The 72,089-nt window shown below is 36.1% G+C and overlaps 5 protein-coding genes, 1 non-coding gene and 2 pseudogenes across 7 annotated transcripts; 5 read left to right on the top strand and 3 right to left on the bottom strand.

The window, feature by feature from the left end:
* Positions 1-22,831: 22,831 nt before the first annotated feature.
* On the top strand, positions 22,832-36,009 carry LOC132253758 (DNA replication complex GINS protein SLD5-like). Of its 2 annotated transcripts, XM_059736727.1 has the most exons (7): positions 22,832-22,983; positions 23,063-23,297; positions 28,792-28,914; positions 29,420-29,499; positions 29,594-29,703; positions 35,575-35,650; positions 35,737-36,009. In XM_059736727.1, exons 2-7 carry the CDS (start codon positions 23,139-23,141, stop codon positions 35,831-35,833), a joined length of 645 nt encoding a protein of 214 aa, XP_059592710.1. In that variant the 5' UTR covers positions 22,832-22,983; positions 23,063-23,138; the 3' UTR covers positions 35,834-36,009. The 2 variants fall into 2 exon arrangements, with proteins under 2 accessions (XP_059592710.1, XP_059592709.1); XM_059736726.1 differs by having other exon boundaries at positions 22,832-23,297.
* Positions 22,880-22,994, top strand: MIR403A (microRNA MIR403a). The gene has a single exon (NR_127853.1). It is a non-coding gene; the product is annotated as a microRNA MIR403a (primary transcript).
* A 187-nt stretch (positions 36,010-36,196) lies between the features above and the next one.
* Positions 36,197-37,138, bottom strand: LOC132253729 (calcium-binding protein CP1-like; annotated as a pseudogene).
* A 1,145-nt stretch (positions 37,139-38,283) lies between these two features.
* On the bottom strand, positions 38,284-39,174 carry LOC132253759 (uncharacterized). The gene is made up of 4 exons (XM_059736728.1): positions 39,083-39,174; positions 38,770-38,829; positions 38,484-38,657; positions 38,284-38,393 (listed from the first exon to the last, which is right to left on the bottom strand). The coding sequence occupies exons 1-4, from the start codon at positions 39,110-39,112 to the stop codon at positions 38,313-38,315; spliced, it is 345 nt and encodes a 114-aa protein (XP_059592711.1). The 5' UTR covers positions 39,113-39,174; the 3' UTR covers positions 38,284-38,312.
* Positions 39,175-39,793: 619 nt separating this feature from the next.
* Positions 39,794-42,838, top strand: LOC100241949 (stress-response A/B barrel domain-containing protein HS1). The gene is made up of 2 exons (XM_002272012.5): positions 39,794-40,009; positions 42,465-42,838. Exons 1-2 carry the CDS (start codon positions 39,870-39,872, stop codon positions 42,652-42,654), a joined length of 330 nt encoding a protein of 109 aa, XP_002272048.1. The 5' UTR covers positions 39,794-39,869; the 3' UTR covers positions 42,655-42,838.
* Positions 42,839-51,459: 8,621 nt separating this feature from the next.
* LOC132253728 (uncharacterized) lies at positions 51,460-52,045 on the bottom strand. The gene is made up of 2 exons (XM_059736651.1): positions 51,904-52,045; positions 51,460-51,826 (listed from the first exon to the last, which is right to left on the bottom strand). Exons 1-2 carry the CDS (start codon positions 51,915-51,917, stop codon positions 51,460-51,462), a joined length of 381 nt encoding a protein of 126 aa, XP_059592634.1. The 5' UTR covers positions 51,918-52,045.
* A 171-nt stretch (positions 52,046-52,216) lies between these two features.
* LOC100253434 (calcium-binding protein CP1) lies at positions 52,217-52,720 on the top strand (the record flags this gene model as incomplete). The annotated part of the gene is made up of 1 exon (XM_010651288.3): positions 52,217-52,720. A coding segment is annotated over one exon (504 nt), but the record flags the coding sequence as incomplete, so codon positions are not given.
* Positions 52,721-66,841: 14,121 nt separating this feature from the next.
* Positions 66,842-72,089, top strand: part of LOC100241464 (uncharacterized) — a 10,489-nt pseudogene continuing 5,241 nt past the window's right edge.

Genomic DNA, 72,089 nt, shown 5'->3' with positions numbered 1-72,089 from the left:
GCTTTAGGCGCTGACCATTAACTTTGAATTCATTACCTGTCCTCGGATTTTGAATGGTCACGGTGCCATAAGGGAAGACTTCCTTTACCACATAAGGGCCATTCCACCTTGACCTAAGCTTTCCTGGAAAAATGTGAAGCTTGGAGTCGTACAACAACACCTTTTCACCTTGCTTGAACTCCCTTCGTAAAATAAGCTTGTCATGGTAGAATTTGTGTTTTTCCCTTGCATTATGTAGGCATTCATAGCTCTCATTTCGATATGCCTCAAGTTCATTCAAATCATATTTCCTTATAGCTCCAGCTTGATCCGAATCAAAGTTCATCTTCTTTACAGCCCAATATGCACGATGTTCGAGTTCTACAGGCAGATGACATGCTTTACCATAAACAATTCGGTACGGTGACATGCCAAGGACAGTCTTATAGGCTGTCCTATATGCCCAAAGTGCATCACTCAACTTGGTAGACCAATCTTTTCTTGTAGTATTGACTACTTTGGTGAGGATTCTCTTAATTTCCCGATTTGCTAGCTTAGCTTGCCCATTCGTTTGAGGGTGATATGGGGTGGACACTTTATGCCTCACTCCATATTTCTGCAAAAGAGTGGAAAATGACTTATTACAAAAATGTGAACCTCCATCACTAATGATTGCTCTCGGAATGCCAAACCTCGAGAAAATATTCTCCTTTAAAAATTTGAGCACCACTTTGTGATCATTGCTCTTGCATGCCACTGCTTCTACCCATTTAGAGACATAATCCACTCCCACCAAAATGTAGAGATTACCAAAAGAAGGAGGGAATGGTCCCATAAAGTCCAGGCCCCAACAATCAAAAACCTCAAAAACACAAATATGATTTTGAGGCATTTGATACCTTGTGTTGATTTTCCCCAATTGTTGACATTGTGGACAACTTTTGCAGTGAGTGTTACAATCCTTGAACATAGTTGGCCAATAGAATCCACTATGTAGAATTTTTGCTGAAGTCTTCCTTGAAGCAAAATGACCTCCACAAGCTCCTTCATGGCACATTCGCAATATGTCTTGTTGTTCATCCTTTGGAACACATCTCCGCATAATTTGATCCGGGCAAAACTTATACAAATATGGATCATCCCAAGCATAGTGTTTTGCCCGCGAAAGAAAATACTTATTTGTTTCCATGTTCCATTCTGATGGAAACTCTCCGGTTGCCAAGTAATTGACTATATTTGCGAACCAAGGCAACTTCTCCACTGCACAAAGTGCATCATCAGGAAACTCATCATTAATTTGTGCTTCCTCGAAATGTGACTCTACTTGAACTCGAGAAAGATGATCAGCAACCACATTCTCTACCCCTTGCTTATCCTTGATTTGAATGTTAAATTCTTGAAGGAGAAGGATCTATCTGATAAGTCTTGCTTTGGCATCCTTTTTGTTGAGTAGATATTTCAAGGCCGAATGATCAGTAAAAATTACTATTGAAGTTCCCAAAAGGTAGTTCCTGAATTTATCAAGTGCGAACACCACTGCAAGGAGCTCCTTTTCAGTAGTTGTGTAGTTCTTCTAAGCATCATTGAGGGTTTTACTAGCATAGTACACCACATATGGTTTTCCATCCTCCCTTTGACCTAGTACAGCTCCCACTGCATAGTCACTAGCATCGCACATCAACTCAAATGGGAGAGAACAATTTGGAGATCTCACAATTGGTGCAGTAGTGAGGAGTGACTTTAGCCTCTTGAAAGCTTCTTGGCATGCTTTAGTCCATATGAATTATGCATCCTTAAGTAGTAAAGCACAAAGAGGTTGAGCGATTTTTGAGAAGTCTTGTATGAACCTTCTATAAAAACCTGCATGTCCCAAAAATTGTCTCACCTCTTTAATAGTAGTAGGCAAAGGTAGCTTTGAGATGAACTCAATTTTTGCTGGATCTACCTGAATGCCCTCTTTAGAGATGATATGACCAAGTACTACCCCTGAGGTTGCCATGAAGTGACACTTCTCCCAATTTAGGACCAAATCCTTCTCAATGCACATTTTCAAAACTTTTTTCAAATTTAAGAGACAATCATCAAAGGTCTTCCCATAAACAGTTAGATCATCCATGAAAACTTCCATGATTCTCTCTACCATGTCACTGAAAATACTAAGCATACACCTTTGAAATGTGGTCGGTGCATTACAAAGACCAAAAGGCATGCGCCTATAAGCATAGGTGCTAAATGGGCATGTGAATGTGGTTTTCTCCTGATCCTCCAATGCAATGGCAATTTGAAAATAGCCTAAATAGCCATCCAAGAAGCAATAATAGTCATGACCAGCTACCCTCTCCAAAACCTGATCTAAGAAAGGTAATGGAAAGTGATCTTTCTTGGTGACTGCATTCAACTTCCTAAAATCAATGCATACTCGCCAACCTGTAGTCAACCTTGTAGGAATGAGCTCTCCTTCATCATTCTTCATCACAGTTATCCCGCTTTTCTTAGGTACTACTTGAGTGAGGCTCACCCAACTACTGTCAGAGATAGGATAAATAATACCTGCATCTAAAAGCTTCAATACCTCATTTCTGACTACATCTTGCATAAGGGGATTTAGCCTTCTTTGTGGCTGCCTTACTGGTTTTGCATTCTCTTCCAAATAAATATGATGCGTGCAAATCAAGGGATTTATCCCTTTCAAATCGGAAATGGACCAACCAATCGCTCTTTTATTCTTTTTAAGCACCTTCAAAAGTTTCATTTCTTGCTCTTCAGTTAATGTAGCTGAAATTACCACAGGTTTTTCTTCATTTGCCTCTAAATAAACATACTTTAAACCATGTGGTAGGGGCTTTAACTCTGGTTTGCTGATCTCAACCTCTTCCTTTTTGCTTTCTTCATCATTCTCAACACTGTTCAAAGATTGAATTGTATATTTTTCTTTCCATTCTGTAGCAACTTGAACACATTCTTCCTTAACGATTGTAGAGAAAAATTCATCTATATTTTCTTCCATTAACTTTTCTGTGTGTTCTTGCACCAAAGCCTCTATAAGGCATGCTTCCTCATTTTCCACGTCATCATGGTCCATTGGTTGCTTGCATAAATTGAAGACATTCATTTCCACTGTCATGTTCCCAAAAGATAATTGCATCAATCCATTTCGACAGTTAATGAGAGCATTGGCTGTAGCAAGGAAGGGTCTCCCAAGAATAATTGGAACAGAATTCATACCATTTTTCAATGGTTCTGTATCTAACACCACAAAGTCCACTGGGTAGTAGAACTTTTCAACTTGCACCAAAACATCTTCGACTACTCCTCTAGGTACTTTAATCGAACGATATGATAAAGAGAGTGTAATGGTAGTAGCCTTAAGCTCTCCCAATCCTAATTGCTTATAGATTGAATATGGAAGCAAATTCACACTAGCTCCCAAATCTAACAAAGCCCTTTCCACGAATGCATCTCCAATCTGGACTGAGATGGTAGGACAACTTGGATCTTTGTACTTCACCATTGCTTTATTCTCAATGATGGCACTGACTTGCTCGGTGAGGAATGCTTTCTTGCTTAATTTAATCCTTCTCTTCACAGTGCATAAATCTTTGAGGAACTTTGCATAAGCAGAAACTTGCTTGATCATATCAAGGAGTGGAATGTTGATCTTCACTTGCTTCAAAACTTCCAAAATCTCTAAAGTCTTATCCCCCACTTTGTGTCTCTGCATAGTTGAAGGGAAAGGCAAATGATTGGAAACACTCATTTTATTTTTGCTCACAATGACTTCCTCATATTTTTCAGACGCTTTCTCATTTCTAACATTTTTCTCCACAGTTGGTTCATCTCTAGCAGGAATATCTTCACTTATAGGTAACTTGGGCCCTTCGTATTCTTTCCCATTTCTGAGTGTGATAACGACATTGCAATCTTCCTTTTGCACTTCAGAAACTTCATTTACTCCTCTCGGATTTTTCTGTGGTTGAGCTGGGAATTTTTCTTTCTCTTGAGATAAACTTACAGCAAGTTGGCTCAAAGTGGTTCGAATATCTACTAGTTCTTGAGATGTTTGAGCATTTATCCTATTTTGATCTTCATTACGCTTGTCTTGCTTCTGTATAAACTCTCTCATCATGTCTTCTAGGCTTGCATTAGATGATGAGGCTTGATGTTGCTGTTGAAAATTCTGAGATGGCATACCTTGTGGTTGAAAACCTTGCTGCCCATTAGTCTGATTACCCTGAAATCGGTTTCCTTGTTGTTGAAACTGGCCATTGTTACCTCCCCTCCATGATAGATTTGGATGATTCCTCCAACCCGGATTATAAGTGTTGGAATATGGAGAATTGCTAGAATATTGCTTGTATGTCCCTAAGGCATTGGCTTGCTCCGTAAACATATCTTGCACTGCAGGTAGAGTGGGACAAGATTGCACACCATGTTCCGTAGACTTACATATCAAGCACAATTGAGTTACCCCATCATTGACTATTTGTATCTCTTGAACTCCCTTGGCTTCCAAATCATCCAACCTTCTCATAACGGTTGCTAGCTTTGCTTGGACATCTAAACCCTCTGGTAAGGTATACACTCCACTAGCTCTTGCCCTGTTCATTGCTCTATCTCTAGATGGTTCCTTGACGATTGGTTCATCCCAACTTCTAGATACCTCAGCAACATAATCAAGGAATTGAAATGCTTCATCGGGGTTTTTATTCATGAAATCTCCTCCACACATAGTCTCGAGAAGTTGTTTCATTGGTGGTGCCATGCCTTCATAGAATACGAAACTAGCATCTAGTTGTCAAATCCATGATGGGGGCAAGCTGCAACAATCTTCCTGAATCTTTCCCAACATGCAAAAAAATTCTCATCCTCCATAGCCTTGAAATTCGAGATCTCATTTTTCAATGCACTAGTTCTATGTGTTGGAAAGAATTTCTGCAAAAACACTGATTGTAGATCACCCCAATTTCTGATACTATAAGGTCTAAGACTATTTAACCAAGTCTTAGCTTTATCCTTCAATGACAAGGGGAATAGCTTCATGCGAAAGATCTCCAAAGGAGTGTTGGCTTCTCAAAAAATTGAAACGATGTCCGCAAATTCCTTGATGTGAGAGTATGAATTTTCATTTTCTGTCCCCCTAAAAATGGGTAGTTGCGACACCACTTGAGGCCGAATGGTAACATGATCATGATTTAGAGGTAGCATAAAACACGATGGTGTGCTCAACCTGGGAGGATTTAGAAGCTCTCTCATAGTTCTTTGGCCCTGCACAGGTGGTCGTGGCCTGTTGTTATTACTGTTGAATTCTTCAATGTCCTCCATATTTGGTTGAGATTCCTCAGTTGTTCTTTGAAGTCTACCGGAAAGATCTCTTTCCCAACCAAGCATAAAATAGAAGAAAAATATGTATAAAGATAAAAAAAAATAAAAGAACTAAAACAAAGCAATGCACTATATCCTAGTTATGACAATTGCCAATCCTCGGCAACGACGCCATTTTCTTGACCGAAATTTCTCTATTGTACCAAAATACTTAGCCTTTTTACGTAGTAACTCTGGTCAAGAAAAACTAGAGAAAGAGTCACTACTGCTTTTGTAGTATTCCAGGTATCGTTCTCAAGGACTGACTTATGAAAATTGTCAATACTAGAATAAATGAATTGTTTTTGTTTAAATCCTTAAGTGAAAAAACAATATGTGAATAATGTGAAACTAAGTAAAAGAAATTAAATTAATAAGAGAAAATGAATATTGATTTTAAATTCAATTGATTCAAGTTTGGGGTTTTCCACAATCCAACCTAGGGTATAGAAATTATAGAAAACAAGGGTATTTTAAGTAATATGATCTTAAGGTTTTGGGATCCTTGGCCACTCGCGATCAAGTTGAGTTCTATAACTCAAAATTGCATCTGAAACCTAATTTTTCCTTTTTAAAACAGATTCCTAAAACCATCAAATGAATGAGATTGATTATCAATTTAAGATTTGGCTTTTTAACTATTCCTACTCCTTATAGCTTTGTTTAGGGGCAAATAACGGTAGGTAAGATGAGGATAACTAATGATCAAGAATTACCAAGAATCACTAGTATCAAGTAATAACCTACCGTATCATTCCCTAAATGAACTCACAATGATAGGATAAAAAAAATTGATAAATTGTCACTCAACCAATAATTAATCTCATTGTTATAATAATTCACCCATTGTCCCTATAGGTTTCCTAGCCCTTAGGTTTTCATGCTTCAAGCCCCAAGTTGGATCTTAGCCTCTCATGGGGGTGATGTCACATTCACAATCCATAGTAGGGTAAAAATCCATAATTTGAATAAAAAGAAACTAAAAACAATATATTCAATAAAGAAGAAAAAGAAAACAAACGAAAGTTCTCGTCTTCTTCCTCCTTCAATGTCAAAAAACTCTAGAAAAAAAAAATCCAAGATTTTTAAAACCTAGAATTGAGAGAGTTTATATAATATCCTCAATTACCTAATATGTGACACACTCTCATTGGCCACTTATTACAAAAATAATTTCTTAAAAATGATTAAAAAATAATAAAATGGTGATTTCTAGTCGTGTGGGGTCCACCTAGGGTGGATGAAGTGCTTTAGATGCAATTCCTGAGATAGAGGAGGCGGAACATCAAAGTGGCAGTGGGTGAATTCGAAATTGGTGTCATTTTGAAGTGGATTTCGAATTCATAAGTTGAATAGATGCAATTTCCGGGGTAGAGGAGGCGGAACATCAAAGTGGCAGTGGGTGAATTCGAAATTGGTGTCATTTCGAAGTGGATTTCGAATTCATAAGTTGAATTTCGAAATCATTTCGAAATGACCCTCCAGCTTGGTGCAGTTGTCTTCAAATGGCCATAACTTCTTCATTTCAGCTCCGATTTGCAAACCGTTCAAAGCGTTGGACTCCTGACTTCCTGATCTTCAAAACGATATATAGTATGTATATAATGGACTCCAGAAAGTGCTCCAAATTTGTCCTCAAAGTCAGAGTATATAATGCCATCAAATTTTTGAGTTCTAAATTTCCATGCAGCTAAATCTTGCTTCATGCCTCATTTCCCATGCTTTCTTGCCTTCTTTCTTACTCCATAATGGTCATTAATCATCCTCCAACCTCATGATATCCTTGTTTTGCCTTTCCTTACGTTCAATGAGTCTTGACTCACTTATTTCCTCATTTAGCCCTTTCTTGATCTTTCAAAATCTAAAGTCATCCAATTTACACAATTTTCTTCCCTTGAACCTGAGATAAATCTCCAAAGTATAGATTAAACTCATGGCTAGGGCCTTAGCATTGATTTAGGTCAAGTTGGGTGATTTGAATGTCCTTTGGTGCACAAATCATATCGAATATGTGCCATTAGAGCACATATTTTGGCTCTAATCAAGTGTATACCTGCATTTCAAAATTTAATGAGTTTTAGAGATTTTTATTGAAGAAAATAAACATGGATCTATGTTATCATAAATGAACAAATCTAAGAATTAATTTTTTTTTCAAATAGAAACATTATTCAAAGAATAAGCATTACTATACAATACCTATGGAAAAATTCATGTAGTAGCTAAGGGACTCACCATGCATGGTGATCATGATGCATCAACATGATTCATGATTAGTTGTAGCACAAAAGTAGCCCATTTTCCTCTAATTTCATTGAATTCTACTTGAGAATATGTTTTTTTTTATTACCAAACTGAAATCAAATAAGAAAATAACATTAAAATGCATAACATTTGGAAGCCTAAAACTATGTACAATTCATTAAATAAGTAATACCTTTGAAACAATAATTGTAGGATAAAAAATTATCTCTTTAATGAATCTCATAACAAAGTAGCCACATTCGAACCCTCCTTCTTGTCTTGGACACTAATCGATCAATTATAAAATAACATTAGTACTCACATATATAAATGGTGTAAATGCATAAGCTAATGTGTAAAGAAAAATTTTTGGATGTCACCTGCACTAGTTGCTAAGATGGCTTCCTCTTAGATGTTTTCTTTGCAGATATTCGAAGAGCCCTATGTAAATAAGTTCAATGGGTACATTTTTAAAATAGGTAAATGTTATATGTTTTAATATATATAAATAATAAAAAAAATGTGTTTGAGGTGAATGTATTTTTTTTATTTAAAAATAATACTATGAAAAATAATAGGAAGAACTTACATGTTTACGATATCCTTTAAGTCCTCACATGGTTTGTGATGCATAGGGTCAAGATAGTGGACTATCATTTTCCTTGACTCAAGCACTACCTAAAGATAAACCCCTTAAGTCCTCATATCTATTTCTATTAACAAAATATAAAAACTTTCCAAAACTCAACTACTTAAACATAAAAACAAAATCAAATAAAATATCTAGCTAATTGGATTTTAGAAACTAAATAAACTATAAATAAACTAAATATAAAAACTAAATAAAATATCTATGCCCATGAATTAATTGAAGAGGATAGAAAGACACAGAGAGAACATGACTATGGTTATGATTTCCATCTTATCATTTCCTGTCAATACCACACATGCCCATTTTAAGGTTGGACACTACTTTTGTTGCTGGACTTGGAAAGGGAACTTCAAAATTGAAAACATAAATAAACGTTTATGTAAAAAAAATAACATTAAAATATAATTGAGCATTAAAATATTTACTCTCTTTCATCACTTTCATTTGAATATTAATAATCTCTTATTGAGATAGATACTTACAATTTAACAAAATAGAAATTCCTAATAATAAAAAATATAAAATTTCTATTTCTATTAACAAAATATAAAAACTTTCCAAAACTCAACTACTTAAATATAAAAATAAAATCAAATAAAATATCTAGCTAATTGGATTTTAGAAACTAAATAAACTAAATATAAAAACTAAATAAAATATCTATGCCCATGAATTAATTGAAGATGATAGAAAGACACAGAGAGAACATAGCTATGGTTATGATTTCCATCTTATCATCTCCCGTCAATACCATACATGCCCATTTTAAGGTTGGACACTACTTTTGTTGCTGGACTTGGAAAGGGAACTTTAAAATTGAAAACATAAATAAACCCCTATGTAAAAAAAAAAAAACATTAAAATATAATTGAGCATTAAAATATTTACTCTCTTTCATCACTTTCATTTGAATATTAATAATCTCTTATTGAGATAGATACTTACAATTTTAAAAAATATAAATTCCTAATAATAAAAAATATAAAAATTTCTATTTCTATTAACAAAATATAAAAACTTTTCAAAACTCAACTACTTAAATATAAAAATAAAATCAAATAAAATATCTAGCTAATTGGATTTTAGAAACTAAATAAACTATAAATAAACTAAATATAAAAACTAAATAAAATATCTATGCCCTTGAATTAATTGAAGATGATAGAAAGACATAGAGAGAACATGGCTACGGTTATGATTTCCATCTTATCATCTCCCGTCAATACCACACATGCCCATTTTAAGGTTGGACACTACTTTTGTTGCTGGACTTGGAAAGGGAACTTCAAAATTGAAAACATAAATAAACCCTTATGTAAAAAAAAAAAAACATTAAAATATAATTGAGCATTAAAATATTTACTATCTTTCATCTCTTTTATTTGAATATTAATTATCTCTTATTGAGATAGATACTTACAATTTAACAAAATATAAATTCCTAATAATAAAAAATATAAAATTTCTATTTCTATTAACAAAATATAAAAACTTTCCAAAACTCAAATACTTAAATATAAAAACAAAATCAAATAAAATATCTAACTAATTGGATTTTAGAAACTAAATAAACTATAAATAAACTAAATATAAAAACTAAATAAAATATCTATGCCCATGAATTAATTGAAGAGGATAGAAAGACACAGAGAGAACATAGCTATGGTTATGATTTCCATCTTATCATCTCCCGTCAATACCACACATGCCTTCCCGGATTGGTCCTTTTGGGGTTGGATACTCGCAACGAAATTCTATATCTCATTCCCACTTAGATACAAACAGAAAAATCATTCTTTTTTTTTTTTTTCCTCTCTCGTTTTTTAGAAAGGATGAAGATTATGTGATAGTATATCTTAAAAAAATTCTGTACCTGTCATTCTCACACAAATACATATTAAAAATCATTCATTTTTTCCTGTTTTTCACTTTTTTTTAAGGACTTGATCATGTGTTTAGTTTAGATTAAAAAAATCAATTAATCTATAGTTTTTTTCTTCCATGCTAGAAGATTAAACCTAAATTTTTCTTCCCTACAACTCAAGAAAACACAATTCACAAAAACCATAATACAAAGATGTTGAAACAATTAATATAATGACATTAATAAAAGAAAAAAATGATAGATCCAAGAGATTTTGGGTTACCTAGGAGTCCACAAAGTGAAGAATGTCGGTTTTTAGCGTGTTGACTCTGGACGGGTGAGAGAAAAGGTTGAAGAAGATCATGATTTTATATATAGGATTTATATATTGAGATTTTTTGGATTGTGGGTGAGATATGGAAACAATGGGATTTTTATATAGTATCCATCATGATTAATTCTAAAAGTGGGCTCATTAAGTTATAATACTTAAAAAAAATTATTTTATATGATGTCACTTCCCAAAAAATGACACTATAAATATAAAATTAATATTATCTAACTACCTCAATTGAAGATTTTTTATATGATGTGTCACCTTTATTAATTATAAACCCTATGGTGTCATTATTTTAAAAGTGACACCGTAAATAGTGACACCATAAACTATTTTTGTAGTAGTGACGCTGAACTGAGAAGCGATGATGGCTCTGAATACCGAAACTGAGAATGCGACTCTGAACGTCAAACTGAAAACACGATGATGGCTCTAAATGCCGAAACTGAGAATGTGACTCTGAATGTCAAACTAAGAAGTGATGATGGCTTTGAACGCCGAAACTGAGAAGTAGTGATGGCTTTGAACGCCGAAACTGAGAATGTGACTCTGAACGTCAAACTAAGAAGGGATGATGGCTCTGAACATCGAAATTGAGAAGCGATGATGATGACTTTGAACCCCGAAACTGAAAAATACGACTCTGAACATCAAACTGAAGACCGATGATGGCTCTAAATGCCGAAACTGAGACTGTGACTTTGAACGTCAAACTAAGAAGTGATGATGATGACTCTGAACGTCAAGCTGAAAACACGATGATGGCTTTGAATACCAAAACTGAAAAGTGATGGTGGCTCTGAACGCCGAAAATTGAGAATGCGACTCTGAACGTCAAACTGAGAATCGACAATGATGACTCTAAATGCTTAAACTGAGAAACGGTGATGGCTCTGAATGTTGTAACGAATATGAGAAGCGATGATGATGACTCTGAACGTCAAAATGAAAACATGATGATGGCTCTAAACGCCGAAACTAATGAGTGATGGTGGCTCTGAACGCTGAAACTAAGAAACGATGGTGGCTCTGAATGCCGAAACTAAAAAATGCAACTTTGAACGTTAAACTGAAAACATGATGATGGCTCTGAATGTCGTAAACTGTGAATGAATGGTGGCTATGAACACCAAACTGTAAGGAAATGATGAAAGGGAAATATGCCCCAGTGTAGCATGCCGCAACAACCCTCAATCCAATGTAAATGGCTGAAAGAGACTCTATGAGTCTCGAACGTTGCTCCACTAGCGAGTTGGGATAATCAAATCGACTGTGAACATAGTCTCACAACTCTCCCAACTAAATCATGAGGTCTCAATCCCAAAGTAACAATCCACTAAAGAGTCATGGCTAGTAGGGTGATCAAAACCCGAACGTCGTGCTCCACTAAAAGCTCATCTCGACGAAAATCACAGGAATAGCGATCAGTAAGGCAAATACAATCTATCTCGGCCGAGTGATGGAAATTGTAACGGATCTGTGAGAAAACGATCGTCTCCACGGCTAAAGGAGGGAAATATGCCCCAGTATGGCATCGGATGTACCCGATCTGTCCTGATAACTCGATAACAACTCCATGGGGATGCTTAAAAGATCTGATATGTACCCCACTGAAATGATGACGTGGGAATCTAGACACCTGAGATAACTCCATCCAAGAATCACAACTATATCAGAGAGTATGAATCTGGTTGAACGACTCAAGAGAGGCTTCTCAGAGTATCAGGACAAAATGAAATCAAATCATCAACTTGACGTGTATCAGTGGGAGATCTACAAATCCCGACCGAAATGGGGAATATGCCCTAGTGTGGCATAAAAAATGTGACAAGTCGGAAAATCAGATAAGCTCAAATCATCCATCATCACCTATGCAATCCTGGTCACCTGGATCCATAACTGAATCATACCCACAGATCCTAGATGTACCTCTCGGATGAAGAAGCATGATGGCATCTAAGTGTCGAAAAGTGCGAGTCTAACTGGATGGCTAGCAAGAGGCTCTACTAAGGAATCATCGTCAAGATAGCGAATAGATCATCATCTCGGCGTACGTCTCACAAATGGGGATAAGCGCGCAACTCCACCAAGATCTGTAAATCTCATCCAGAACGAAAATATACCCCAATATGGCATCAAATGTATGATAGGTCAGAAATCGAGTAACATGGAATCATCTTTCATCGAACATGTGACCTCCTTGAAAATCCGCAAATCTCATCCGAAATGGAAATATGCCTCAGTATGACATCGGATGTGCGACAAGTCAAAAGAACAGGTGACATGAAATCATCTCTCATCAAACACGTGATCCCCGTAATCCAAACATGGCTGAAACGAATTTAAACATCAGAGAGGTGTCTCCCAGAAGAAAAAACATGATAATATCTAAATGTCAACCAAATCTCAAACACTTGTCCAAATAGAAGCCGTAGAAGACGATATCTGATCCCATGGCCTCAAGGTGGTCTCAAGACACAGGACGTAACGTAGGCTAGGGTGATAGGGTGATAGAAACGAAGGAAAACTAAGCTCAAATACCCAATGATCAAAACCCATGCCCTCATGTATGAAGTGCAACAAGTATAGTAAATCCCGTGAGCCATGGACCCAAGGGTGCCTACTGTGAACATGGTAGAGGTGATGATGCAATGAAGAGAAATCAAACTAATGACGAGATGTATAATGATGATGCGAAGAAAGTATCAAACCCGAAAATAGGGTCACTGTAAGAACGGAATAAGTGGTGAACTAAAAATGATGAGTCAGAAGTGAAAACAAGGATGATGATGAAGCATAGAATATGAGAACGAGTGATGATCTGCTCAAATCAAATATGAAAGGAGGTCACGTCAATAACGAATACAATGATGGAATGGACAATGACTTAAAGCTCTTAAGAGAAGGTCACTCATCTCACTCTCAAAACATATGACAAAAATGAATACAAAGAATGAAGGGTCTCGGAAAGCTCACATACGAACTCTTGTCAACAAACATAATCAATCAAATGACCCTCGAACATCAATATACATGCTCAATGATAGAAAATAATACACATATGCGCCTATTTATTTTTCATTTTCATTTTTTTTTACATACATACAAATATACATGCTCTGAACGCAAACTAAGAAACCCCAAAGATGAGGTCAAAAATGGATAAGCATACTCTCAAATGTCAATGTAACATGAACTCTTTCTGATGATGTGATCTTCTCAAACTAAAGATCCCTGGATCAACATCTGTAGGATAGATAATGGAAATGACATGACTACCCTCCATGTAATGAACTGAGGAAGATCACCACTCGGGGTGGAAAAGGATGATACGAAACAGGCAACAAATATAATAACAAAGATGAGATGAATAACATAACCAATGAGATGAGATGAAATGCAGTGATAGGAAGAGATAATGAGAAGAATGCGCCCCTAGGTCCAAGGCTCATGAAACTCTCAAACAATGATGCATGCATACACTAAAGGGCCCCTAACCCGATGTGAAAGTGTGAGCAACGCAACAAGAAAGAAAGGTTATAATGCACGTGCGAGGCTCAATGGGCTAGCGATGGTCTATATATCAGAAAGTGAATAAGAGGATATAGCTAACTGAAATGATGGTCACCCATCCTACGACCATGGACTCAAACATAGTACCTCTTTAGCTGATCCACATTGGTCGGTTTTTGAGAACTGGTTTCGATCTAAATCCATCAACCATGCAGCGCCCTCTAGAGTCAACTCCCTGATGAAATAAGGTCTGCTCTAACTGGGCCTGAACTTTCCTCTAGGATCCCTGATCAATCCTCTGATGACTCTTAAGACTAAGTCACCTATATGTAGTAGTCTGGGCTTGACCCGCTTTTTGAAAGCGCGGGCCATCTTCCTCTGATATGCACGAACATGGTCTGTTGCTCTCAATCTTCTCTCATCTAGGAGATTGAGCTGATCAAATTGAGCCTGATCCCAATCTGCCTCGGGGATCTGCTGTTCTAGTGCTATTCTCAATGAACCCATCTCAATCTCAACGGGTAGCACTGCCTCCATGCCATATACCAATGAATAGGGTGTGACTCTTATAGAGGTGCGAAAAGAAGTCCGATATGCCCACAATGCGAATAGGAGCTTCTCTGACCAATCTTGAGAAGTCTCAACCATCCTCGCAAAATCCTCTTAATATTCTTATTCGCAACCTCTATTGCCCTATTCGTCTGTGACCTGTACGTAGACGACCTATGATGTCGGATGTCGAATGTCGTATCTCTGTACTAAGGCGTCAACCTCTACTCTGAAATGTACCCCTCTATCTGAAATCAACTCATGAGGGACTCCATAGCAACAGATAATGTGTGATCTGATGAAACTAGCAACTCCATTTGATGTCAATCTCGCATATGAGGTGGGCTCCACCCACTTGGTGAAGTAATCAATGGCGACCAGGATGAACTCATGACCACTGGAAGATTTCAGTGAAATCTTCCCGATGATGTCAATACCCCATACAGAAAATGGTCATGGTGAAGTCAGTGCATGCAACTTGGAAGGCGACACGTGAATGAGATCTCCATGTATCTAACACTCGGGACATCTCTGGACAAACTAGCAGCAATCCGTCTCCAAGATCAACCAGAAGTAGCCAGTCCCCATAATCTTACGGGCCAATATATGTCATTTCATATGTGGTCCGCAAACTCCCGCATGAACCTCTCTCATCGCTCAATCGACAGAGGTTCGGTCCAAGCACAATAATAGCATCCCGTCAGCTAATCGTCTATACAATGTCTCGTCACAAATCACAAATCGGGTGGCTAACTGTCTCAGTGCTCTCCTATCCTTGGCCATGGCAGCCTCAGGATATATGCTGAGTCTCAGAAAGTGATATATGTCATGGTACTAGGGCAGACTATCGTTTATCTCCTTATCATCAATCAGACAACAATACACAGGAGCAGATCTCGACTCGATCAACAATGGGCGAACAGTGGCATCAGTAGGTATGTCAATCATGGAAGCCAGAGTAGCTAAGGCATCAACAAACTGGTTTTGCGCTCTAGGCGGATAGGTATATCTCAAATAATCAAATCTCCCAACCAGTAGCTCCAAATAGGTGTGGTAAGGCCTAAACTTAACATCTCTAGTCTTCCACTCGCTCTGAATCTGCCTCAATACAATATTGGAGTCACCAAACACCTCCATCTGTCTAATCCCGAGCTCGAGAGCCATCTCTAATCCCAAGATACAAGCCTCATACTCAACAATGTTGTTCGTGGCCGAATGTCAATTTGAGAATGCCAAATGAACAGATCTGGGAATGTGATCACCATGAGGGGATATCAACAAGACACCTATCTCGTATCTAGAATGGTTGGTTGCACCATCAAAGTACATGCGCCAACCTGATAAACTGGTCATAGCTGCAACATCCTCGTCCAGGAAATCATCATCAATGGCTCTACCATCGGAAACTGGTAAAGAAGCTAGGTGATATGCGATAATGCTTCATCTGATGGACTTCTGAGTGACATAATGGATGTCAAACTCAGTCAGAAGTACCAACCATCTCATGAGGCGACCGACCAGGGCGGGCCTATCAAACAAATATCTCAGGGGATCTAGATGGGATATCAGATGCACTGAGTACTCGGTCATGTAATGTCTCAATCGTCGAGTGGCCCAAACCAATGCCAAACAATAGCACTCAATCATGAAATATCTTGTCTCATAGTCTAGCATCCTCTTACTCAGATAATAAATGGCTCGATCCTTGCCCGAATCATCGAGCTGAGCCAGCATGCATCCCAAAGCCACGTCTGAGACGGATAGGTATAGGAATAAATGACGGCCTGGTGCAGGAGGTGCCAAGACTGGAGATGACAACAAGTACTCTTGGATTCTCTCAAATGTGCGCTGACATTGATCATCCCAAACAGTAGGTTGACTCTTCCTCAAAAGTCGAAAAATGGGCTCACAAATGTTTGTCAATCTGGCAATGAATCTACTGATGTATTGAAGTCTACCCAAGAAGCCTCTGACCTCTCTCTCTGTCCTCGGTGCAGGCATGTCAAGGATGACTCTGATCTTATCTGGATCTACCTCTATGCCTCTCTCACTGACCATATACCCCAAGAGTTTCCCAGAAGTCACTCCGAAAGTGCACTTCTTGTGATTCAGTATCAATCTGAACTGTCTGATCCACTCAAAGAACCTCTCCAAAGCTGCTAGGTGATTTGATCTATATCGGGATTTCACTATCATGTCGTCTACATAAACCTCGACATCCCGATGCATCATGTCATGGAAGAAGGTGGTCGTTGCTCTTTGATAGGTGGCTCCTATGTTCTTTAATCCGAATGGCATGACTCTATAGCAATAAGTACCCTACTCAGTAATGAAAGACGTCTTCTCCATGTCCTCTGGAGCCATCAAGATCTTACTGTACCCGGAAAATCCGTCCATAAAGGACAACATCGAATGACCTGTCGTACTGTTAACTAGCATGTCGATGTATGGAAAAGGAAAATCATCCTTAGGACTGACCTTGTTGAGGTCTCGAAAATCAACACAGACTCTCACCTTGCCATCTTTTTTGGGAACAGGGACGACATTGGCCAGCCACTCTAGGTACTCGACCACTGACAAAAATCCTACACTAAGCTGCTTTTGGATCTCTTTTTTCACTTGCAAGCTCCAATGAGGGTGCAATCGTCTCAACTTCTACTTAATCGGTCTGACATGGGGCAGAAGTGGCAAACGATGCTAGACGATAGATGGATCAAGGCCCGGCATGTCCTCATAAGACCATGCGAAAACGTCCAAGTATGCTCTGAGCAACTGGATGAGGCTATCCCTCTCATCTACAGATAAATCTGATCCGATCCTCAACTCCCTAGGCTGATCTACTATTCCGAAATCAACAATCTTCATGTCTCCTATAGCAGGTGAAACTCTTTGATCCATGGGGTTCGAGTCATCATCTGAGTCATGCTGTGCAATCTCATCATCAATGTAAAAAATGTGTGATGTGAGTGAAGATGGTACAGATAAAACAATATCGTAAGAGACAAGCAAATACTAAAAAAATGCTCAAATCCATAGATGAAAAGTAAAAAACATAGTCATGACGGGAGATAAATCCCGATAAAACATCAAATGAAAGAGGTGAGTCCACAAAATCGAACACTCCCTCAACAAAGCCAACAGGGCCATCACTCAAATCAACAACAGCTATAGCATCCTCAGCAATCTCCGGAGCAGGGGCAGTCTGGATCTCCTCAACGATCTCAATGAAAGACACCCCGAAAAGATTGAATGGTGAAGTGAGCTCAGGCTGAACTTTCTCCTCGATTTGGCTCATGCTCATCGCAAGCATCTCATCAATATACCCGTCATGTGGCACGACTCCATCCACTATGTCATTGATCTCGGCAAATGTCTCGTGCTCGTCGATCTCATCCGAGAAGCAAAGCGTCATAAGGCTCGTGTGATCTGGAGAGGAAGGAGCGATCAACGCAGAAGTCAAAGGGTTAGGAGCTCCGTCTCTCAATCGTAATTGTTGGACGAAGCGCTGAAGCTCGACCTTTTGGGTGGTGCTGAGTCTTCCGATGATCCCATTAGATGGTGCATGTGGCTCTGACGCCCTCACAAAGTAATCTGCTAGGCTCATGGTGTATGGGCGAATAGGATAATAAAAGGGCGTATGAGTCAGTCGAGCCCTCACCCTCTCCTTGCGCAATCGCGCCATATAGAGATAATAGGCCTTAGTGGGGATGAACCCGAGTCCGAATGGTATGTCGTGATCAAGGATAACTATGAACTCACTAGGCCCGTGCTGACGACGCCCTAACCCCATACCGGGAAGATAAGACATACTCCGCATAATATCGAGCACCACCGTGTTGTTGTGCTGGTCGAAAGACATGGCTACAAAGTCTCGACAGAAATCCTCCATCTCTAGAGTCTATGATTCGTGCCCAATTGGTGTCTCAGCTGATTCGTGTCCAGCTGGTGCTCCTTGATTGAGGGATTAATCAACAAAACTTATAACCTATTACACCATATACTAGGGTAGCAAAGACAAAGCTACTATAGCATAGTGGCTCTAGGATCGTTCACTGGGATGGGTTTTCACTTCACAAATGATATTAATTCAAAGCTGAATTGGTGCCTTTTCATTTCAAGGTTAGCTTTAAAGGAAAACATAAAGATATTTGAGTGAAAAAGGTTTGGTTTTAAACTAACCACAAATAGTAACTGATTTTACTTACAAAGAAAAGTGTTTCTTGGAGTTTCAGATCACTAGGCTCAGATTCCTCATACAAAAAGGGAGTTCCGGTCACTTGTTTCTTTTCCTCGCATTAGAGAATTAACATATAGTTCATTCTCCAACCGGTGCGGTACAGATGCTTCCCATTAATGGGTTCAAACACTAAATCCCTCTCACTGATGCACCTTGCAATGGCTCATACCTCTCACCTAGCACTTGCCATTCAAGGTGATCTTTAACCTTGGATTACCCGTCAAAAGCTCGCAAGAGATAACTAATGGATGTCTCCTTGGAGTCCAAAAGCTTACCAAGTGTTGACTATTCTAGAAAATCCTACCTTCAAGTCACCTCCCAAAGGCTCGCAAGGGGTAAACTAGTGCATCTCTATGGACGGAGATCACTTGCCTTACCAAGTGTTGGCCCAGGTGATTTAAAGGCGTTTTAAGTTAACTAAAAAGATAAAAACCATTAACGGGTCACACTTTCTCTTCATTAAAAACTAAAACAACAAAACTTCCAATTTATGCATGTGGAAACTTACCCGGCTTTCCTCACTCCAAGAGACAAAGAGCCTAGCCTCTCATCCTCTGAGGAAAAATCCTCAGAGTTTGTTTGGCTAGCAAGAAAACTAATGAGAAAACAAGAATATATAAGAAAAACAGAGCAAATGCTCTGTTCGTTGATTCTATATATGATATATCTATCTATTTCTATCTCTCTATTACAGTAGATGCAAGGGAATATATATAGAGACGTTTTTCCAACCTTCCTAACTAAGAAATCTTATGGTTGGTGGATTACAAGGAGAACAATGGAAATTTATACAAAAATATCTGAAGAAAATATCTAAAAGAGTCGGTGCACAAATATCGGGAAGCATTAAGGACCATTTCGCAGGTGAAAACGAGGTCTGCGAGATTTCGCATATGCACACAAAGGGCTGCGAAATTACTTCGTAGCAAACGGCTGACTTCGCAATGCTGTGAAGTGGTCTTTCAGCTTGTGGTATTCGGCTTCCATCGTGACGGGAAACTTCAGGGGGGAATCCACAGCACTATACAAAAAGGCTGCGAAATCATCTCGCAACAAAAGGGTGATTTCGTAGCGTTGTGCAAAATTCTTCCTTCAACTTGGAGTGATCTTCTTGCAATGGCTTTAACTCCTTCGTTTCAACTCCGAATCGCGCACCGTTTGAAGCATTGGATTCTTGACTTCCTAAGCTTTGAAATGGTATATAGAATGTAGAAAATGGACTTCGGAAAGTGCTCCAAAAGTGTGAAAGAAGACTGTAGCTGCTGTCCTCTGTTTTCTTCACTCTGTTTTTCCTCTCTCCTTTGTTCTTTCCTTGCATACTTTGAACGACTTTGGCAAAGGGCTATGGAGCTCCAAAGCTTGTTCTTCATGAATTTGAGCTTTCCATTGCTTTGCCGTGGATTCCAAATAACTCTCCTCAATCTTGGATTGCTTTGGTGATCAAAAAGCTATCAAAACACCAAAACTTAACACAATTTGATTAGAATTGATTGCAAGGGTCCTTAACATGTTAATTGGGTTAAAAGGCAATAACTACTACTCAAAAGTGTTTAAAAGAGTTAATTACAAGCTATCAAATAACAATTTTTGAGTAGTAATCAGTCTACACCTCGTCAAAGGTGAATCTGGTCAGAAAAAGATTGTCATTGGTGTGACTAATCTCAAGTACAGGCTCGGCAGAAATGAACATATTCCCCATAGACTGCACCACGACGACCTGGCCATCATGAATAAACTTCACCTTCTGATGAAGGGAAGAAGAAATGGCCCTAACTCTATGGATCCATGGTCGACCCAGAAGCAGGTTAAAGGATGTAGGTATCCTCAAAACTTGAAACACGGTGACAAAAGAGGTCAGACCAATCAGTAGCTCAATCTCCAATGTGCCCATGACCTCCCTCAGAGTATTGTCATACACGCGAACGGTCTGAATGGAGGAACCGAAATTAGATGGTGCATAGCCGAGGGCAATGGCGATGGCCAGGGAACAGACGTTCAGGGTCGGGCCATTGTCCAGAATGATAGATGAGACTCAACGACCTGAACAACCAACAAATATATAGAGTGGACGCGTGTGGTCCGAGCCCTCTGGTGGCAAGTCGTCATCCGAGAATACAATGCATGTGGCTCTGCCTACTGTCATCATATGAATCAAACCCTCGGGGGTGGTGGTAGTCTCGACTCTGATCTAGCTCAGGGCTCGAATCAGAGCATCACGGTGAGTGCTCGAGGATGCCAACAAACTCCAGATGGAAATAAGAGCCTGAGTGCTCTATAGCTGCCTCAAAATCTCGTCGTCCTCTACTCTGACCTCCTCAGGAGCAGATGTACCCTCAACCGACCTAGTTGATGCGGGAAGTGGCTGTCGCAACACTCTACTTCCTCGGAGAATATACTGAACATCTAGAGTCTAAGAATCATCAACATGCGGAGCCTGAACCTCCTCAACATCTAGGATCAAGATGAATGATGTTTGGACGCTGTAATGTGGAAAAATCAAGGGCTCAATAGTGGCAGTCTGTACTGATGCCACCTCGAGAAAATAACAAATTTATTTATTTATTTCATTTTATTTTTGAAATTAAAGAAATAAAAAATAAAAAGTTATTTAACTATAAAAAATATTGATATAAGATCTGTTAAAAAAATAGAAATAACCCCAAATTTATTTACTTATTTCATTTTATTTATTTAAATTAGAGAGTAATTTATTTTAATAGATTAAAATGTGCACAATTGATTTATTACTTTGTTAATTATGGATATATTAAAATTTTCTATTAGACAAAAAAAAAATAAAAAAAATAAAATTAAAAAGAGTAATATATATATATATATATATATATAATTTAGTTATTTAATTATTTTTCATGTAAAAGATAGTCCCCTAAAAAACATATAATTGATCAATTTCTTTGTTTAATTATAAACATACTATAGTTTTATTTTATTTTATTATTAAAATAACTAATGGAAAAAAAAATGGATAATCAATGAATGGAATTTAATTCTTTTTATTATTTTCATATAAAAAATAGTACTAAACAAGGTTTTCAATTTTTATTTTTAAAAATAGTTTTTATTTTTTAATTAAATGTTTTTTCACAAATAAAACATAAAAAATATAAATCATATTACCATTTAGAAAGTATTTTTTAAAATAGTTTTTGAACATAATTTTTCTTTATTTATAATTTAAAATAGAAAATAATGTCGATTTTCAATTATTTATAAAAAAATTTAAAAACAATGAAAAATCCAAATTGTTAAAATAGAATTATCATGGCTGCATGAATAATGGTGCAATAAAGACAAAAAAAGTTTATGTGGAAGGTCATTGGATATTTTAGTCCATTACTATTTTATATCCTTAAAAGATAATATATAGAAATTTGAAAGATATATTGTTAACATCTTATATCATTTCCATCAATTATGGAAGTTATATGGACCAAATGTTAATTTTTGGGCCTAACCGGGCCCAAAACACAATTATCCCTAATATTTATATGGGATAATTGTGTTTTGGACTTAGTTGAACCAAAAATTAAGCTTTAGTACATATAAGTTCACTATTTAAGCCAAAGACATAGAGGAAGTGTGAAAATTGAGAAGATGGATATGAAGTTTTTATCTTTAAAAAAATGACCTTTAATGACTATGAAAAAAAAGAGTAGAAAAACATTAATTTAAATTTTATTCATTTTGCAAACCTCACTAAAATTTAATATAATTTAGTGATTTGGAAAAAAATACACCATTTTCCAAAAAAATTAAAAATAAATTATTATTATTTAAAAATCAGACATCTTGAAAAATATATATTTTTAAAATTGTATATATAAAAAATAATTGAAAATATGTGAATTTTTTTTTAAATGATATATTTTTATAAATAATTTTTAAAAATTAGTTTTTTAAAAATAATAAATTTTCAGAATAATTATTAAAAAAATTAAGACAAAAAAAGGTATATTGATCTTTTCATATATTATATCATTTCCATTGATTATGCAACTTTGACGAGTTTAATCTTAATTTTTGGGCCTCCAATTGTCCGTATTTATATCAGCCATCTATAAATGGAAGTCGAGTCCCAAAGTCTTAACACCCAAAACAGGCAAACCTCTTATCAAGAGATGGGCACATCTCAAGTTTGTGCGTGAATCAAACCCCATCGTAGCCGTCCATATCTTCGGGTACTAATCACGGGGCGATTCGACGGCGTTAGATTCACGCACAAACTCGTGAGTTCTGAAACATCTAATGATTTCCCCTTTGCTTATATATCGGTCGAAAGTTTTGTAATCTTGTTTTTGGCGCCAGTTTGGTGAATTCTCTGTTGGTTTCCCTCTCGATTGTTTGAGAAAAAAGACGGGAAATTTTGGGAAATTATTTTCAGATGGTTTCTGGTTCGGAGGAGGAATCAGGGTTTCCGGCCGACGATTATGAGTCGTTGATAGCGACGACCGATGTGGAGCTGTTGAAGAGGGCGTGGATGAACGAGAAGGCTGCTCCCGAGATTCTCCATTTTCAAACTAGAGAACAGATCCAGTTGATGGTATGCTTAAAACTTTAATCCTTAACCTTCTGTTTGGCTTCTGAGAAAGTAAACGGAAATGAAAAAAACAAAAATTATAAAAGAAAAATTTTGGTGAAAATTTTGAGATTCGACTTAATGAAGCGAAATTCGCTGTTTGAGTGGATTTTTCTTTTTCTTCTTTTTATTTTTTTGTTTCATACGGTCCCAAATTCCACATTATCATCGGAGACCAAACGGAACCTAGAGCAATTACTAACTAGGTTTGTTGTGAAGCTTGGCATAAGATTTTCTTCTTCTTTTTTTTTGATAGAATTTGATTTGCATGTTCTCCACGTTTGTTTGAAAGTTATTTATTTATTTTTTCATTATTTCTATTTTCCTTTGCACTCTAAAATCGTTCATGAACAGTTCAATGATCCATTTAATTGTGAAATCAATGATTTTGCACGAAATTTGTTTGAGCTTTTAAAAATTTGGAGCAATAAGGATCGCAAATTGACAGCATTAGGTACCATTTTCGGGCACCTAGTGAGGTTTTGTTCTTCAGGCATTTGATTAATGGGCATTATATATCTATTGTCCATCCAGTCTACCTACATCTAACAAAGCATTGTATTTCATTCATCAAAAAATGTCGTATTTCTAGTTTTAGGTGACTTCAACTCCCTAAAAATAGTTTTTTCAGATAATGTGGTGCCTTGAACTTGAATCAGCAGTAAAAGGCTGGAGTTTTGGATTTGAAACTCATCCCAACAAAGCCTTCTACTAACTAGTTTCTGATTTGGGACAAAAATACTGCATTGCTTCTTCTATTGAAGATTTGAATTTTGATATAAACTTCCTCCACTATAATTAGTCAGAATAGCTTCTCAAATTTCCTTCACTGTTATAGGTACTATACTCGAAATTTTCTTTCTTTCTTATGGAGGATCCTGTAATTTTGGAGTGTACTTGGCGCATGAAACTGTTTTCCATGAGGTTTTTGTGACCACATCATCTTTGTCAGACATGATTGCAGCTCAAGTTTGGTATACAGGGTGTGGGTGGTTTGACATGATCTTCTGAACTTTTCTTGTCAATTTGGAAACTCATAGGAATCCTCCTTCAAAATGATTTATAGGTGTTTCTTCAATCAGTTTCAGGATCCTTGGTTATTTAATGGCAAATTTTGCTTTCTGATAATAACTAAAAATCGAATTCTCAGTCTAGCATTATCAGATTCTGGATTGTAATCTTCATGTTTAGACAACAACTGAATATATCATGTTGAAGCAAATAAGCTAAATGAGCAGAATGTCAGTGAGCAGTGAAATACCGTCTGCATCATGGGTGTAAATGCTTTATAGGATATAATGCTTTTATGCATTCTTTGTGAAATTGCAAAGCTTGACAATGCCTTGGACCTACCCAAATTCCAAGGGAAAGAAGAAGGGGCAAGCTTTCCAATTAACATTATGTTCTTGTTAATTTGACATCAATGAGTATCTAGGAATTTCAAGATTGTTATTAAAATTCTAATATTTTTGGATCTTGAAGTGAGAATTGATATGAATTTTTTTTCTCCATGCACATGTAGAAAAACCAGTAATGTTTATTGGATTAGCGACCACATTACAAATTCTCCTTCCAATAAATTAGTTTTTGGCTAGAAGTCTTTTATTATAAATAGTGTTCGTCAATTGTTAAAAACTTACAAAACATGATATGATACAATGATATATTTTTTTATGGAAATTGAGATAAATCATACTTGTATCTTATCTTTAGTGTATGTTAAGACCAAGGAAGGCGATATTTCGGAAGCGATAAACGCTACAGTGTCTCTACAATGCGCCTCACATTTGAGGCCGAGGGGATTTGAACCCCAAATCAAAAGGTTTGGGGTTCAGCCACTTACCATCTGGGCTAACTAGCCCCTTGATATATAATGTGCAAAAAATGTATATATACTTAAACTCAGTATATAAAGAAAATATTAAAAGAATATTTTAAAAAGCAAATTAATTATAATTATTTTATAATTAAATGCAAAATCTTTTAATTAATTACCAAAAATATAAAAATTATATAATTTTCTTCATAATGTTTTTAATATCATTAATAATTAATTAAATATTAAAAAATTATATATATATCATAATTTATTTTATATTGTTTAATACAATTGAATTAAATGGATCATATTTTAATATTAATATATATATATTTTAAAATTAGACATATTATAAATTTATAATCAAATATCATAATATTAGGTGTAATTTAATAATAAATGTACACTTATAAAATTCATATTTTTATCGATGCATACAATATTATTATCAAATATGATAAATCATATTATACATATATCAAAATTTTCAATAAAATAACTTTAAAATGTTTATTATACTTCTAATTATATTATTATGAGGTTTTCCTTACATTTTTATGAGTTTTTAACAATTTTAAGCTTACTGATATTTTTTTCCAAAATATCCGCTGATATATCCGTAAAATCGAAGTACCGATATATCCGTGATTACCGATATTTTCATCCTTGGTTAAGACACACATATGATACATGATACAAAGATGCACATACCTTCAATTATTTTTCATAATTTTTAAGAAAAATCAATTTTTTTTTTTGTTTAAAAGAATCATTATATTAATTGTTTAAAATGTACATAAAGGTTGGAAATTGATCATGAAAGGAAGAAAGAGGTAAAATAATCTTATATAAAAGTTACACTTTTGTTGTCAAAGTTTAAAGCAGAAGTTACATAAATTTATTCTTATAATAAATATTGGATAATTTTCATTTGAATGGTTGGAATTTTGACATTGAAAATGATGGTGATCAATGAACAAAAACTTTTACCTTATATATTAGTTTTTTTTAAAAAAAATTATTTTTGGTTGGGAATGAATAAGCATGAAAAGTTGAAATCAAGGAGATGATAAAAGACATATATCAACAAAACATGTAAAGAAATATGTCTAGTTGGAATTTGTAATTAAAAATCAAATCTAAAAAATTTAAAAGATTTATTTTTGTGAATTTTGTGATGAACCTATACCTTAAATTGATATTTTGTTAAATTGAATATTTCAAACCCTAGTATTTGATGTGTTAATATGGTAAGATGTAGTTTAACTCTTTAAATCCTATTATCTTTTATCAAATTGGTTATATATTGTTCTATACTTCATGCTTTTAATATATATGGTCATGTGTATATATTTTTTCTATTTAATTTTCATTATATTACAATACATGATAAGTTTTACAAGCTAACAACTATGATAGTGGTAACTGATAACTCATATTGATCATTTATGGTCCTACTTACAGTTATAGTATAATTGTGATTGTGAATCTAATTAGTGAAATATGTTAGTTAGCTCCAAGTTATAGCTCTTTAGGGTGAGAGAGGTATAGAGTGGGAGTTTGGAAGGCAATTAAAAATGGTTGGGAGGATTTCAAAGCTAGAATGTGAGAGTTTGGAAGGCAATCAGAAATGGTTGGGAGGATTTCAAAGTTAGAATGTGTTTCAAGGTTGGAATGCTGTTGAGGGCGGCTTCCTAAAACCTTTTTTCTATAGCTTCCTCTAAAGATGCTTGGGTGGTTGATGTTTGGGATGGTGGTAGCTAGAATCCTAGGTTTATTAGACAGTTGAATGATTGGGAGCTGGATGAGGTATACAACTTCTTTGAGAGGTTGCATGACCATTCTCTTTCTATGGAGTCTAAGGATTCAGTGGAGTGGGTTGATATAAAGAGTGGTAATTTTTCTGTTAAGTCTTTCTACTCCTCCTTGGCTAGTAGGGAAGCGAATCCTTTCCCTCATGGTATGGTCTGGAACTCTTGGGCCTTTATTAGAGTCAGCTTCTTTGCTTGGGAGGCAACTTGGGTCAAGATTTTGACTCTGGATCAGCTCAAAATGAGGGGGCAGAAGATGCTTAATAGATACTACATGTGCAAAGAGGAAGAAGAAACGAGTGATCATATTCTTCTTCATTGCCCGAAAGCTCGTATTTTGTGGCAATTAATTTTTGCTTTATTTGGTGTACAGTGGGTAATGCACTCTTCGGTGAGAGGTTTACTCTTGAGTTGGGGAGACTTTCTTGTCGGTAGAAAAAGGAAAAAGGCTTGGAAGGTTGCTCTGTTATGCCTTTTTTGGTCCATTTGGACGGAAAGAAATAGGAGAGCCTTTGAGAATTGTGAATGTTCAAATCATTCTTTTAAAAATTATTTTTTGTATCTATTTTGGGATTGGGTAAGATTGTATATTGGGGATGACTCCTTGTTGACTCTTGATTTTGTAGATTGGTTAGGAGCTCCATAGGATGAGGTTGTTTTTTGTGTGTTCGCGCCTTTTTGTATTTGGTTTCTTGTATACATCATGTATACTTTTCTTTTTAATACAATTACTTTTACCTATCGAAAAAAAAAGTTATAGCTATTCATCCATGTCTATAAATTTTCAGAGTAATGTAGAGGTGGTGTGAAAACATCATGTGGGTTGAGGCGTTTGTTATGAACTTGGTAGCAGCACCATTGACATGGCATGGCAAGGTGATGGTATTGGTGCAGATTGAATGGTATGAATTTAGTCTTACTAATGTGGTGGTTAAGGTGATAATAGTGACAAAAGTTGTGGTATTATGGTACTGGTGGTTGCCGTGCTATTATTGGAGTTGGTGATTGGGATGTGGGAGGAGCCAATGATGAAAGTGGCTGCAGCAATGACAAGCTTGACAGCAATGGGGAGAGTTGGAGTGATGGTGGGGGAAGTGGCACTGTAAGTTTGTATAGATTGGTCAGTTAATGTGGCGGTTGTGGTGTTGCAAGAAGGTTGATATTTAATGGATTGGTTGATCAAATGAAGGACTAAATTCTAAGCAGGTTGTAGATGTTCAGGCTGTATTCTAGCTGGTGCAAATTGTAGTTTTTGGTTACACATATAGTTGAATGTCATGCATGCCCCCATGCATTTACATTACAAAGAAAAATCATATATTAATATGGTGAATCCAAACATAAAACTAACTTGGCTTGCCAAGGCTGATAGAAAAGGAGAAGAGAAGTGTGACAATGTTCTATTCTATGGATTCTGATCTTGTCAAACAATTTTCTTTGCAGCAGTGATGAAATGTAAAAGAGAGATATGGCTAGAGGCTTCCCTCTGTTTATTTAGCTGGTTGGTGTATCAGTTTGTGTGACTTTTTAACCAATCAAGTTGAATTTGAAAAGAAAATTTTCCATTTTAAGTAAAGATGGATGAACTTCAAAATTCTTTTTTCCTTTAATAATAGGTGTACAGTCATGGGTGTTGATCATGAAAACCTTGGAAACCCAAAATATTGTGTAATTATGCCAGAATTACACGTAGTCTGTATGCCAGTAAGATCCTTGTAATTATAATAGATTCTGTGTAGGTGCTACCTCACTTTAGTACTATTAGTTTTCTTGTTCTTTCACTTTTTAAATTCTATTTTTTCATGCCAATTTGATGCATATTTTTCAGGAAGAAACTGTGGAGGAATTTGGAGAAAATGGTACTGATCCACTAACTGTATCACTCTATCAGATGAACTTGGATAGGACTCAGTTTTTGTTGAGATCATATCTTCAAATTCGTCTTCAGAAGGTAACCTTGAACTCTGCGGCTTTTCTAGGGTGTGTTTGGACTTATGTAAACAAGTGTTCTATAACATTTAAGAACAAAAGATTTCCTTTCAGCATGAAATCATCAAAGAAATCAAATTCCTTCTCCACAGATTGGGCTCTCTACAAAGAAAAAGAATTTCAACTAATAGAATTTTTATTTTTTGTTTATAAATTCTAATTTCATTTTTTTCCTTTTAATTAATATTCAAAATGGAAATCGCTTTTCATTATTTTCTATTTTTATGTTGACAACTAGAATCAACAAAGAGGAGGGTTGTCTTCTTTTTGTCTTTTATTTAAGATCATGTTAAATATTCATATGTTTAAAAAAATTTGTCTCAAAAATAAAATAAAATAACAAGCACTTGTTTTAGTACTAGCAAAAACATAATGCATTCATTTCAAATATTATGCAATGAGACCTCCAAACACCTGATCAGATTAAAACATGTTCTACCGCTTCCTAAGTAACTTTCTGATTGCAGATTGAGAAATACATGTTCCACATCTTAAAAACTGATGTTTGGAGTTGGCTTTCTGAGCAAGAGCAAAAGTTTGCCAAAAGGTGAAGGCTGTGTTCATGTTTTTTTCTCATATTTTTTAGTGGAAATACATTTATGAGGTTTTTTGTCCAACAGTGTTTGAAATGAACTTTACAGGTGTACTGATGACATGGAAAGACATCTTGAACAGTCTGTTCTCTCAAGATTGCCAGATGGTTACCAGTCTATTTTAAAGCAGTCCGTAGCAAGTGAAGAGGATGACATGGGTATTCTTTTGTCCTTTCTAGTCATTGATTTCTTCTACTTTCATTCTCTGTTTGTGTACGTGGTGGATTATTTTATGGGTCAAGGTTCCAATTTTCTCCTATCTCTATTCTAGTGTTTGTTTAATTCAATTTCCGTTAGCAATCCTTGAATTTGAACTGAATTAAGGATTGATCTAAAATTTTGCAAAGCTTCTTAGACAGTAGCTATTATAGTCTGAAGTTATAGCTGTATGCTTAGAGTACAGGCTTCCAAATTTGGCACCTTGGGGATTATAATATAAGAGGCTCAAATTGTGTTGGGAATATGAAATTGTATGCTGAGAGATTTTTCCCCTCCCCTCAAGTTCAAGTATCATGTGAACATTGTTGAAGTTATGATCAAGAAGCTGTTGATAGAGTCCATTCTTCATTCTTTGGAAAGGGAATTGGCAAATTGAACACTATTATTGATATTGGTTATTTCTATCCTTCACATAGGCCACTATCAATGACCTTAGATCAGACAACTAAATGGACAGGGATGTTCAACTTCTGTATCTTCTCTCTCTGGTTCTGTTATTTTTTATTTCCATCAAGTTCATGTTACTTGTAATCCTGATGCTTGGGATTTCATTGGCCACTCTCATCCCCATCTTTTTTCCAAGCACCACGGCTGGTTTTCATTTGAACTTTTGCTTACTCAACTTTAATTCACAAGTGAAGATACTAATCTATCTGGTCCTATCTGATAAGGATATACAATTAAGTTGAGAAAGTCAAGGGAGAAAATCAAGGGATTTCCAAGTTTGAATATTTTGGAATATTTGTAGTTATACCATTTATTTGTATAGTTACTCAATTTATTTTGTTTCCTATTTCTTTGTAATCAGTTTCCTATTTTCGTGCTCATGCAATCTGTATATATACTAACCATATCAATGAGAATCACAAGCCATAATTCTTCAATTTCTCTCTTCCAAAAATCCTTTATGGTATCAGAGCAAAGGTTTGTTCTTTAATTTTTTTTTTTCCAGCCACGTTCTTTAATCTTCAGCAAACCTTTCATCCTCCTCATTCCAATGGCCACTGAGAATTCTCAAATCATCATTCCTAATGCTCAGGAACCCACAAAACCACTAACCATGATTACTATCCATAACTCCATTAAACTCACACTCACCAACTATCTTTCTTGGAAAACCCAAATGAAAGCCATTCTCATCGGCTATGATCTACAAAAATTCATTGATGGATCCCACCCTGCTCCTCCAACCACCATCACCACCAATAATGTTGTCTCTACTAACCCTGCATACCAAACATGGCTACGTCAAGACAAACTATTATTTGGAGCCCTTGTCGGCACTCTCTCATCTACTCTAGTTCCTTTCATCACCCAATCAAAAACCTCTTATGAAGCCTGGCAAATATTGGCCAACACCTATGCTCGCCCATCTCGTGGCCATATCAAGCAACTCAAAGACCATCTTAAAAACATCACCAAAGGTTCTCAGTCCATTACAGACTACATGCAGTCCATTAAAACCCGGGCCGATGAACTTGCTGCTCTTGGTAAGCCTCTTGACCAAGAAGATCTGATTGAAAAAGTACTTGAAGGCCTTGATGAAAATTATCAGTCCATCATTGATGCTGTCAACGGTCGTGATTCCACCATCTCTTTTGATGAACTCCATGAAAAACTCATCAACAAAGAATTGTCTCTCCGCAACAAGATAAGCCCCTCACCCCTACCGGCATCTGCTCATGCCACCAATGTTCGCTTCACTCCATGGTCTGTCACCAATCGCACTCCTCGGCTCCCTGGGTCCACATCCGCACCCACTCAAGGTATCATAAGAAATTCTCCCACCAACACCCGCGACAACCGTTCTCCTGCTCGTCCATTCCTTGGTCGCTGCCAATGGTACAGTACTCAAGGTCATGTAGTCTCCCGCTGTCCTCTTTTCCGACAACAGTTTCCGCAGGTGCAACCACCTTCTCGTCCCGGCAATTCATCACAATCTCGACCACCAGCTCCCTGGCAAGCTGAAGCAAATGTTACAACCACCATTCCCCCCAACACCACATGGCTACTTGATAGTGGAGCCTCACATCATGTCACCATTGACCTACACAATCTTGTTCTCCACAGTCCTTTTGATGGCACAGATGAAATTATGATCGGCGATGACTCTGGTCTCCCCATATCTCACACTGGTTCCACCTCTCTTACCACTCCCTCTCATTCCTTTACTCTATCTAATGTTTTATGTGTTCCTACCATGAAACGTAATCTTATTTCTATTTCTCAATTTTGCAAGTCTAACAATACTTCCATTGAGTTCTTACCCTCTTCTTTTCATGTGAAGGATCTGCACACGGGGGCAATCCTTTTGCAGGGTCGAACTAAGGATGGTGTGTATGAATGGCCACTCTCCATTACCCAGTCACGTCCTCTAATTGCGTTTTCTAGTGTCAAGACCACTTTGTCCGAGTGGCATCATAGGCTCGGTCATCCTTCTTTGTCAATCTTCAAAAATATCATGTCTTCATTTCATTTAGATGTCTCTCGTCCGTCTAATTTCAATTTTAATTGTAATTCGTGTCAATGCAATAAAAGTCATAAATTACCATTCTCTACTTCTACTCTCTCTACCTTTTCCCCTCTTGAAGTTATATTTACTGATATATGGACATCACCAGTCTACTCTACTGATAACTTTAAATACTATGTCATCTTTGTCGACCATTTTACAAAATATATCTGGCTTTATCCCCTCAAACGCAAATCCGATACGCATGATGTCTTTGTGCGCTTTAAGGCCCTAGTCGAAAAATTCTTTAACTGTCCAATTATAACTCTCTACTCTGACAATGGGGGGGAATATCAAGCTCTCTCCTCATTCTTAACAATCAACGGGGTCTCACACCTTACTTCTCCACCTCACACTCCTGAACACAATGGGTACTCTGAACGTCGTCATCGTCACATTTTCGAAACGGGTCTTTCTCTACTTACCCATGCATCCATGCCTCTATCATATTGGCCTTTTGCCTTTTCTACTGCCGTCTACCTCATCAATCGTCTTCCTACACCGACTCTAAACCACCTCTCACCATATTTCAAACTCTTTGGCACATTCCCTAACTACTCCAAACTTCGAAGCTTTGGATGTCTCTGCTATCCTTGGCTTCGCCCATACACATCCCACAAACTCGAGTCTCATTCCTCCCCTTGCGTCTTTGTCGGGTACTCTCCCACTCAAAGTGCCTATCTATGTCTTGACACATCCACCGCTCGTCTATACACTTCCCGTCATGTCCGCTTTGTTGAGTCAATCTTTCCCTTTGTCACTTCTCATACTTCTCTTCCTCGCGCCACTTCATCCACCATCTCTGAATGGTGCTCTATCACTTTACCAGTCGTGGCCACACCATCCGTGAATATCGGCTCTGCTCCCCCATCAAGTCTGCTCACTCCTACCGCACCAAGCCAATCCCAAGACCCAAGCCAAAATAATACCACCTGTGCCACACCTACACCAGAGCCTGATAGCCATTCCAGTGCGCCCGTACCAGAAACCAAGTGCGACTGTGCCAATAACCCACCCCTTCCGCCTACTCAAAATGACCCTAATCAACCACCCGACCTCTCACCCTCACCTCATGTCATAGTCACTCGCTCCAAACATAACATCCATAAACCAATTCAAAAGCTTAACCTCACAGCCCAACTCCAACAACCTACCCTTGAACCCACCACTGTTACCCAAGCCCTCAAGGACCCTAAGTGGCGACAAGCTATGTCTGCAGAGTTTGATGCTTTACTACGTAATGGGACATGGGACCTAGTGCCATCTCATCCCACTCAAAATTTGGTTGGTTGTAAGTGGATCTTTCGCACTAAATATTTACCTAATGGCTCCATAGACAGGTACAAAGCTCGATTGGTTGCTAAAGGCTTCCACCAACGCCCTGGCATTGACTACTCTGAAACCTTCAGTCCCATCATCAAACCTACCACTGTTCGCCTTGTTCTCAGCCTTGCAGTCAGCCAGGGTTGGTCACTAAGACAACTTGATGTCAACAATGCCTTTCTTCAGGGCACTCTCACTGAGGATGTGTTTATGTCTCAACCACCGGGCTTCATTGATCGCGATCATCCTCGTCATGTCTGCAAGCTACGCAAGGCTATCTATGGCCTCAAACAAGCCCCACGTGCCTGGTATCATGAGTTGCGCCAATTTCTTCTCCAATTTGGCTTCATCAATTCCATTGCCGATACCTCCTTGTTCATCTTCAATAACCATGGCACCATTCTTTATCTGTTAGTCTATGTCGATGATATCATTATCACTGGGAATAATGTTGAAGCAGCGCAGACTTTCATTCAACAACTTTCTCAGCGTTTTTCTCTCAAGGACCTTGGCCCCCTGACATACTTCCTTGGAGTGGAAGTTACCTCCCACACCAATGGTCTTTTCCTCAGTCAACGCAAATACATTGCCGATCTACTTAACAGAACTCACATGACTGAAGCCAAGCCTGCTCCTACACCACTAGCAACTAGTCCAATTCTCACTTTACAATCAGGAACCCCACTATCTGACCCGATCGAGTATCGAACAGTGGTTGGTAGCCTCCAGTATCTCTCCCTCACTCGGCCGGACATTGCCTATACGGTGAACAAACTCTCTCAGTTTATGCATCAACCAACAAGTGACCACTGGAATGCAGTCAAGCGTCTGCTGCGGTATCTCTGTGGCACCTTAGACCACGGCATCACACTTCGTCGGACCTCCCCACTAGCACTTCATGCCTTTTCTGACTCTGATTGGGCAGGTAACAAAGATGATTTCACCTCCACCAGTGCATACATAATCTATTTGGGTCACAACCCTATTTCTTGGAGCTCTAAGAAACAGCGAACTGTGGCTCGCTCTTCCACTGAGGCTGAATACCGATTGGTGGCCTCTACTGCTGCAAAAATTCGTTGGATTTGCTCTCTCCTCACCGAACTCGGTGTCACTCTTCCCCAATAACCAGTTATTTATTGTGATAATGTTGGTGCAACAAATCTCTGTTCCAATCCGGTCTTTCACTCGCGCATGAAACATGTTGCCCTCGACTATCACTTTATCCGAGAACAAGTTCAAAATGGTTTGCTACGAGTGTCCCACATCTCTGCCTCTGATCAACTCGCCGATGCTCTTACCAAACCTCTTGCTCGTCCTCAGTTTGACTCACTCAAGGCCAAGATTGGAATTGCTCCACGACCGTCCATCTTGCGGGGACATGATAAGGATATACAATTAAGTTGAGAAAGTCAAGGGAGAAAATCAAGGGATTTCCAAGTTTGAATATTTTGGAATATTTGTAGTTATACCATTTATTTGTATAGTTACTCAATTTATTTTGTTTCCTATTTCTTTGTAATCAGTTTCCTATTTTCGTGCTCATGCAATCTGTATATATACTAACCATATCAATGAGAATCACAAGCCATAATTCTTCAATTTCTCTCTTCCAAAAATCCTTTACTATCTGGATCTAATGTTTTAACCTAGCCAGTAATCTAGATTAGGGGGTGGGGGTTGGTTAATTGGTCTATATCATCATCTAGATAGATGTAAAAGGAGATGAATGGTTCTAAGATCATCCCTAACTGTCAATTCATAATCCAGCCTCAGGACCCTGAAAGGATTCCTTGTATTATTTCCTTTTCTTTTACCACTGGTATCCATATTTAATGTACTTAGAACCATGTTCTTGAACATCCGAGTGTCAGGCATAACATGCACATTCTGCTACTTATTAACTGTGCCAGATGATCTATCAGTGTATGAACTTTGAATATTGAAAAATTGATGTCCCATTTGTTTGGCCTTTTAGTTCCGGAGCCACGGTTGGACACCTTTGTCTTCTACAAAAGCAAAGGATCTATCGAAGCTTTCCAGCTTGATGACAGGTAAATGTTTCTTTTATCATCATATATAAGTACACTCAGTAGATGATTTCCCATTTGTGCTAACCAATTAAATTTGCCATATGCAGCAAAGAAGTGGTGGACCTGGTTGCTGATGATTTATACATTCTTCGCTACAACTCAGTAAATCCACTCATAGAAAGTGGCCAAATTGATTTGGTGTAAGCCACTAAGCGTCTTTTAGCACAAAACAGAAATTGTAGTTACAGTGTGCTATTCAAAATTCCATCATCCATGTCTTGGGTGTTTGATTAAACAACCGCAGATTGTTACCATATTGAAGAGGACTGTGTACCTTTTTTTTTTTTTTAAGAGAAAATATATATAAAATTATCTATAAACATCGTGATTCAGCTGGCTATTTTAAAATGGAAGTTCAAATAAATGCAACAGAAATTAAACCCCGAAAGTCACGTGCAACAAATATAATTTAATAACCTAAACCAATATTCTTTTGAATCACATGTTTTATTATGAGAATTTGTTCTTTTTTGCATTTTTTATTTTAAAAGAAAAAAGGAAATTGACTGAGCTCTAAAGGGGAGGCTGGCAAGAAACTTGGAAAGCAACGTTTTTTTAGTTAATGGGACAAAAAGACGAGTTCGGCAAATATGTAAAAATTTCTTCATTTTATTTTACTTTTACATGTAAAAATACGTGCAAAATTAGTTAACATAATCAACGCCCAGGATCTTGAGCAGACCATCATAGGATACACCACTATCTTCATCACCCCCCCCAATTTGATCATGGCCTTGATTTCTTCCTCAGTTGCAGAAAACCCGGCCCAATTCATATAGCTCTTCAAATCCTCGAGCCCTACTTTGCCGTCGCCGTCCCTGTCCATAACCTTACACACATCCTCCATCACCCCAGCGATGCCGTGGCCCTTGTTCCTCGGACTTCTCCGGCAGCCCAACACGTGTTCAAACTCATCGTACCCCACGAACCCATCCTTATTCGAATCCGCCACCGACATCATCGACCCGATCGCCTCCTCATCTCCGGAGACGTCGCCTGGGAATCCCGCGTAAAAGCTGCGGAGATCTTTGACACGATTTCCAGCCGGGCAGTCGTTGTGATTTTGACGAGGAAATATACAAAGAATCCAACAAGAAGAATTCCACCATAGATGAACGTTTGAGAAGACTCCACTGGTAATCTGTATTCGATGTCACAACATTTCATTTTCTCCTTCTCACTCACCAAAACATAATCTACATACCTGTTATATCATAGACAGATGATTACTACAAGGATCATAAAACCCTAATCAGAAATTTCAATTTCATAATCACCAAGAAGCTTTTTCCATGTGCAGGGCAACTTACTGTTGGGTGTAGATAGTGCTTTTCATTTTTTTTTTGTGCAGATTTCGCTTTAATCCAAAACCCCCTAAGAGGGTTTGATCAGAAAATAACATTGGCTTTAAAGATCAATAGTAACCTGAATTCCAACCCTATCAAACATGGAGCCCCAACAGTATTTATCTTAATTTCAACATTCTTTTATTTCCCTTTATAAATTAGTATAAATTAACATATTGGTTTTATTTTCAGAATTATTCAAGTAAAATCAAGAGAGGAGTTAAGAGTTGAGATCCACCTCGCCGCCCTTGATAGCGTTGTGAATCTCAACTCCTTGTGTGCTGCCTTTACATTTGTCGGACTCTCCCTCACCACTATGGAGTTGCAGAGCACTGATGGTCGTCTTGGCTGCGGTCCCAATATAAGCACGATCAGGAACTGATGTTATTTGAGGTCATTTCCTTTGCGTTTTTTCTCGCATCATCATTGGTGGCTTATGGCTTGAAGACAATGATGAGTCTCATCAATGCTGCGGAGTTAAATGAAGAGTTTAGGAACCACTTCAACAGAAAATCTATTCAGAAGGTGATGCTTTGTGCCATCTTCAGCTCGATATTGGGATGTCTTTTTTTAATTCTCTCAATAGTGTACATCCTTCAGATTAGACTAGGGGTATTGAGTTGTGAGAGTCCATCTACAGTCCAAGGAGTGGTTGCTCGTGTTATTATTGTTACTTGTGGTGTTATTTTTCATGCTGCTGTTACTATCTCAGCTTATATATATGACTTTTGGTTTATATTAGTATGTATGAAACATTATTAATGTGTTTAATTAGAACATGAGCATTGTCTTTTAATCCCTCAACTCCTTCAATCTCCTCACTTCCCGGATAGGAGAGCCAACTTTTCTCAAAGAGAAAGAACAAAATTTTTTCTCCTCAAAATTATATATTTTCTGGGGATACACATTTCTCCTCCATACTGCCAAGCGAGCTTTGAAATTTTGACACGATTTCCGGCCGGGCAGCCGTTGTGATTCTGAATTAACGCACAGGATATGAAAAGAAAATGACCAGGAAATATACAAAGAATCTAGCAAGGAGAATTCCACCATAGATGAACGTTTGAGAAGACTCCACCGGGAATCTGTATTCGATGTCACAGCATTTCATTTTCCCCTCACTCACCAAAACATAATCTACATACCTGTTATATCATAGACACATGATTATTACAAGGATCATAAAACCCTAATCAGAAATTTCAATTTCATAATCACCAAGAAGCTTTTTCCCTGTGCAGGGCAACTTGTTGGGTGTAGATAGTGCTTTGTAAAATTTATGAGCTGTTCAGGTGTGCATCTTGTAACCGATGATCGTATAACAGGTATGATAGATCTACAAGTTCTTCCTCAAGGTTCTGTTATTCAATTATGAAAAGGTCGATGTGTTAATGTCGGAAATATGTTTGTCTAGCTCAAGATGGTCATTGAGAATAAGAATAACTTACATCCAAGAATTTCTCTAGTCTTTCAACTAATTCGTGAGGTAAAGGTTCAGGCAAGTTAGTTTTCTTCTTGTAGAACTTTTCCAACCATAGCTCAGTGCTCGACTTATTTTTCTTGCCCTTGACTGGTTCACTAAGTGGGGTTTTCAGATATTCAGCAGCAAAAGTTTGTACATACTACAAAGAGAATAGAATCTTGTAAGCATATAAATAAATGATCAAATGGCCAAATTGAAGACAAACTAATTTATATTTGTGAAATAAATAAATAAATAAATAATCAAGTTACCTCTGATGTATCCCGAATTCTGTGTAGTGCAGAATCTACACGAGCGTATATCGTGTTCCTCTGCCAACAATACAAAGAATTCCTTTCAGATATTCTTCGTCAACTAGAATCAACTTATTGTAAAGCATTATCAGATGTCCAGACCAGAGAGTGAGAGACACTTAGAAAACCATATTTTTCTCAATGGCTTAATGTAAATAAATCCCTTCTTTAGCTTTTAAGTTGTGACTTTTGCTACCTTAATGAAGCTAACCTTGATTATCATTTTTAATATTTTTATGCAGAATTAAGAAAAGAACGTCATTGGAATTACCAAGGCAACATCCTGGAGCATTTGACTCATCTGGGAAGTATTGGAGAATGGTCCAAACGGATGACAACCAGCTAACCAGAGCCAATTCACGATCGGTCTTGCATGTACATGAGAAGCCTTTTCGTATGGTGCACTCAACCCACCCACGGCAGAAGCAAGACCTGCCAATATATATGGTGTTGTGCTTGTGATGGAATAGCATGCCTTCTCTCTGTTTCTGAAACATAACTGTCCAACAAATGCAAGCTATTTTAGGAGAAAAATGAGATCATGAAACCCTGGCTTTTCCAATAATTTCAATCTGACACTATCTTATAAGGCCTAAGAAACTATTAAGCCACATGCACACATTAGCATAATGAAGCTGAGACCATCGTGTGAGGCCTAATAAAATGACTGTATTGCAAGAGAAATGAAAGCTTCAGTTGCTTGTAAAACAGGGTGACTTGTCTCATTTTTTTTTATTCATAGTTTGAATTTTTCTAAAATTAAAATAAATATAAATTGAGAGTATCCTTCAAATTTGGAGTTAAAAATTCACTTTTTATATTAAACAAACATTTCCATACAAATAGATAATTTGAGGTTAAAAATTATTTGTATATTAAGAAAATCTTTTTGTATTTAAGGCAATAAAAAATGATAAATTTTTCTAAAGGATGAAAATTGGTTACCTTTTCCATCTCAATTCAATCTTGTAGTACTTTGTAGATGATTGGTTGACAGCTTTTTAGACAAACAAGCAAGGCGGCAAAGAGAAAGGGGAAGAGCCCAAAGAGAGAGTGGAATGGAAGAGGCGAAGGGGTTGGTAAAGCACGTATTGCTGGCAAAATTCAAAGATTCAACCCCACCTGACCAGATTGAAGAACTCATCAAGGGCTATGCCAACCTTGTCAATCTCGTGCCTCCCATGAAAGCCTTCCACTGGTACTTCTCTTCAATCTGAGTCAATAAATTTGCTTCATTTTTCTCTGTTTCATAGTCATTTTCTTGAGATTTCTTTGCTTTTGTGGGCTCTTCCAAATGGTTATTGTTGGGGATTCGGTTTTGAGTGAGTTGTTATTCTCTTGAATCTATATCAGTTGTTTTCTTGGGATTTCTTGGATTTTTGTGTGATCTGCCAAATGGGTATTGTTGGGGATTCGGTTTTGGGCACAACCCAGTAGTTTTAATTGGGAATTGAGTGAGTTGTGTGGCATTTTTCCACTATAAATTTCACTACCAAATGTTGGAAATCAAGCCAGCATCCTCTGTTTACTTCCCTAATTAGTGTAATGTACAACCTTTATTATAATTGATTTAGGAGTAATTCTAGCAAGGTAGTTTATTCACTTTCCATGTAAGAGTAGTTTATTCACTTTCCATGTAAGAGTAGTTTATTTACTTTCCATGTAAGAGTAGTTTATTTAATTCCCATGTAAGAGTTTATTCACTTTCCATGTAAGGGAAATTCCATTCCGGAATTGTCTCATATCCGTAGGCTATTTATTTATGCTTTCATTCATTGTAAAGGAAGGTATCACAGAATAAAAAAAAAAAAAATTCCTTCATATTTTTCTTCAAATTCTTCACCAAATGCTTTGGCAATCTTTACTTATGGTGTTATCTTCTAGAGCTGGTGATTTTACTTGTTTGAGTGTTTTCTTTTTGGGAATCAGAAGAATTTGTGGCTAGTATCTGGGGGTTATCAGCAATTTTGGTGATCGAGTTGAAAATTTACACTCTGCACATACTAATTAATGTAATCTAACCCACTTTTTGGCTTGATTCAAATCGTAAGTAGCATAAAATTATCCAAACACATTCCTGGAAAATTTCATAAATCATCAAATTATGTGGATGGGTGATTCTTGGATAGATTGGATTTACTGGAGTAAATCCATGTATCTGTTGGATTTGCTGGAGTTTTTCTTCAGATTTTGTATTGAAGACTCGGATGAAGTTGATTGACTTAGGTTGGGTTTGAGAATCCCCTTCTAAATTGTTGAACAATCTGAGTAGGGTGAATGCTTGAGGTGCCTCTCTTTGTTGTTTGTAGTGGTGTGGGCTTTCTGAAAGGAGCCTAATACAATTGTTTCCGAAGGGGTATTAGGATGAGTTGCAGCTGTTTCACAGTAGGCGTTTAGTCTTGCTTCTTGGTCTCCCATATTGGGCAACATTTGATTTATGAATAAACCTTAGAAAATGCGAAAGTTTGTTGGTGCTTCTTTGTATATATATATATTTTTAAATTTTCATAGAAGTTCAGGAACATCTGGTCCTATATTGAGAAGAAAGTTCCAAATTTTCAAATAATTATCATATCGTGTGTTGAAAAAACTTCACAGGTGAAATATCAGTTGTCTATATAAAGCTTTTTAATTGTAATTGAAGCATGCCTAAAAGGAAAATAAGTGAAGATAATTCAGTGCTTTGGCATGTAGCTAGAACCAAAATATTCCTCTTTTAGCTTGACAATATATGCTTCTTGCAGGACTTTTTTTTGAAAGTGATTTTTTTAAAGTTAGTAAGCACGTCATGAGAACTCTCATCAAGATGGTGCCAACTTTCTTAGCAATTATGTCAAGACTTTCAAAACCTCATGTAATGTTTAGATTCACAACAACTAAAACCAGGTTACCAAAACATAGTTTCGGTACTTCTAAGTTTGATGTGAAAGTTTACCTTGAAGTTTGATTAGAAGTCACTCTTTCTTTTGTGGCTTCATTTATGTGAAAAATGCCCTTGAGCACCTAGATGGAATTAGAGTCCGTGTCTAACATGATTTAGAACCTGTTTGACCATATTTTTAGAAAATACTCGGTTTAAAAAGCACTTTTGGAAAAAAATCAAGTATTTGACAAAATTTAGAAAACATTTTTACAAAATTGAAAAATCGCTTGTAGTATTTCTTGGAAAAGCACTTGATAAGTGATTCTCTCAAAAACATTTCTAAAGAAAACACTTTAATAAAAATGCTTAGAATAAAAATATTGTCAACCGCACTCTTAGTAGGTCATCTGCATAACATGCTTGGATTTTCATAGGTTTTCTTACATGAATGATGAAATTCTCTTCAGTATCTGTTTTTTGTATAAGAACTGAGACTGCTTCCATTTTCATAATGAACAAGAAGCCTTAATGATGACTCAGTGAACTTCAATATTAATTTGCCAAGCAGATGCCCTGAACTCATCTGATAATGAGGCATCAGTTGCTTAGAACAATTTCAGTTGAACCAATAGATCCCTTTCTAACATTTCTGTTTTCATATAAGTGAAGAAATTTACGATGGTTCATATTTGAGTCTGATGTCTTTGAGTTGTGCCTGGCAAAATGGTTATGCTGCATGTTACCATGCCTTAAATCTCTAAAACTTGTGACATCTTGTGTAATGTAACAGGGGCAAGGATGTGAGCATTGAGAACATGCATCAAGGTTTCACTCATGTCTTCGAGTCAACCTTCGAGAGCGTGGAAGGCATTGCAGAGTATGTATCTCATCCAGCCCATGTCGAATTCGCAAATCTGTTCCTGCCCCACCTGGAGAAAGTCATTGTTTTCGACTACAAGCCCATTACAGTCCATCTCTGAATCAAAAGGCCAATGACAATTATCAATTATCCGGCCAGTTTAATCTTGTAATAAAGTTAATGTGCCATATGTGCAAACTGGATTCAGGTTTTGTTGAACCCTTCAAATCCCAGTTTAAAAAAATGCAGACTTGGAATTGTGGATTTTGAATTTTTTTGAGCTAATTTCTTTAGTGAATGTTGAAGTTGATGGTCTTGTTTGATAATGTGAATTCGAAGTATTAATTGGAAGCTGGTTGGGTGTGAGTGGACCTTTGAGTTCCTTCCAAAGGTGGGTGTGAGTTTCTCTTGAAATTTCTTGTAAACGGAGCTTCAATTTCTCTTTAGATCACACTCTCCTCACTGTCAGTCAGGGCAACCTGTTAAAGATGAAGTGTATAGATTGTGGCAAAAGCTCTTCCAAATGCTAATCCATTAGCCAAATACACTTTGCGACTTCTACTTATGACTCATGTTTTGCTTTCTGACTAAAAAGAAGAAAAATATTATGCCAAACTGACTTTAAATTCAATACTTAGCAAAAGGGTGCCAAACTGTGCTGTATAAGGACCATAGTAGGCAAATGGTAGATTTGTTAAACAACTACTCATACATAAATAAGATGAGAAAAAAAGCTATCTACTAGGTCTCATTATTCAATCATTTATATGAACTAAAATTCTGATAAATCTTGACTCCATTTTATACCACATTTGACCCTAATAACAAAATGACACGTGTAAAGTGCATGTCATTAAATTTTTTACAAAAACTTATTAAATAGGTAAAAATGATCTATCGGTGAGAAATAATCACATACATTTCATACACATCTAAATATTACAACCTTTTTATAATTTATTGTTAAATATCAAATATAATTTGTTATTTAATGAATTACCTAACTCTATCTAAAAAAATGAAAATCCTACCAACTACCCTTGTATTCTCATTATTCATATATACAAGAAGGGATACTAATTTAATTTGAAAATTAAATAGTTTCAACTACCAAATTACAAAATATTTGTTTTAATAAATCAAATTTGAAGATCAAATTTAAAACTTTTTGAGGGAGAAATTTTAAAATTTGTATTCTATGAAGAAGATGAAGGATTTCAAGTATCAAAGGTATTATTTGATATTTTTTATTTAGAGTTTTTTTTGTATATCTTTTAACTTAAAAGAGTTTTTTTGTTCCATTTTCATTTGGATTGCTGATTGTTGGCTTTTTGGTTTATTGTTGGGGGCTCTCGGTGTCCTTGTGGGATTAAGACCCTCTTCAAATTGATAAATGATAGTTTTTTCATTGATTTCTTTCATTCGCTCATGTACAGAGTATATATAGAGGGTAATCACTATTCTAAGAATGAGAAAGAATGATACAAGGAAAGAATGATATAAGGAAATAACAACTAATATCCTAATATCTCAACTTTCCTAATATCTAAACATTCTTAATATCTCAACACTAAATGATATAAGGAAAGAATGATATAAGGAAAGCATTCCTAATATCTCAACACTCCCCCTCAAGTTGGTGCATAGATGTCACACATGCCCAACTTGTCTAAAAATTTTGAGAACACTTGACTTGAGATAGCTTTGGTGAGGATATCGGCCAATTGATTTTCTGATCGAATCTTAGGCAATTCCACAATCTTATCATCCAACTTTTCCTTAATAAAGAATCTATCCACCTCGACATGCTTTGTACGATCATGTTGTACTGGATTATGAGCAATGTCACATACGGCTTTATTGTCACAAAACAATCGGATTGGTTGCCTAGATAGGCAACCTAAATCCTGTAAGAGGAGTCTTAGCCATAATGCCTCACAAAGTCTTAGAGCCATACCTCTAAATTCCGCTTCTGCACTTGAACGGGCGACGACATTCTGCTTCTTACTTTTCCATGTCACAAGATTACCACCTACAAAGGTAAAGTAACCAGATGTAGATCGCCTATCATCCACTGCACCGGCCCAATCAGCATCAGTATATACTTCTATACTCTGATGATCAACATTTTTAGCGAACAAAATTCCTTTCCCAGGAGCATTCTTCAAATACCTCAAAATACGCATGATTGCATTCATATGTTGCTCTCCAGGATTATGCATGTATTGACTCACTACACTCAATGCATAAGCAAGATCTGGTCTTGTATGAGCTAAGTACATTAATCTCCCCACAAGTCTTTGGTATCTTCCCTTATCGGTTGATACTTGATTAGGCTCAACACACAATTTCAGACCTTCTTCTATTGGTGTATTAACAGGTTGACATCCCAACATTCCAGTCTCCTGTAAAAGGTCTAAGGCATACTTTTTTTTAGACAGAAAAATTCCTTCACTTGATCGAGAAACTTCAATCCCAATAAAGTATTTCAGAGGACCTAGATCTTTCATTTCGAATTCTCTAGATAGATAATTTTGCAGAGCTTTTCTTTCTTCAGGATCATTTCCTGTAACTACCATGTCATCCACATATACGATGAGTGTCGTAATCTTACCATGTTGCTTTTTCAGGAACAAAGTGTGATCTGAATTACTTTGACGATAGCCAAAAGCTCTCATTGACTTTGTGAACCTTCCAAACCATGTTCTCGGGGATTGCTTCAACCCATACAATGACTTTTTCAATTTGCACACCTTCTGACATTGCTTTTCTGACACCATGCATCCTGGTGGAAGATCCATGTATACTTCTTCAGATAACTCGCCATGCAGAAAGACATTTTTCACATCGAACTGTTGTAATGGCCAATCTAGGTTTGCAGCTAAAGACAGTAATACTCGAACTGTGTTGATCTTAGCTACAGGTGCAAATGTCTTTGTGTAGTCAATTCCATAAGTTTGAGTGTACCCTTTTGCTACCAGTCTTGCTTTAAATCGTTCAATACTACCATCTACCTTGTACTTCACAGTATAGATCCAACGACACCCAACTAGCTTCTTTCCTGGTGGACATTCTACGAGTTCCCATGTTTCATTATTCTGCAATGATTTCATCTCTTCATTCATGGCTGCTTTCCACTTTGGATCAGCTAAGGCTTCTTGCACACTGTTAGGAATAGCTACAGTAGATAATTGATTTACAAATGACTTGTTTGATTCAGACAAACGATGGTTAGACACATAGTTGCTCATGTGATATTTGACTTTGGTAGACAATTCAGGTTCATATGTGGGTTTAGGAATACCTCTATTATGACGGTGTGGTAACCGTTTCATGAATGATCAGGTTCCAAATTAAGAACACCCTCAATAGACGACGATTGGTTTGGTATTTCAGTGAAGACATCTTCGGACCCAAATTGTTGACCACTCATATCCAACTCACCCACTTCCTGGTTCACTAGTTCAGATTGTCCAGATTCATCTTCCTCAGATATATGATAATCATAATCGAGAGTCTGAATTTCCTTATGGTACTCCCCCTGAAGTTCAGACTCAGATGAAAAATACATCGAATCTTCATGAAACACCACATCCATTGTAATATACATTTGTCGAGTTGGAGGATGGTAACATCGATATCCCTTTTTGTGCAATGCATATCCAACAAACACACATTGTAATGCATGAGAAGTTAACTTGGTGCGTTGGTGCTTGTGTAGATGCACAAATGCCACGCAACCAAAAACATGAGGAGGTAGATTTGGGACAGTTGGGGCAACTATGACATTAGTAAGAGCTTGGAGTGGTGTTTGAAAGTTAATTGAGCTAGAATGTACCCGATTGATCAAGTATGCGGCAGATGTGATTGCTTTTCCCCAATAAGATATCGGTGTTTTTGCTGCTATCAAGGAAGCACGAACAACCTCTAACAAGTGCCGATTTTTTCGTTCAACGACTCCATTTTGCTGGGGTGTATTGGAACAAGTAGTTTGATGAATGATGCCATGTCCTCCCAAATACTTTTGAAGATCAGAACTTTGATATTCTCCACCATTATCACTACGCAGAACCCGAACCTTTGCATTGTACTGAGTTTCAATCACTTTATGAAATTTTTTAAACAACAAGTTCACTTCATCTTTGGTCTTCATCAAGCATAACCATGTCATTCTGGTACAATCATCAATAAAAGTAACAAACCAACGTGAGCCACTCAAAGTTGGGACTTTGGATGGGCCCCAAACATCAGAATGTATAACCATAAAAGGAAACGGACTTTTATTTAAAATTAACGGAAACGAAACACGATGGCTTTTAGCCAATTCACAAATATCACAACGGAAACCAGAAATATCACTCTTTGCAAACAAACTAGGAAACAATTTTTTTAAATAACCAAAGGAAGCATGTCCCAGACGTGATACCACAACCAAATTTCAGATTTTTTCTTCTCCTCCTCAGATCCATCGGCCATCAAGGCTTATTGCAACTTATTTGAATCATTTGACTGCAAGTCCAAGTAATAGAGTTTTCCTCGCTTAATACCACAACCAATCGTCTGTCTTGTTTGGATGTCCTTAATCACACAAAATTCAGGCCAAAAAATGACAATACAAGATAAGGCTGCAGTGATTTAAGAAACTGACAAAAGATTGTAATCTAGAGATGGAACAACTAAAACAGAATCCAAATTCAAAGTATCAGTAAGAGTTAAGGATCCTTCCCCAATGACTGGGGTTGTGTTACCATTGGCTGTGGAAAATTTTTTTTGTGAGGAATGTCTAAGGGGTGAAACCTGTCTGGAATCAAAAGTCATATGATCTGTAGCACCAGAATCAATTATCCATGCACTATTAATAACAGGTGTAAAAGTATTTAAAAACTTACCGCCATGATCTGTAGCGGCTACCAATGCAGAGGCTTTCTCAGCAACATTAGCCTTTGTTTTTTATTTCAGCAACAGTTGTAGTCGAGGTTTTCTTGGAATCCTTCTTCCGTTGATCACGATCATTATCATTAATAACAAAGTGGTGATAGCCTAAACATGATCTAAAGGTCCATGGTTCAAACCCTCGGTTCCTCGTTGTTTTCCTAGTCATACCAAGAGTCATTGCTTTGAAATTGTGGGATATCCAGACTGGTGGGATCAGTCTTATTGCATTGAGTGCATTTGAAGGTTGACTTATCAATATTAGGGCTTGTCTTAGGATGGTTGATCGCTGTCAGACTACCATAGCGACAAAATATCCAGGATTTCAATAACCTGGCTCTGATACCATCTTTAAATTGATAAACGATAGTTTTTTCATTGATTTCTTTCATTTGCTCATGTACAGAGTATATATAGAGGGTAATCACCATTCTAAGAATGGGAAAGAATGATACAAGGAAAGAATGATATAAGGAAATAACAACTAATATCCTAATATCTCAACTTTCCTAATATCTCAATATTCATAATATCTCAATATTCCTAATATCTCAACTTTCCTAATATCTAAACATTCCTAATATCTCAACACTAAATGATATAAAGAAAGAATGATATAAGGAAAGCATTCCTAATATCTCAACAGACCCATAGATTCTAAATTCTGGGAGTAATGTCTCAATTTTCATTTTTTCATTTTTTTTTTTGTGTACAAATTTCACTTTGGAAGCTAGCTTTACTCTTCTTTAAATCTAGGCATGTTCAAGGTAAGCTGCACACTCTCTAAGTGGAAATATTCGCATATGTTAGAAAAAATAAATAATTACTATGAAACATATTTTTTTTCCTGAAAGAATGAAATATTCCACTAAAACAATATTTGAAATTTGTAATTAATGGAAATGCACGCATAAAGCACACTCCCTAAGTGGAAATATTCACATAGGTTAGAAAAGATAAATAATTATTATAAAACATATTTTTTTCCTAAAAGAATGAAATATTTCACTAAAACAATATTTGAAATTTGTGATTCGGAAGAAGCATTTTTTTTTCCTAAAATTTGTAATTAATGGAAATGCACGCATAAAGCATACTCCATAAGTGGAAATATTCGTATAGGTTAGAAAAAATAATAAAGAATTAAAACTTTTGTGTTGCATTAGATTATTTTATTTTATTTTTGCATGGGAGTTGATCGGTTGGTAACCCACATAGCAAGTTTTTTTTTTCCTAAAAGAATGAAATATTCCACTAAAACAATATTTGAAATTTGTGATTCAGAATAAACATTTTTTTCCTTGAAATTTGTAATTAATGGAAATGCACGCATAAAACACACTCCCAAAGTGAAAATATTCACATAGGTTAGAAAAGATAAATAATTATTATAAAACACATTTTTTTTCCTAAAAGAATGAAATATTCCACTAAAAATATATTTGAAATTTGTGATTCGGAAGAAGCATTTTTTTTCCTAAAAATTTGTAATTAATGGAAATGCACGTATAAAGCATACTCCATCAGTGGAAATATTCGTATAGGTTAGAAAAAAAATAAATAATTACTATGAAACACGTTTTTTTTTCCTGAAAAAATGAAATATTCCACTAAAATAATGTTTTCTAAAATTATTCAATATTTTTCAATTTTTATAAAAGAATTCATCATATTATATAATTGGATGTTGTAAAGAATTAAAACTTTTGTTTTGCATTGGATTATATTATTTTATTTTTGTATAGGAGTTGACCAGTTGGTAACCCATATAGCAAGTTTTTTTTTTCCTAAAAGAATGAAATATTCCACTAAAACAATATTTGAAATTTGTGATTCAGAATAAACATTTTTTTCCTTGAAATTTGTAATTAATAGAAATGCACGCATAAAGCACACTCCCTAAGTGAAAATATTCACATAGGTTAGAAAAGATAAATAATTATTATAAAACACATTTTTTTCCTAAAAGAATGAAATATTTCACTAAAACAATATTTGAAATTTGTGATTTGGAAAAAACATTTTTTTTTTCCTGAAATTTGTAATTAATGGAAATGCACGCATAAAGCAAACTCCATAAGTGGAAATATACGTATATGTTAGAAAAAACAAATAATTACTATGACACACATTTCTTTTTCCTGAAAAAATGAAATATTCCACTAAAATAATATTTTCTAAAATTATTCAATATTTTTTAATTTTTATAAAAGAATTCATCATATCATATAATTGGATGTTGTAAAGAATTAAAACTTTTGTATTGCATTGGATTATTTTATTTTATTTTTGCATGGGAGTTGATAGGTTGGTAACCCACATAGCAAGTTTTTTTCCTAAAAGAATAAAATATTCCACTAACATAATATTTGAAATTTGTGATTCAGAATAAACATTTTTCTCTTGAAATTTGTAATTAATGGAAATGCACGCAGAAAACACATTTCCTAAGTGGAAATATTCACATAGGTTAGAAAAGATAAATAATTATTATAAAACATATTTTTTTTCCTAAAAGAATGAAATATTTCATTAAAACAATATTTGAAATTTGTGATTCGGAAGAATCATTTTTTTTTCCTGAAATTTGTAATTAATGGAAATGCACGCATAAAGCATACTCCATAAGTGGAAATATTCGTATAGGTTAGAAAAAATAATAAAGAATTAAAACTTTTGTGTTGCATTGAATTATTTTATTTTATTTTTGCATGGGAGTTGACCGGTTCGTAACCCACATAGCAAGTTTTTTTTTTCCTAAAAGAATGAAATATTCCACTAAAACAATATTTGAAATTTATGATTCAGAATAAATATTTTTTTTCCTTGAAATTTGTAATTAATGGAAATGCACGCATAAAGCACACCCCCTAAGTGAAAATATTCACATAGGTTAGAAAAGATAAATAATTATTATAAAACACATTTTTTTCCTAAAAGAATGAAATATTCCACTAAAAATATATTTGAAATTTGTGATTTGGAAGAAGCATTTTTTTTTTTCCTAAAAATTTGTAATTAATGGAAATGCACGTATAAAGCATACTCCATAAGTGGAAATATTCGTATAGGTTAAAAATAAATAAATAATTACTATGAAACACGTTTTTTTTCTTGAAAAAATGAAATATTCCACTAAAATAATGTTTTCTAAAATTATTCAATATTTTTCAATTTTTATAAAAGAATTCATCATATCATATAATTGGATGTTGTAAAGAATTAAAACTTTTGTGTTGCATTGGATTATTTTATTTTATTTTTGCATGGGAGTTGATCGGTTGGTAACCCACATAACAAGTTTTTTTTTTCTAAAAGAATGAAATATTCCACTAAAACAATATTTGAAATTTGTAATTCCGAATAAGCATTTTTTTCCTTGAAATTTGTAATTAATGGAAATGCACGCATAAAGCACACTCCCTAAGTGGAAATATTCACATAGGTTAGAAAAGATAAATAATTATTATAAAACACATTTTTTTCCTAATAGAATGAAATATTTCACTAAAACAATATTTGAAATTTGTGATTCGGAAAAAACATTTTTTTTTCCTGAAGTTTGTAATTAATGGAAATGCACGCATAAAGCAAACTCCATAAGTGGAAATATTCATATATGTTAGAAAAAACAAATAATTACTATGAAACACATTTCTTTTTCCTGAAAAAATGAAATATTCCTCTAAAATTATTCAATATTTTTCAATTTTTATAAAAGAATTCATCATATCATATAATTGGATATTGTAAAGAATTAAAACTTTTGTATTGCATTGGATTATTTTATTTTATTTTTGCAAGGGAGTTGATCGGTTGGTAACCCACATAGCAAGTTTTTTTTTCCTAAAAGAATAAAATATTCCACTAACACAATATTTGAAATTTGTGATTCAGAATAAGCATTTTTCTCTTGAAATTTGTAATTAATGGAAATGCACGCATAAAGCACATTCCCTAAGTGGAAATATTCACATAGGTTAGAAAAAAATAATTAGATCGAGGTGAAGATGACACAAAGCATCACCTTCCGAATAGACTTTCTGTTGAAGTGGTTTCTAAACTCTTCATTTAACTCTACAGCATTGATGAGACTAATCATTATCTTCAAGCCATAAGCCACCAACGATGATGCGAGAAAAAAAGCGAAAGAAATGACCTCAAATAACATCAAGTTTCTGATCATGCTTATATTGGGATTGCAGCCAAAACGACCATCAATGCTCTGCAACTCCATAGTGGTGAGGGAGAGTCCGATAAATGTAAAGGCAGCACACAGGGAGTTGAGATTCACAACGCTGTCGAGGGCGGCTAGGTGGATCTCATCTCTTAACTCCTCTCTTGATTTTACTTGAATAATTCTGAAAATAAAACCAATATGTTAATTTATACTAATTTATAAAGGGAAATAAAAGAATGTTGAAATTAAGATAAATACCGTTGGGGCTCCATGTTTGATAGGGTTGGAATTCAGGTTACTATTGATCTTTAAAGCCAATGTTATTTTCTGATCAAACCCTCTTAGGGGGTTTTGGATTAAAGCGAAATCTGCACAAAAAAAAATGAAAAACACTATCTACACCCAACAGTAAGTTGCCCTGCACATGGAAAAAGCTTCTTGGTGATTATGAAATTGAAATTTCTGATTAGGGTTTTATGATCCTTGTAGTAATCATCTGTCTATGATATAACAGGTATGTAGATTATGTTTTGGTGAGTGAGAAGGAGAAAATGAAATGCTGTGACATCGAATACAGATTACCAGTGGAGTCTTCTCAAACGTTCATCTATGGTGGAATTCTTCTTGCTGGATTCTTTGTATATTTCCTCGTCAGAATCACAACGGCTGCCCGGACGGAAATCGTGTCAAAGATCTCCGCAGCTTTTACGCGGGATTCCCAGGCGGCGTCTCCGGAGATGAGGAGGCGATCGGGTCAATGATGTCGGTGGCGGATTCGAATAAGGATGGGTTCGTGGGGTACGATGAGTTTGAACACGTGTTGGGCTGCCGGAGAAGTCCGAGGAACAAGGGCCACGACGTCGCTGGGGTGATGGAGGATGTGTGTAAGGTTATGGACAGGGACGACGACGGCAAAGTAGGGCTCGAGGATTTGAAGAGCTATATGAATTGGGCCGGGTTTTCTGCAACTGAGGAAGAAATCAAGGCCATGATCAAATTGGGCGGCGGTGATGAAGATAGTGGTGTATCCTATGATGGTCTGCTCAAGATCCTGGGCGTTGATTATGTTAACTAATTTTGCACATATTTTTACATGTAAAAGTAAAATAAAATGAAGAAATTTCTGCATATTTGCCGAACTCGTCTTTTTGTCCCATTAACTAAAAAAGCGTTGCTTTCCAAGTTTCTTGCCAGCCTCCCCTTTAGAGCTCAGTCAATTTCCTTTTTTCTTTTAAAATAAAAAATGCAAAAAAGAACTAATTCTCATAATAAAACATGTGATTCAAAAAGAACTAATTTATTTTCCTTTATAAATTAGTATAAATTAATATATTATTTTTATTTTCAGAATTATTCAAGTAAAATCAAGAGAGGAGTTAAGAGATGAGATCCACCTGGCCGTCCTCGACAGCGTTGTGAATCTCAACTCCCTGTGTGCTGCCTTTACATTTATCGGACTCTCCCTCACCACTATGGAGTTGCAGAGCATTGATGGTCATTTTGGCTGCAATCCCAATATAAGCACGATCAGAAACTTGATGTTATTTGAGGTCATTTCTTTCGCTTTTTTTCTCGCATCATCGTTGGTGGCTTATGGCTTGAAGATAATGATCAGTCTCATCAATGCTACGGAGTTAAATGAAGAGTTTAGAAACCACTTCAACAGAAAGTCTATTCGGAAGGTGATGCTTTGTGCCATCTTCACCTCGATCTAATTATTTTTTTCTAACCTATGTGAATATTTCCACTTAGGGAATGTGCTTTATGCGTGCATTTCCATTAATTACAAATTTCAAGAGAAAAATGCTTATTCTGAATCACAAATTTCAAATATTGTGTTAGTGGAATATTTTATTCTTTTAGGAAAAAAAAACTTGCTATGTGGGTTACCAACCGATCAACTCCCTTGCAAAAATAAAATAAAATAATCCAATGCAATACAAAAGTTTTAATTCTTTACAATATCCAATTATATGATATGATGAATTCTTTTATAAAAATTGAAAAATATTGAATAATTTTAGAGGAATATTTCATTTTTTCAGGAAAAAGAAATGTGTTTCATAGTAATTATTTGTTTTTTCTAACATATATGAATATTTTCACTTATGGAGTTTGCTTTATGCGTGCATTTCCATTAATTACAAACTTCAGGAAAAAAAAAATGATTTTTCCGAATCACAAATTTCAAATATTGTTTTAGTGAAATATTTCATTCTTTTAGGAAAAAAATGTGTTTTATAATAATTATTTATCTTTTCTAACCTATGTGAATATTTCCACTTAGGGAGTGTGCTTTATGCGTGCATTTCCATTAATTACAAATTTCAAGGAAAAAAATGCTTATTCGGAATCACAAATTTCAAATATTGTTTTAGTGGAATATTTCATTCTTTTAGAAAAAAAAAACTTGTTATGTGGGTTACCAACCGATCAACTCCCATGCAAAAATAAAATAAAATAATCCAATGCAACACAAAAGTTTTAATTCTTTACAACATCCAATTATATGATATGATGAATTCTTTTATAAAAATTGAAAAATATTGAATAATTTTAGAAAATATTATTTTAGTGGAATATTTCATTTTTTTCAGGAAAAAGAAATGTGTTTCATAGTAATTATTTATTTTTTCTAACCTATACGAATATTTCCACTTATGGAGTTTGCTTTATGCGTGCATTTCCATTAATTACAAATTTTTAGGAAAAAAAAATGCTTCTTCCGAATCACAAATTTCAAATATATTTTTAGTGGAATATTTCATTCTTTTAGGAAAAAAATGTGTTTTATAATAATTATTTATCTTTTCTAACCTATGTGAATATTTCCACTTAGGGAGTGTGCTTTATGCGTGCATTTTCACTAATTACAAATTTCAAGGAAAAAAATATTTATTCTGAATCACAAATTTCAAATATTGTTTTAGTGGAATATTTCATTCTTTTAGTAAAAAAAAACTTGCTATGTGGGTTACGAACCGGTCAACTCCCATGCAAAAATAAAATAAAATAATTGCATTTCCATTAATTACAAATTTTAGGGAAAAAAAAAAATTCTTTTTCCGAATCACAAATTTCAAATATTGTTTTAGTGAAATATTTCATTCTTTTAGGAAAAAAATGTGTTTTATAATAATTATTTATCTTTTCTAACCTATGTGAATATTTCCATTTAGGGAGTGTGCTTTATGCGTGCATTTCCATTAATTACAAATTTCAATGAAAAAAATGCTTATTCGAAATCACAAATTTCAAATATTGTTTTAGTGGAATATTTCATTCTTTTAGGAAAAAAAAAACTTGCTATGTGGGTTACCAACTGGTCAACTCCTATACAAAAATAAAATAATATAATCCAATGCAAAACAAAAGTTTTAATTCTGTACAACATCCAATTATATAATATGATGAATTCTTTTATAAAAATTGAAAAATATTGAATAATTTTAGAAAACATTATTTTAGTGGAATATATCATTTTTTCAAGAAAAAAAACGTGTTTCATAGTAATTATTTTTTTTTTTTCTAACCTATACGAATATTTCCACTTATGGAGTATGCTTTATACGTGCATTTCCATTAATTACAAATTTTTAGGAAAAAAAAAATGCTTCTTCCAAATCACAAATTTCAAATATATTTTTAGTGGAATATTTCATTCTTTTAGGAAAAAAATGTGTTTTATAATAATTATTTATCTTTTCTAACCTGTGTGAATATTTTCACTTAGGGAGTGTGCTTTATGCGTGCATTTCCATTAATTACAAATTTCAAGGAAAAAAATATTTATTCTGAATCACAAATTTCAAATATTGTTTTAGTGGAATATTTCATTCTTTTAGGAAAAAAAAACTTGCTATGTGGGTTACGAACCGGTCAACTCCCATGCAAAAATAAAATAAAATAATTCAATGCAACACAAAAGTTTTAATTCTTTATTATTTTTTCTAACCTATACGAATATTTCCACTTATAGATTATGCTTTATGCGTGCATTTCCATTAATTACAAATTTCAGGAAAAAAAAATGATTCTTCCGAATCACAAATTTCAAATATTGTTTTAATGAAATATTTCATTCTTTTAGGAAAAAAATATGTTTTATAATAATTATTTATCTTTTCTAACCTATGTGAATATTTCCACTTAGGAAATGTGTTTTATGCGTGCATTTCCATTAATTACAAATTTCAAGAGAAAAATGTTTATTCTGAATCACAAATTTCAAATATTGTGTTAGTGGAATATTTTATTCTTTTAGGAAAAAAAACTTGCTATGTGGGTTACCAACCTATCAACTCCCATGCAAAAATAAAATAAAATAATCCAATGCAACACAAAAGTTTTAATTCTTTACAAGATCCAATTATATGATATGATGAATTCTTTTATAAAAATTGAAAAATATTGAATAATTTTAGAAAATATTATTTTAGTGGAATATTTCATTTTTTCAGGAAAAAGAAATGTGTTTCATAGTAATTATTTGTTTTTTCTAACCTATACGAATATTTCCACTTATGGAGTTTGCTTTATGCGTGCATTTCCATTAATTACAAATTTCAGGAAAAAAAAATGCTTTTTCCGAATCAGAAATTTCAAATATTGTTTTAGTGAAATATTTCATTCTTTTAGGAAAAAAATGTGTTTTATAATAATTATTTATCTTTTCTAACCTATGTGAATATTTCAAAATATATAAAATAAAATATAGGAAATGTCACTAAACAATGACCTTAAGGCGGCCGGGCAGCTGAAAGAGCAAAAGTAATAATAATTCACAACCATACAATATTCTACTCAATCAACCATTATATTCAATCAATTATTGAAAATTTTAACTTAAAAGAAACTAAGCTCAGAATGAAAAAGGGATGGGATATTAGTGACCAAATAGTCATATTATAATTAAACACATTCATAATATGTCATACATATCAGTAGATGAAAACAAACAAACCTAAATACTCATATTCTAATTAAACACATTAATAATGTTTCATACATACTAATATAAACCAAAAATCATACATATAAAAACGCCGAGATAGTAATAGCAACATGGAAAATAACACCATAACTAATAATAATAACAAGAGCAACCACTCATTAGACTGTAGATGGACTCTTACGACTCAAAATTCCTAACCGAATCTGGAGGATATACACTATTGAGAGAATTAGAAAAAGACATCCCAAGATTGAGCTGAAGATGACACAAAGCATCACTTTTCGAATAGATTTTATGTTGAAGTGGCTTCTAAACTCTTCATTTAATTCTGCAGCATTGACGAGACTGATCATTATCTTCAAGTCATAAGCCACCAATGATGATGTGAGAAAAAAGGCGAAGGAAATGACCTCAAATAACATCAAGCTCTTGATCGTGTTTATATTGGGATCGCAGTCAAGATGACCATCCATGCTACGCAACCCTATAGTGGTAAGGGAGAGTCCCAAAAATGAAGAGGCAACACACAAGAAGTTGAGACTCACAATGTTATCGAGGCCCTGTGTAAGACTCACAATGCTATCGAGGGCGACGATGTGGATCTCATCTCTTAACTCCTCTCTTGATTTTATTTGAATAACTCTGAAAATAAAAGTAATATGTTAATTTATATTGATTTATAAAGGAAAATAAAAGATTCTCTGGTCACATTTGCAGCCATCTCACAGTGGACACCTTTATGACCTTAGAGTTTCTGTCATATTTCCAGTCTTAGATTGCCATCATAGGACCATATATCAAATGATGTGTTGTACTTTTGACTTGGGACATCTATTCATCTGCGCGTCATGATCACTTTGGCTTGACCTATCATAGAGGATATTGAGCCTATTGACCTAGGATTAGGAGATCGACCTAGGGAGTTCGAGACTGTGACCCATTTCACCTTCTGTTCAGAGCAGTACCATATCCATATCCATACCCTGACTCTGTGGACTTGTCGACCTACCCATTTTGAGCCTGACATGACACCACCCCTTGGTACCATTACACGACTTTACTACCTTTGTTCGCCTTATCATGCTACAGTACCATTGCCTTTCTTTTCCATTATTTCCTTGATCTGACTAGGTAGACTCTGAGATGGCTAGACCCGAGGTAAGCTTTACACGATAATAGATGGATCACGATGAGAGAGTGGTTTGATTGTTTGGCGATATTGTTGAGATAAAGGGGTTATCATGGAGCATCCAGATTTGAGTTGTTGCACATGACTTCAGAGAGTCGGGATGATTAGACACGGTGATTTTATGAGACGATGGTGAGTGGCTTATGGTGATGGAGTGAGGTGATTATCAGAGGACATTGACGGTTATCATAGAGCATCAGTGGGAGTTTTCGCACGATTTCAGAGGAGTCGCCATGACTATGTTGGATGGATGCCAATCTTTAGTATTGGCCATGTGAGATCTCGAAAACACGATGTTCGAGGTTTTGGTCAAAGGATGGGTGGCCATCATTTCATGAGCCTATTTACTTTATCACCCTCACATATAGAGTTACCCGTTGCTAGCCCTTTGAGCCTCATACGAGCACATAGCCTTTTCTTTCATCACCTTATTTACCTATTACACCGGGTTGGGGACCCTGTAGTGCTTGCATGCTATGTTTGGATACGTCATGAGTTCCAAACCTGACATACTTGTTCGAGCCTCATTCTTCACTCTCCACTGTGATATTTTCCACTTGGGCATCATTTCATCACTATTTTTCTTATATCACATATCACCACTTGTGATATTCGTTCTCTGCTTTTTCTTTCATTATTGCTTACTCGACATTATCCGTGTTTCACCTTGAGTGGTGGTTTTCCACACGTCACTGCATGGAGGATTGTCATGTTCCTCCCCTGTTCGCCTTAAGGGCAGTGGTTCAGAGATGTTATTTTGAGAGGTTGTCTTGTTAGTGAGGATTCATGTTACATTCGTATGTGGAGAGGGTTTGATCATTTGGGTATGTATTTTCATGGGAGTTCATTCATTATTGATCAGGGTATGCGCAAAAAAACAAAAAAAAAAAAAAAAAAAAAAAAACAACAACAACAATAAAAAAAAAATAAAAAATAAAAACAAAAAAAAAAATGTATTGTTCATTATATCGTTTTCCATTGAGCACATGTATGAATGTGCTAGTTTGCTTGATTGAGTTTATGTGTTAGTGAGAGTTCGTATGAGAACTTCTTTACGAGATTCTATCTTGGTATATTTTGGGTGAGAGTATGATTTGCCCGTTCGTTTTTGTGAGAGAGACGAGCGACCTTTCTTTAGTATCTATGGATCCTTGCTCTATCCATCATTCCGTCTATTTCAGATGTGACTATTTTCCATGCTTTGATGCGAGTTGACCATCACTCACTTTTCTATCTCTTCGTCTTCTTCTATCTTATTTTATTCCTCCGTTTCACTCCACTTCATCTTATCTCATTCTTTTCTTATCCTGCTTGATGTTTGACATGAGTTCAGCATCCGCACTTCATGCTTGCTTATTCGATGTGACTATTCATTTATCATCACTTTTCGTGTGGGGACCCTTAAGTCCGGGACTCGTGACGTTTTCTACACATTGCATCTCATGCACGAGGGGTATGGGGGATTATATCATTGGGATCTTTGAGCCTAGTTTCCTTTCATTTCTTTCACCCTATTACCTTGGCCTACGTTACGTCCTGTGTCTGAAGACCACCCTGAGGCCATTACTTCACGCATTGTGTTTGACAGCTCACACGTGGGCAATACTGGAGATTAGTCGGAGATTATTCCTTGGAGCATGATGGATGAGGGGTCGAGGTGATAGATTACACTAAGGCATACCCCTCTTATCAGTGATGGATTTTCGGAAGCGCCGTTATCTACACTGGGGCATACCCCCCTCATCGATGACGTTTTCTTTCGGGATGATGCTTTATGCTGAGGCATAGTCAGTTCGTTTCTTCTTGTGGATTATGATAGATTAGTAGTTGTGGGATGACCCTACACTGGGGCATAGCCACTTCAGAGAGCACTTTTATTGGAGATACAGTCACTCTACTTGATACTCTGCATTGGGACACACTCTACTCATTGATGGTTGATTTTTGAGATGACGATTTATTTTGAGGCATAGCCCTCTCATTGGTGATGGACTTTGATTTATCTTGGAGCATAGTCACTTTAGATGGTTTATACTGGGGCATAGCCACCATATTCACATTCATGGAGCCCGGGGATTTTGATTTCTATGGATTACGTTGAGATGTTTCCGTTTTGGCACCAGGAGTAGAGGTTGATTGATTTGTTGACTCGGATACACTACTTTACACTGGGACATAGCCGGGATGGAGAGCATTTTTCATTGGAGCATAGCCACCCTATTTGGATCCTTTACACTGGGACATGTCCATCTTTTGAAGGGAGATCAGATTGGTTCTTGACATTGGAGCATCTGATGAGTGATATGGAGATTATTGGATTGTTTCATGTTGTTCTCATTGCACACTATGGCATAGCCACCTAGTTGGATGTTTCGACATCGAGATTTGACTTCCTGTTTGTGATTACTGCTTTTCGATGGATTATGGAGCTCTTGATACCTTGGGTTTAGTCTTCTCGGCATACTTGGATGGTCTAAGATATCTCTCTACCTTTCATTTCATACTCAGACATTTCACCCTTGTTACTTTTGTACTTTCTATCTTACTAGAGCTTGATCATCACCTTCTTTTATCCTACACATCTTACCGTGGCACATGACTTCACCTTTTTCTTTATTAGGAGGAGATGTAGATCAGTCCTCGATCGCCTTGGTTATGTTTTCATACATTCTTTTGGACTTTAAGTTCAACATTTTCCATGATGGCAGAGCCTGACAGATTGTCGATTTATTAGTGATGATGCTTTCATTTTGGTAGTTGGCACGATGAGTGTTGATTTTGTTTGCCCTTTGCATTTCGAGCATTGGTCATCATTGTTTTATTCATCAGTTAGTCTTGTTTTGTCAGCATGGTGTCACGATGCACGATCCTGTTTGGCATTACCTATTTGAGGTTGGATATTTTCATTACATGATGGATGAGCATATCTCAGAGTACAGTAGTTTTGAGGCATTTTGCATCTCTATTTGTTCATCATTACATATTGGGGCATACCCCCTCTCCGAGAGCATTGGACCTTCCACAGGTTTCATTCACTTTTGATCTAGTTGTCGACCCCGAGAGTTGCATACTGGGGCATACCTTCCTTCCCCGAGATCATCGGACCTTTCACAGGCTTCATTATCTTTCGACCTAATTGTCGATCCTCATGAGTTGTCATACTAGGGCATATCCCCTCCGACCGGGTCTGCTGGTATCTTCATCTTATCATCCTTTGGCTTTGGGCCACTTGATCAGAGCATTCTTCCTATCAGTTCAGTTTCTAGGACCGCACCTATATCAATCGGTCATTCATCATGTCAGTCTGAGTCGAGGCCGCACCTATATCGATCGACCATCTTCCTGTCAGTTTGAGTCGGGACCGCACCTAATCGATCGGTCATTCGTCGTGTCAGTTTCCGGGGCCGCACCTATATCAATTGGCCATCTTCCTATCAGTTCAGTTTCTAGGACCGCACCTATATCGATCGGTCATTCATCATGTCAGTCTGAGTCGGGGCCGCACCTATATCGATCGACCATCTTCCTGTCAGTTTGAGTCGGGGCCGCACCTATATCGATCGGTCACCTTCCTATCAATTCAGTTCGAGTCGGGACCGCACCTATATCGATCGGTCATTCATCATGTCAGTCTGAGTCGGGGCTGCACCTATATCAATCGGCCATCTTCCTATCAGTTCAGTTTCTGGGGCCGCACCTATATCAATTGGGCATCTTCCTATCAGTTCAGCTTCTGGGACCGCACCTATATCTATCGGTCATTCATCATGTCAGTCTGAGTCGAGGCCGCACCTATATCGATCGGCCATCTTAATGTCAGTTTGTGTTTTTCGAGTCAGGACCGCACCTATATCGATCGGTCATTCGTCGTGTCAGTTTGAGTCGAGGCCGCATCTATATCGATCGGCCATCTCCTTGTCATGTCAGTTTGAGTTTTTGGGACCGCACCTATATCGATCGGTCATTGTTTTGTTAGATTGAGTCGAGTCTTGTTTGATTTCGAGTCACCATCTCCCTTCATTTTGGGCGTTTAGAGTCGTTCTCTTCACCTGATTGCTTAGTGCTCATCGCTTATTCATCATTGCTCTTCTAGACTTCCCCCTTCCACTGTACATGACATAGTTCTTTGAGTCCGTGACGCATATTTTTGTCATGTTGTTGGGCACCCTACACTTAGCATCCTTATATAGTCCACATAGGGCAGTCTCCTTTAGACGCGTTTTGTCTATACTCCAGGGTGGTTCGACTGTTACTCATCTTTGACATGGTCTTTCGAGTCATTTTTGGAGATATCCTAGAGGGAGCCTAAGTCCTTAGTATAGCTTCAGAGGCGCTTTGAGATATGTTTTCCTTTTAGGATTAGAGCCTTTGTGTTCGTCTGCTAGCCTGAATGAGTTTGCGTTTCACTATTATCCCTATGGGGGTCTCCTTGGTTCTTCGGTAGAGTTCACTTCATTCCACTCACTATTCACACTTGCTTTTCACTCCAGTGTTCATATTCCTTACACTCGTGAGCTCTACCGAAGAGGGGCATATTTGTAGACCCCCTTTGGTAGTGAGGACCCGGGAGGTTTGTTTTTTTTGGAATTTTCATGATATTGTTAGAAGGGGTAGGGGACCCCCAGCTGGAGAGGAGCAGAGACGCCATGCTGATGATGAAAGTAGCCACCAGATGGGATGTGTAGCAGCGGGCAGAGTGGTTTGCTGTGGAAGATAGAAACAGGAGAGAAAAATGATATACGAGAGGGGAGTCTGAGAGGAGAGGAGAGGCCATTAGAGGAAGCCATTAGGGGAGTCACAGAGAAGGGAGCTTGCTGGTTCCATTGATCTTAGAGGAGAACTTACTAGAGAAGGAGATAACAGAGAAAGAAGGCAGCTGCAGGTGAGTTTGGGGTGAGTCTCTTGCTCCCTTTTGATTCATATTCTCCTCATCCCTTTCTCATTTTGGTTTGTTTTGCATTGCTCATCAGTCCGGGTTGGATTTCATGTTGAATTTCATTGATTTTTCTGGATCACTTGTTTGTTGTCGTTGATCTTGTCGTTATCCTTATGGTTTAGTTTGGAGTTGATGAGATCTGTTTCTCACGTATTTTGTGGCTCTGGCTTGAGATCTTCCCACCTGTATCTGCCCATGGATACCACCCGACATGAGGCTTGATACACTCATGTTTTTCTACTTTATTCCTTGATTATCTTTCCCTCATTTTTTGTTGTTTTGGCTCCTATATTTGTGATCCTTTTTGTGAATGAAGGCCTATACACAAAGGCTGTTTCTTGTATTTGATAAAACCGATTGAGCCACCTATGGTTTCAGATGAAGCAGAGACGTTAACGAGATGTATGCTCTATTTTTTAGGATCTTTTGTTCTTTTTTTAATATCCGTAAACAGAGAAGCTTGCATGCAAAGAGTTCATCATCCAAAACTGGCAGCGTGTTGGGCCTGAGGTTAAACAAGAGTGACAAATGTAAGAACAGTGGGGGAAGAGATTGAAGCTTGCCTTCGTCGTGCTGTCGGTTGTGCATTGGAGAGGAAAACCGGGCAGCAGCTGGGAGCAGAGGGAATAGAGAGCTGGAAAAAGAAAGGCTTTACGGAGAGAGTTTTAGAGGGGAGCCAAAAAAAAAAAAAAAAAGCAGAGAGAGCCAAGGAGTTTTTCAGAGGGAAGAGAGCCATTTTTTTTCAGTCACTGGGCTGCCATATTTTTATCACCAGGCTGTTGATTTCTTTTCATCACCGGACTGCTATTCTTTTTCATCACCGGGCTACTGACTTTTCTTTATCACCGGGCTGCTCATCCACCATAGCATCAACTCCATGTCACAGTTGGTTCTTTTCCATTCGCCGCCGCACCAACTGCACACCCCATTTTTTTAGTACCTTCACGGCCATTAGGTATGTCAGCTGTTTTTTTTTACATATATATGCATAGAGTTTCAGCAACAGTGAAGGCTCGGAGCATTTTTCCAAGTAGAATTATTATTATAATAGGGTAAGTGGTTTGACTTTATTTACTAGCTCCAGCACACTTTTTTTGGTCTATATGGTCATATGGATATGGTTGCAAAGTATGGGATCACCTTATTATCCAATGGGCAAAATTATAAGTGGACTTTCTAGGAAGAGACTTAAAAAAATAGGTTTGTGGGGCCTTTTCTTTCCATTTATTGATTCCTCATGTTGTGTACACGTTTTGATGGTAAGCCTCTTTTTATTTTATTTCATTCTATTATTTTATTAGTTTTCTTCAACTTTTGATGCCCAAAAATTTCATTTTCAAGATTTTAATCTTAAAATAATATACCAAAAAAAACTCTAGTTTCAATTTAATTTCTCAAAGCTCCAATTCTAATTTAATTTTTCAAAAGCTCCCATTTTTAAAAATCTAGTTTTCAATACTTTAACTTCCCAAACTTTAATTATTTTCAAATTTTATTTTTTAAAAAATTCCATCATTAGACAATTCCAATTTTCTAACTTCCGAATTTAATTTCCACTTTCCACCTTCATTTAATTTCCAAAATTCCAATTCTTAAATTTAATTTCCAAATAATTTTCGAGACTCCAATTATCAAACAATCTTCGAGACTCCAATCTTCAAATAAATTTCGAAAATCCAATTTTCTCTCTAACAGTTTTAATTCCTTTCGGGTTTCAAATAATCTCTTGTTTCTATTGATTTTACATAAGCACGAATGCAATTTTCATAATTCCAGAATAATAGAATTTGTGAGGCTAATTCGTGCAAGATAGATCGGGCTTTGGTGGGGGCCCCACATACATGATTTTATGATTGATTGATCGATTGATTGATTTATTTGCCATGCGTGATTGATTCGCTATGTTCCATGATATGTACATAATCAACCTGCGTTTGTCCACTAACCCTATTTTGTGATAGCGCGTTGCCGTTTGCTGAACAGGTACACATCCACTTCCACTTTGGTTATTCTCTATGCATATTCTGATTCTCATATGTGCATGATAGTTCCGGGTATCCATTGATTTCCTAATTAATTGCCATGATTGCTCCATTTTATTAGTAGAGACCCATTTTAGGGGCTTAGAGGGGTGCTACGGTCTTTACCGTACCTTCCTGATAAGTAACTTGACCCCCGAACCCGATCCGATTTTTCGCAGACCGTCTTTTTCAAATTAAGGAGTCACATTTAGGGTTTTTCTTTCTTATTTTGTTTACCCTTTTAAAAATAAAACAAAAATAAGTGACGACTCCAAGTCATTTTCATAGTCAATAAAAATCATTTTTTAAATAAAAATCATTTTTTAAATAAAAATCGAGTTCGCCATCGAGTGGGAAACGCATGAGTCGAAATGCGAGGTCCACACCACTATTCTTTCTTATTTAACCATTTTTAGATTTTTCATTATTTTTTAAAACTCTTCTGTAAATAATTGAAGAATCAACATTATTTTTTATTTTTAAATTATAAATAAAAAAATTATATTAATGATTCAAAGACTATTTTGGAAAAAACTTTCTAAAAAATATTAATTTAAATAAATAAAAATTATCTTTTACATTTATTTTTATCTTTTACATTTTATAAGTAAATAATTTAATGATTAAAATACTGTTTAAAATAAATATATTCACTATTTTAATTTCTTTTATACTAAAAAGTATTTAAAATTTTTTTTTTACTATTATTAAATAAAAGGTTTAATCTTTTTTAATCTTCTTCCTTCCTTTATAGTGGCCCATTTCCTCCAAAATTCTACAACTTGGCACATTTCTACAATTCTACAACAGCGCCACATTACTACATCACTGATCAGTCCATAATTTAACTCTAGTCCCCTTCCCCACCTTAAACTTTATGCTATCCCAACACCAATTTGCCTCCGCCATAATCTCCTTCCACACCCCCACTCCAAACGTCTCGCGAGCTTTCTTAGTCCTCCACCCAAATCCTTCTTGACCATATTTCACCCCGATCACCCTCTTCCAAAGATTGTCCTTTTCATAGGCAAATATCCAGATCCATTTACCCAGCAAGGCTTTGTTCAAGGGATCAATCTTCCGAATGCCTAGACCACCCTTCTCCTTTTGAGTGCACACCACCTCCCAATTAATTAAGTGGACTTTCCTCTCAAAGCTTCCCCCTCCCCAAAGAAAGTCTCTTTGTAATTTTTCAAGCCTTTTTGCAACAATCTTGGGCATTCGAAAGAGGGACATAAGGTAAATAGGCATGCTGGCCAGTGTGCTCTTAATGAGAGTGATATGCTCGCCCTTAGATATATATTCCCTTTTCCACTGGGCTAATCTTCTCCTTATTTTCTCTTCCACCCCATCCCATATAGAAATAGCTTTGTGATGGGCTCCAAGGGGCAGCCTCAAGTAAACAGTGGGCAGAGACCCCACTCTACACCTTAGCTCCACTGCCAATTCCTCATTCTCTTCAACCTCACCAACCGGGATTAAAACGCTCTTAGCTAAGTTAATTCTTAGATCGGAAGACGCTTCAAACCAAGCCAAAATCCAGCTTAAAGCGGTTAGTTGCTCTTTCCTAGCTTCGCAGAAAATGATTGTATCACCAGCAAAAAGAAGGTGGGAGACACTCATCTCCACTCCCCCTCTCCCCTGAAGTCTGCAGCCAGACAAGAAGCCCCCATCAACAGCCCTTCTTATTAGAGTACTTAACACTTCCATACCCAAGACGAAGAGATAAGGAGAAAGAGGATCTCCTTGCCGCAACCCCTTGGAGTTCGAGAAGAAGCCTGCAGGCACCCCATTGACCATTACAGAAAATTTGGCACCAAACATTATGAACCTTGTTTTGGTAGTTTTTTGTAGGCTGCCCTTGCTTTGGATAAGAGCATAGAAGGTGAAGGGAAGTGTGCTGTGACAGATTTTACTTAGAAATTTTTGCACTCCCATGAAAGTGTAAAATTCTGCGGCCCCTTTCCCCCCCTGCATCTTCCCCCAAACTACTTCCAGTAAATTGAAGAATGAAGTTTTAACTTTTCCAGGGCTTGAATGGTCCTTTGTTTTATGCTTTTCATTTTGTTCAAGTTTGTTATCTCAGTAAGTAAATGATGAAGGTATGCTCATTTTGGTTCCTCGCTACATGCCGAAACGGGACCTTCTTTACTACATTCATAGGCTTTGGGTCATTTTGTGCCTGAGCCCATGGGGAACTACTTGTTAATTTTGTGGTTGATGAGCTGCATAGTTTTCACCTCTATGGAATGTTGACTCTTTATTGTCTCAAAATTGAAATTAAGATGAATAGAGACATTGGCTGAATCAAGGAATATTCAATTTGTGCATCTAGAAAGTGATATTACACCATGGGCTAACTAGAACCATCTTAGTTTTCTGAAGTTCGGTCATTTCCTTAACTTTTTTTGAATGAGTCTTCAAGTCAAACGTACCTTGATAGCCAATACCCATGATGCCTCCATCTATCAACAAAATCATGGAATGTTTCTTCTACGTTCAATAGAAGTCTCGGCTTCTTTTTTCCCTTTTCTTCAAAATATTGTTACATTCATTGTTGGAATTTTATAACTAGGTAATAAACCATTGTTGATATTGCTATTATTTTATCGAGGGTGTCTTGTTTGAATGTCTAATCAAGTATATGAGTGTCATACAGGTTCCATTCCAGGTCCCACTCGAAGTAAACATAGTCCTTATTGGTTTCAACAATGATGGAGGCTATAGGTATACGGTTGATGCACACAAATTGGAAGAGTTCCTCAGAATCAGCTTCCCATCTCACAGACCCTCATGCTTGGAGACAAGCGAGCCCCTTGATATCGAGCATCACATCGTCTACAATGTGTTTCCTGTATGTTTCAGTAAACTGTTATTCTCACTAATATCACCTAACATGATTGGTGCAGTAGGATGTTTCAACCTGTTGCTTTGGGTTTTCTATGTGATCATAATGATTCTAATGTATTATCAAAAAAATTGGGAGGAATATGATGCCTTTAATCGGTTCTAGTCTATTATCATAATCCCTTTAATCAATTTTGTGGATTGGGTGGCATCTAGATGTTGGGCGCGGGGGGGGGGGGCGGGGGGGGGGGGAAGTAGTTTTTTGCGTTTTCCCTCATCCAGGCTATGCCTTTTGATGTCCTTTGTATACGACCTGTGTACATGGGTGTATGGTTTTTAATTATAAATTTATTCTCTTTGCTTACTTATCAAAAGAATAATGATTCTAGTGTGTTACATGCCTTATAATTTGTCTATAATCATATTCAACAGCTTAGTCCTAGTCATCCTTGTTTAATATTTACTTGGTGCCCTTACAGTTTAATATCATATCTTGCTGGAGCTCTACAATGTCATCTTTTGCAGGCATGACTACTTCCATTTTAAAAGGAAAGTAAAATGAGAGGGAAAAAAAAAGCAGTGGAAATCTCTTATCAACATGGATCAAATGGAGTCAAAATTTTGTTGTTAACTTTAATATTGGCAGTGAAAAAAAAAATTAAATAGATCCTTTTTTTTTATAGGTAAATTTTATCCCCATTAGGACTTGAACCTGAAACCTCCCACAAACTCTCCCCATCCCTTTACCACTTGAGCTAGGCCTCAAGGGCAAAAAACTTAAATAGATCCTAATGAAGCATAGGCATGTGTTGCTAGGTGAGTTATATGAAAAACAATTGAAACAAGGAATGGAAATCCAATTTTTGGAAGGGACAGCATCTATGTAATTTTTAAGTGCAGAATCGTAATCAGATCAAGCATATGAAAGGTATTGAGGATTTTTCTATGTTTTTGCTAGAAATAATGAATTTGGTGTGAGTTTGGTTTCCAGCCATATTTCAATTTGTGTGATCTGACTCTTCTATGGTTCTCGATGACTTACAAGAAATCGTCCTCTGTTATTACATTTTCTAAATGAAATGTTTTGATATTATATTAAAAAGAACAAAAAAAATTACCTTTTTCTGACTTGGGTTATCTAGGTATCATGCATTTACTCATGGTCTGTATGTAACTTTGGCATGTTGGAGTCTTACCTGAATGGACAAACATGAACAAAATAGCCATCCATACTCATGCAGCTAACCCCCTTCCAAGTTTTACTTACAATCTTGGTGATTTCTTGGGAGTATATGGTCACTGCATAACATTCTTTAATATGCTTGGCTTCTAGAGTGAGTCCTAAGATCATGGCAAGCTTATGTTTTTACTGCTGCTATTTGAATGTTCGTAGTGTGCATTTCTAGCTTTATTCAAATTTAATTCATAGAAACAGAACCTAGTAAAGATAGAAGAGATTTATTTTATGAAATGTGAAACCTAGACCTGATCACATCAATATGCAACTTTCAACATGTTCCAGTTATCTTCTCACCAAATTATTTTGTGATCCTAAAGCTGCTTGATTCCATTAAAACTTAGTGTAGATTTCCTCCCCCCCCCCCCCCCCCCCCCTTCAAATTTTGCATGATATTGGGTTAATATTTCTGATTGGTCTCATGGCAATGATGCCAAAGAATGGAGTGCAACTTTATCTTTTGAGTCGGTGCAAGTGCTACTCCTTTTAACCATTACATTATGTATTTGTCTACACTACAGGCTGGGCAACCAGAGCTGATAGCACTGGAGAAGGCACTGAAAGAGGCCATGGTTCCTGCTGGAACTGCTAGAGAGGTTACTGTCATTGTTTCTTTCAATTATTACTGCTGTCTTGATTATTGCTGCAAAAGTTACAGATATCATTTGGCTTCAAATGAAGTTCTAAAATCCAGTTACAACTTTTAGTCTGATTATGGAAGGGAGGTGCCGTTGTTTGAGGTGGATGCAACAGCTGTGGAGCCTGTATTTCAGAAACTATATTCCTACATATTTGACATGGATAATAGTGGATACAATGCAGCAGAGATGGATAGACCTGTGCCAAGTGCAATTTTTATTGTCAATTTCGATAAGGTATATTCTGCCGTTCTTTGCAATTCACTACTGTGGTTATCTTCTATGAACATTGCTAATTAGAATACTTCTCAAATATTTCATCTAGGATGGGATTACTGCAGTTTCTTCACAGAAAATGTTTCTTGAAACCATGTGATTTGATCATCTACACTGTCTAATAAACTTCCTTCCTTCCTTTTTTTAATATTCAAATTTGGGTGGTTCTACTTCATTGCAGGTGAGAATGGATCCTAGGAACAAGGAGATTGATCTCGACAGTTTAATGTATGGAAAAATTACCCAGCTAACTGAGGAAGAGATGAAAAGACAGGAGGGGGAATACATTTATCGTTATCGATATAATGGAGGAGGGGCATCTCAAGTTTGGCTGCGTCTTGGAAGGTATAGTGAAAAAAGCTCATACAGAAAAAATTGGGTTTTGAAATTAATCATCAGAGAGGCTTTAATTATGTAACAGTGCCAGGTTATTCTCTTGAAAACATGGTATGCCATGAAAAAACATAGATCCCATTTTGTGCTAGTTTTGTGCTCTCTAAGGCATTTAATGGGATCTGAATTATACTTAGCATTTCTTCAATATATATTAAATGGGTAATATTGAGTTCCCTTATTTGCTCTCCAATATCACATGAGACATTAATTATGTTCGGTTTTGGAAGATCTAGATGGAAAATTATTTTTACCATCCATAATTTTTTCATGTTGATTCTGTCATGAAATATCCAACTTAGTGTCAAGTATCACATGAAATATTTATTATGCTCTGATTTGAGAAGATCCAGGTGAAAATTTATGTTTTTGATTTTTGTCATGCAATTGTCAAACTATGATCCATAGCATGAAATATTGGTACCTTTAAATGTTAAACCATGATTTTTGTCAAATTTAAGCACTTCCAAAGGACATGTGTTGGATTGATCAAATGTGTGATTGATTTTTCTTTGTTGGTTTGGGACCCTTTGTCAGTCCTTTGTAGTCATCATGTATTTTAATCAAAGGTTCCTTAAATTGTTATGTGTCTGTGTGAATATGATCTTCAATCCAATACTTCCAGTGATCACATCAATTACTTGTATTTGTTTTTTATTGAAGAATCCAACTAATGTCATGCTCAGTGTTTGGAAGTTCATGTGATATAGAAATTATGGTGTTCAGTACAAAAAGTAGTACTGTTCTAGCTTTGTCAGGCAACAAAACTAATCTTCACTGATTTCCTTCTCCATTTGATTTTTGAAAATGCTGCTCTCACGGAATTCCTATGAGTTACTGATGTGGGGGGGGGGGGGGGGGGGGGGGCACTTTTGAAATTATCAAGATGATGAACATTAATTTTCATTTGAAATGAAAGCCCCAAGCGACGCCCATGTGATTCCATCTGGGATTTCTATTTGTATGTCCCTGTTTTTTCCTTCTCAGTATTTCCAAGTCAATCAAACAATGCAAATACTTACTGTAGAAAATCGTTCACAATTTTGTCCTGATGATCATCATAAGGTGTTTATCTGCACTGCTCTATTATGTTGCGTCAGCTGTGAAGTGTATGGTTTTATTCATTAAAATGAATATTCAAATGCCACAAGGTCTCTTTTGCAGCTTTGTTCTATCATTGGCTGATGTCGATCCACACCTTATGATGGAAGATGAAAGTCTTGTATGGATAAGTAATGATGTTGTCATTGTGCTTCAGCATCAAAATGAAAAAATACCTCTAAGGTGAGTCATACAGATTTGCCCTTTTACACATGCAGATATGTTTCCAGCTTCTCAGAAATTATTTCTTGTTTACATTGTGGTTGCAGTAATTTGTTCACATTGAAACCATATTATATGTGCCCTTAGACCCCATTGCTCCTCCCAAAAAAGAAAACAGATTTTTTAAAAGAAATGAAAAATGAAAAACTTAATGTCCGTTTGTATACATTTCTTGTTTCCAATTTTTTGAAAATAGAAAATAATAGCAACTTCTATATAAAATATAAGCTTATAGATTTATATTAAAAATGTAATGATTTTTTAAAATTGATTAAAATTCAAATTTTAAAATTAGGTATTAAAAAAATTTTAATACTACATATTTTAAAATTTTTGAAGTAATTTTTAAGGATACAAAGTAACTCTATACTTTTTGTATTATTATTTCTACTTTTTAAAAAATAAAAATCAGAAAATGTATTCAAACAAAGCCTTAGGTGTCGTTTGGATATGCTTCTTGTTTTCTATTTTAAAAATTGAAAATAATAGTAACTCCTATATAAAATAAAAGAACTCTTTGACACTTAAAAATATTATGACTTTTCACTACAAGGAAAAAGATATATGGTGACATTTATAATAAGTCACTATAAACATAGGGTGTCACTACAACATAGCGTCACCTTATCC

The sequence above is a fragment of the Vitis vinifera genome, chromosome 5 (assembly GCF_030704535.1).
Source record: "Vitis vinifera cultivar Pinot Noir 40024 chromosome 5, ASM3070453v1".
Classification (NCBI taxonomy): Eukaryota; Viridiplantae; Streptophyta; class Magnoliopsida; order Vitales; family Vitaceae; genus Vitis; species Vitis vinifera.
Note: the sequence above shows the minus strand (reverse complement) of the source record. Positions and strands in the feature narration are given on the sequence as shown.

What these genes read in the sequence shown, in the direction of transcription:
- LOC132253759 (XM_059736728.1), bottom strand. Translation starts at nt 39,112, where the DNA reads ATGAGTCAAATGCTCCAGGATGTTGCCTTG. An exon ending in TGCTCCAGGATGTTGCCTTG is followed by an intron (nt 38,830 to 39,082) that starts GTAATTCCAATG and finishes TATTGTTGGCAG; the next exon opens with AGGAACACGATATACGCTCG. An exon ending in GACTAGAGAAATTCTTGGAT is followed by an intron (nt 38,394 to 38,483) that starts GTAAGTTATTCT and finishes ATTGAATAACAG; the next exon opens with AACCTTGAGGAAGAACTTGT.
- LOC100241949 (XM_002272012.5), top strand. Translation starts at nt 39,870, where the DNA reads ATGGAAGAGGCGAAGGGGTTGGTAAAGCACGTATTGCTGGCAAAATTC. An exon ending in CCCATGAAAGCCTTCCACTG is followed by an intron (nt 40,010 to 42,464) that starts GTACTTCTCTTC and finishes GTAATGTAACAG; the next exon opens with GGGCAAGGATGTGAGCATTG.
- LOC132253758 (XM_059736727.1), top strand. Translation starts at nt 23,139, where the DNA reads ATGGTTTCTGGTTCGGAGGAGGAATCAGGGTTTCCGGCCGACGATTAT. An exon ending in GAGCAAAAGTTTGCCAAAAG is followed by an intron (nt 29,500 to 29,593) that starts GTGAAGGCTGTG and finishes TGAACTTTACAG; the next exon opens with GTGTACTGATGACATGGAAA. An exon ending in AAGTGAAGAGGATGACATGG is followed by an intron (nt 29,704 to 35,574) that starts GTATTCTTTTGT and finishes TTGGCCTTTTAG; the next exon opens with TTCCGGAGCCACGGTTGGAC.